Consider the following 72,089-nt stretch of genomic DNA (forward strand, 5'->3'; position numbering starts at 1 on the left):
TTCCTCTCAGACTGTGACCCCACAGAGGGACAGGGATTGTATCCAACTTGACTCTACTGTATCTATCCCAGCAGTCAGTACTATAGTTGGCACATAGTAAGCCCTTAATGTATACCACATTATAATCATAGACTTGGACAAAAAAGTCCAAAAAATACTGTGTTGCGCTTGCTGAGATGGAATCCTCATTTGTCCCTTCTGATTACACCAAGTCCACCTGATTTCTCCATTAGAGAATAAACTCCTTGTGGGCAGAGAATGTGTCTTCTCTGTTGTACTTTTCCAAAGGGCTAAGCACAGAGTTTTTTCCCCAGTCAATACATAACATTACTACTTCTGATTGAAAGATCATGCCTGGTGATGCCAGCAAGCCTATACTTCTCTCCTCCCCATGCCCTGTTGCAAGTCTGTCTGACAGAATTCTACAGAGTGGCCTGAGGCTAAAAGGAGGGCAGTGGATCAGGACAGACAAGAATAGGAGCTATAAACCCAAACTGCTTTCTGGTAACCAGCTGGACATGGTGACATCAGAGTTCACAAAGTGGACTCAAGGCAAGAACATTGATACATTACTCCAAAAATCACTGATGACTTTTGGACACCTTTGCCCACTGCAGAATTAGGAAAAATTGTTGGTCCATGCTCTTTCCACTAGGTCACACTGCTTCACTTGTTTTTTTCTGCCTCTGAACTACTGTTCATGCTGCTCTTCTCCTCAAATCTGCTAGAAGCCATTCTCCATGAGTCCTTTCCTGGGGTGACTCAGGTTTCTGATTCACTCCACCCACCTTTGAGACAGGTGAAAGGGGCAACAAAGAAGACTGGTACAGAACAAAAACAGGACACCACCAATAACAAAGATCATGGCCGTTGCTTGTTAACTGTCTCATTTTCATTCCTTACTAGTGGGTTGTTACTGGGGAAACTCTTGATGGAGCCTAGATTTGCTTTTTACTTTTGAGATTCATCACTGCTGTCCATACTGGATAAGATACTTTAAAATCCACTACCCCACTTCTGCTTTCACTTTTCTAATTCCCTGTCTAGTCAATTGAGCAACTAATCAATATCATTTACCGAGTCCCAACTGGGTGTAAAGCACTGCACGAAGCTTCGTAAGAATGGGAAAGAGGAAGAAGACCTCATCCCTGCCCTCAAGGGTTTTATGATCTAATGGGATAGAGTAACTTGGAATAAAATTCTCTCTGGCCATTCCCCAACCTCTCTCAAACTCCTCCTCTATCTCTCACCTCTGACTGGGAGTCCCTCAAGGCTCACTTCTGGATCCCCTTCTATTTTCCATCTACACCCATTCCTTTGAAGAACTCATTCATTCCCATGCCCTCAGCTACAATCTCTGCATAAATGATTCCCAAATCAACTTCTCCAGCCCTGACCTCTCTCTCCTCTGCAGCCTTTCATTTCCTCCTGCCTTCAGGACATCTCTACTTGGATATCCCACTATTGCCCCAAACTTAACACATCCAAAACAGAACTCCTTGTTTCCCTTCCAAACCCTGACTTCCCCATCAGTATAGACAACAATGCTCTCCTCTCTGTTTCCCAAGCCTATAACCGTGGCATTCTCTTCAATTCCTATCTCATTCAACCCATATATTCAATCTATCACCAAATCCTGTCAGTTATACCTCCATAACATCATTAAAATCTGCCCTTTCCTCTCCAATCTACTATCCTGAACCGAGTACTTATGATACCCACCCTGACTACTATATCAGACTCCTTGCTGACCATCCTGCCTCTTTCTCTCTGCACTCCAGGCCAAACTTCACTCTACTGCCCAGATAATTTTTCTAAATAATCATTCAGTCTACCACATCACCACAATCCTCAAGAACCTCTTAGTGGTTTGCCCATCCACCTCCACATCAATCAGAAACTCCTAATGACTTTAAAGCACTCAGTTTGTCCCACCTCCTACCTTAACCAGCTGATTTCCTACTACAACCCAGCCTGCAGACTTTGTTCTTCTAATGCCAACATGCTCACTGTAACACGATCTCATCTGCCTTGCTGCCGGCCTCTTGCCCACTTCCTTCCTCCCTCAAGCCTGGAACTCCCTTCCCATCTATACATGACAGATCAACTCTCCCCACCTTCAAAGCCTTATGAAAATCTCATCTCCAAGAGGCCTTCCTCCATCTTAAGTCCTCATTTTCCCTACTACCTTTTTCTTCTGCATTGTCTATGCACTTGGATCTGTACTTTTTAAGCACTTAATATTCACCCCACAGCACTTATGTACATATCCATAGTTTATTTTAATGTCTGTCTCCCTCTCCAAACTGTAAGCTCCTTATGGGCAGGGAACATGTCTACCAATTTTGTTGCATTGTACTTTTTCAGGTGCTAAGTACAGGTCTCTGCATACATTAAGTGCTCAATAAATACCACTGACTTAAATGATTGATAAAGTTGCCAACAGGGGGAAAAAGAGAAGGAAATAATGGATAGTTAAATAAATGTTTTAAATAGTATAGTACTCTCAGTTCTTCCATAATGTGTGTTTTCAAAATGCATTTTAATATAACGCCATTAGGGAATTAGTGAACATTCCAGCAACTCAAGCTCATTTGGGCTCAGTGTGCCATGTAATCAAAGAAACTGCTTGTGCACGTGTGCATGGTGTCAAAATGGGGGCGTACTTCAGTGCCATTTTTCTGTAACTGAGGTTTTACAAGAACATGACCCTCATGTTATGGGAGCCCTGGCCTGTGGAAATCAATATGTGCACAATCTGTATTCAGTGATTATGAATGCAAACATGCTGAGGTAGTTGTTGGAAGGATGTGCTCTGGGAAGGAGAAAATTCAGGGGATGTCTACAGAAGGAGATGGCACTTCAGGGGAGCCTTGAAGATGAGGAACACCATGGTTTGGTAGATCTGACGGGGAAGAGAGGGAAGATGTGAGCAACGGATCTGAAGTGGAAAAGTTGAGAATGAGGTACTGCGAGAAGGTTAATTTGAGAGGAACAAAGAGGGCGAGCATAGAGAAGATGGAGAGCTCTAAAGACACTTATGAGTTTCTGTTTGGTACAGAGAGATATGGGTAATGATTGGAGGCAATGTGGCCTAGTGAAAAGAGCATGGGTCTGGGAGTCAGAGGAACTAGATCCTAATTCTATCACTTATTTGCTGTGTGACCTTGGGCAAGTCACTTAACTCTGTGCTTCAATTTTCTCATCTGTGAAATACTCCCCCTACTCAGACTGTGAGTGTGCCCCATGTGGGACAGGGACTGTGTCTAACCTGATTACCTTGTATTTACCCCAGTGCTTTGTAGTATAGGGTCTGGCATATAGTAAGTACTTAGTACCATGATTATTATTATTAGAGGCTTTTGAGGAAGGGAGGGACATTCACAAAACTGACATTTTAAGAAAAGTGACCTGACAAAGTGAAGTATGGCTCAGAGAAGGGAAAGCCTGGAGACAGGGAAACCAGGAAAGAGGCTAATATAGTAGTCGAGCTAACCAGATCCACCACCTGTCTGCTGTATGATGCTGGGCAAGTCACTTAATTTCTCTGAGCTTCAGTTATTTCATCTGTAAAATGAGAATTAAATCCTTCTCCCTCCAACTTGGACTGTGAGCCCCATGTTGAACTTGATTATCTTCTACAGTACCGTGTCTGGAACATAGTAAGCACCTTACAAGTACCAAAAACACAAGGAATTTGCTTATTGTTGCATTGTACTCTCCCAAGTACTTAGTACAGTGCTCTACACACAGTTAAGTGCTCAAATACAACTAAATGAAACAAAATACCTCTGGCGCTAGGGTGGCAGCTGTTTGGAATAGAGAGGAAAGGCAGATCCAGGAAATGCTGTGGAGGGCAAAACCAAGACTTAGTGGACAGATTGAATATGAGAGTTGAAAGTGAGGGAGAAGTCAAAGATAATACAAGGGTTACAAACTTCTGGGGACAGGGTGGATGGTGCTGACTGTGACGGGAAATTTAGGTGGAGGAATGGATGTTTGGGAAAATGAGGTGTTCAGTTTTAGACATAAACATGCCAGAGTTTCCTGCTAAATAAAACCATAGAGATAATGACTGTATCAAAACTGTAAGTATACCTTTAAAAAGACCTTCTTTCACACTATTTTTCCTACAGTGTAGCATAAAAATATACAATTGAAATTAACCTTACTGTAGGGTGGGATGAGACCATTTAAATTTCAATATTGAAAAAAAAAAAGAAAACCACTTTTCCCAGGAAAATTGAGGGGTTTTTTTTGTTGTGTTATTTTAAACAGTTCATTGCCTTAAAAAAATGCACACAGTACCACGTAAAAGGCTCATTTTTGTCTTACACCTCTTTTTCACTCGCTGAGCTGGTGGGAAAGAGGTGTAAAACAAAAATGAACCTTAGATGGCTGAGCTGGCTACACACATGTAAATTTATCTGGAAAACCAGGCTCAACTATACACTTTGGCCCAGCTGTTCCAAATATTTCCTGCCAAAAGAAATCCATCTAGGATAGCCAGAAAATTCTGGGTTGTCCAGATAATTGGAGGGGTTGACACGATCTCCATCCTTAGTCTTGTTCTCTCTCTTTTACTCCCTACATCTGTGATCTCCTTCTATAAAGCAAAATTACAAGATTACACTGTTTGACATCAATCCCAGGAACTGGCATTATTGCCACTTGGATTTACCAGTTTATATTTCCATTTTAGTTATAACTGTACACTGGATAAACCTAAAATCAGCACCAAAAACTCAACTGACTGGGGCAGTGCAGATGCAATTCTCAGTGAGAGGATCAAGCACTAGTAGACACCAATCACTCCAGGATTCCTGCTGTCCTATAATGCCCTAATGGACAGAATTTCAGGCTTTTTCACTCTCTCCTTCCCCACCCCCGCACACTACCTTGCCTAGCAGTGTCGGTTAACTCTGTTGTATTGTACTCTACCATGTGCTTAGCATAGTGCTCTGCACACAGTAAGCACTCATTAAATACTGATGATGATCTCTTCCAAGAGGCCTTCCCAGACTAAGCCCTTTACTTCCTATCTGCCCTCCCCTCTGCATCAATATGCAAATGGCTATGTTCCTCTTATGCATTTTGATAATAATTATGGTATTTATTTAGCAACTGCTATGCGTGGGGCATTGTACTCGGCGCTGGGATGCTCACCCCAGCCCAACAATACCTATGTAAATACTCTTATACTCTATTACTTCCCCTATTTCTATTTTAATGTCCATTTCCTCCTGAAGACCATAGGCTCCTTTGGGGCAGGAATCACATCTACCAAGTGTTGTATTTTACTTTCTCAAATGTGTAGGTCATTATTCAGCACACAGTAAACACTTAATAACACTGATTGACTGACTCTGAGTAGCTGTGGCTGAGTCCAGCTCACACCAAGGATCGTAGCCCCATACCTGTTCTAAATCTTATATTCAGGTGGTTTGGGGGTTAGAAAACATTTGCTAGGAGTTTACACTCCCTAGGCCAAATGATACCCAAAATGAAGAGCTTGAGCTGTTCAAACTGGTGCCATTCTGTAGCCTGGCCCAACTTGCCCTGTGGGCCAGGGAGACTTTAGGCAGGGTCAGGATAGGGCAGCAACAGGTGATGGGGGTGAGGATAGAATATATCTCTGGACATCAGCTGACAACTAGGCAGAGCACTGGCTCAACCCGGAGCCATCAACAAAAAACTAAGTCAGCGCCACCCTGGATCCGACAAATTATCCACCCAAGCCTATATTCTCTCTGCAGCTATGGCACAATGTAGGTTTAGAAAAGATGGTGGCACAATTAAAACCATGCGCAGAATATCTGTTGCCTTGACTCAATATATGCCACTTTACATCATCATAGTTAATTGGCGTGAATAATAATAATAATAAAAACTAGTTACCAATTCCTCTTCCATTGATGACAATGTGGCTAGAACTCCTTACCATCAGTTTAAGGCAATCAGCTCTCCTCCTACCTTACCTCTCTGATTTCCTACTACTTCAATCCAGCCCACACACTTTGCTCCTACAACGCCAACCTACTCACCTCAATCTTTCTTGCCACTGAACCCTTGCCTTCTCTCTGGCCTGGAATTCCCTCCACTTTCTTATAAGACTAAACCGAAGGTCATTGTGGGCAGGGAATGTGTTTATTAATGTACTGTACTCTCCCAAGGGCTTGGTACAGTGCTCTGCAAACAGGAAGTGCTCAATTAATGACTGAATGAATATAAGACATTCAGTCATATGTCATTATCATTCTCCCCACCTTCAAAGTCCAACTAAAATCACAACTGCATCAAAAGACCTTCCCTGACTAATCCCTCATATCCCCTGCTTGCTCTTCCTTTTGCATCACCAATGATTTGTATCTGTACTCTTTAAGCACTTGATATTCACCCCTCCTCAATCATTCGAGAAGCAGCATGGCCTAGTGGATAGAGCATGGACCTGGGAGTCAGAAGGAACTGGGTTCTAATCTCAGGTCTGCCACGTGTCTGCTGCGTGATCTTGGGCAAGTCACTTAACTTCTCTGTGCCTCAATGACCTCAACTGTAAAATGGGGATTAAGTCGGTGAGCCCCATGTGGGATTGGGACTGTGTCCAACACGATTTACTTTACCCCAAGGCTCAGTACAGTGCCTGGCACATAGTAGGCACTTAAATACCACAATTATTATTATTATTATTGCCTTACTGTGTGTGCAGAGCACTGCACTCAGCACTTGGAGAGCATAATATAACACGGTTGGTAGACATGTTCCCTGGCCACACCAAGCTCCCTAGAGCACTTAGGTACACATCTGTAATTTACTTACATGCTTGTTTTCCCCTCTAGACTGCAAACTCCTTTAGGGCAAGGAATGTGTCCTCCAGCCCTACAGTAATGCACTTAAGTACTTAGTATGGTGCTCTACACAGTAGGTACTCAAAAAAAATCACTGATGGATTGGAACTGAAATGGCCACTAAGCAGCAGGCAATAGTTACTCAAATCTTTTGTTTTTCCAACAGCTATGCTATTTGCATTAAGTAGATACAATGTGAGATTATGTACCCATTTTCATAGTATGTTCATATATTTAAAACGCTCACATAAATGATTTTTTTTAAATTTTCGGTCTTAATACACCAATAATACCAGAAATCAAGGCGTTGGGAGGGAAAAAAATTGATGGAAAGTGTTTCCACACAAGTGTTAATATGCCTTGATTTAAACAAGGAAAATTACATTTTGCCTTTCTTTCCAGAACTCATTTTTTTTTCTAAAAATAAAGTGTATTCTCATTTTTGCTCTGCAGCTACAAATAAGTTAAAATTATGGTTTTTTTGTTGTAAGGATGGTCTTTTTCAAAGAAGAAATTTAACATAAATCCATCCCCAATAAGCATCATAAGTTTAGGGCACACTGTACATGGGGTAGGACTGGTAGGTTTGGCCTTAAATGTACTAGAGAGCAAAGGATCCAAATGAGACTATCAAGACATTTCTGTAATTAAACACAACAATTTTACTCATTTTCTCTAAATATTCAGGTGCAAATGTAGACCCGTCAACTGTGATTTTGAAAATAAAAATGTTTAGACCTTCTGCATGACTATATCTCTCTCACTAAATTTTGATCAAATTCCTGCCATTCCCCCATTTTTTATATTTAGTCCAAGAATAATATATACTCTTTTGGAAGGATATTTAAGAGATACTGGAAGACCAAGGACCAGGGGGAAGCATAAAGCTGTAGCAAATACAGTAGAATGAATGTCTTCCCATTTGCTGCACTATCCTTTGTAATGAAAAGCTACTATTTCTTTGCATTTATGTTAAGACAATCTTGTGATTTCTCTCAGGGAAGTCATGTCATTTCTCAACTCACCGCTGTACTTGAACACACCATGGAGTTTCATTTCTTTAAAGAGTTAAATCCCTCATATCTCTATACTCCCATATTACATTTTTTTTGCAGATAAGTGACATGAACATAGGCAGGCAATATAACCACTGGTGCACTCCATACAAAAAAAGAATCCCAGTCTTAATTAACCTTCACATAATGCCATGGAAGTCAGTGATTATTTGTCAGAAAATAAAGAGAAAAATGACACCTTCGTTTTGTCATCACTAAGAGGTACATGCCTTTGAAGTCCAATCCTCTAGAATACATTTCCCATTTCCCCATTTTACAAAAAGAGAGAATATTTTTTCTCAATTTTCAGCCTGTCACATTTCTGCATTTGCAAGGTAGCCAGTCATACTATAGAAAATTATTGATAGGGGCATTTCCTCTAGTCTTTGTGCAGAGGCTGAATTGAAACCAAAAAGGGCATTCTGCAAAAGAAAGGGGACATGGCAGTGCATTTTCAACCAGCAAGGAGCCCTCGCGTCAAACCACATATATTTCTTTCCCAGTGGAATGATTTCATGCAATGAGAAAAATCAGCACTTCCAGGGAGGTTCTCCAAACGCTTACCTTTGAGCAACAATAATCGGAGAGACTAACATCACCGCCACCACCTCTTCAGCAACTGCATCTGTGAAGGAAACGCTTAGCGTAAGTCAGCTAGAGTCGGTGTTGAGACGCTACAGATGATGCCCTATTTCAGGCACCATGCATGACAATGCCTAACACCCCTATTTCACCTCCACACTCCCACTCTGTATCACAGCAGGCTGCTCCAGCCAGCTGACAGAGGTGCTTAAATTAGAAAACCACTGCCAGAGGAAATAAACAGGAACCACAGCGACCCCCTCGACCCCAGCGGCCATCAAATCCGGGAAGATATACTGCACATCTGTTTTACGAGGCCCCCTGGGAGCTCCAACTCCAGCTACTTACCCTGTCTGCATTATTAATAGATGTTAATGGCTCCATTATATCCTCGAGAAGGCTCTTCCTTTTGTACTATGGAAATTCCAAGTTAAAATAAAAAAAAAATCATGAGGCAGCAGTTGGCTTCTTGGTCTTTTCAACTGCAGGAGCTGCTTCACACCTCCCTTCCTCCTCGCAGCCCCCCAATATACTGATTCGATAGCCCAAAAAAAAAATCAATTGAAGGCAGCAGAAAGGAACTGCAATAAAGCAAACAGGCAGACAAAGACGTCCTGCCATAAAGCAGTTCCTGAATATAGGATTTTCTTTTTGAGGGATGATCTGCAAAATCTTATCTAGAGCAGTGATTCCCAAATGTTTTCTGTTAAGAAACCTCTATGGCATTGGCCTGTATCCTAAAGAACTGATTTTGCTTATCAAAAGGTAAGAGTTTCTGCCACTTCATTAGGCTTCTTTAGCTTCCCAACATCCCTGGAACGCTCCTCAGGGGCATCCCCTTTTGCCCCCTGAATGTGTGTCATCTCGCTACACTCCCAGAAGCATCTTCTAGCTCTGAGGGCTTCTGCATACACCTGCCAACTGCCGTGGGACCCACATCTGGAAACCTACAGGTGGGGCTTGTCTCTTTGTTCCCCACCGTGATCCCTCCACTGGCTTGTGTTAATTTCAGTGTCACCAAGCAAGACTGATAATTTCTATTGCCAAAGTCGCCACCGCCTTAAACATGGGGCGCATGTGGACCAAACGAACTGGAGGAGCCTCCTGCTTAGAGACTCTGCTATTCTTGATGGGCAACAGATTTCTGATGATGTTATCCCTAAACGGTGCGGCATTCACCCAAGAGGTGAGGGCTATGGTCCTAGATGGCCCCCAGATACTAGTGACTGATATTTATCTGGTGCATGCTAGGCATAATACAATTGCTATGACATAAACCACAGCCAAAATTGCACTGTCCAAGGACAACATGAGAGAAACTGGGGGCCACAGTTTTGAAACACTTAGCACCCTTTCACTGAACATGGTTTGTTCTTTAAACAGGTACCCAAGAGGGCCGCTTGCTGAAAGGTGGATCCGCCTCTCTCTACAAATATCCTATACGTACTGTTAAACTTAATGTTAATGGCCCAAGGTTACAAAGCAAAATTATGGCTCTTAAATAAACAACTTGCACAAGTTGAAAAGCAAGCCATATTTTTTCCCCGAGAAACCCGATCAGCTTCCGCTGAAGGACTTTGGAAATTCCTACAAACCACAAAAAATTTATTTTTAAATGAATGAATACGCCTCAGTTATTACCACAGAGATGTATGGACTGGAATGATGCGAGTGGAAGGGGTTGGGGCAAGGGGGGAAAATGCTAGGATTCACCTTCTCATACTGCAGATGCATGCTGCAGCTGTCTGCCTGGCTTCATCAAACGAATGAAAAGTGTCATTAATTCTTTCAAGACAAATGCAACCGATTGGCTTTGTTGCTGCCTGTCTCTGTAGCTTTAGAGAGTGAAGCAAGTACACTGCAGAAACAAAATCACAGGGTCTGGCTACATTAACTGAATTACAGACAGCGCTGGTGTGATCGCCTTCATCTCTCTCCCGCTCTCTAATTATTTACCCAGATCGAGCCTGACTGCTGGAAAATTAGCTCTCTACAGGAGGTAACTGAGCTGAAAGGTTCTTTTCACTGAGAAATGATGGGCTGATGACTAGCAAGTATGTAGGCCAGCATGCCATTGTGGACAATGTCATAAGATAAATTTACAGTACAACACCATTTTCCTTATTCCCAGAAAAGTAATTGTCAGTTTATGAAAATTCAGTAGGGAAAGAGTGTTTACAGTGCAGAAAATACACAAAGATTAAGCTCAGAATCCTAGATCCTTTTCTTAACATTAGTGCAGTTAAATGGGGATGAAAGGAATGCTCAAATGTTCCTTATTTTATCGCTTATGCATCTGTTCCACGTCCCTGTGTGCAGACAAAGCAGACCGCCTCATTGTTCCTACATAGGAATCTCGTTGCCTAATGCAGTTCTGCTGAAAACATAAAATGAGCTGCAAATGCCTATGTTTTAATGTGCTCTGACATTTCTGATTAAACAGAAACTGACCAACATTTTAGCGGATTGACTGAAAGTTCAAGGTAAGTGAACATGAAAACTGACATTCTGGAAGAGGACAATACATCTAAGACTGAAAAAAATTAATTTAAATCAATCATTTTTACTTGTCTGTGTTTTGCAAAAAAAAAAAAAAAATCTTTGCAAAAACACAAGGTTTACTCTGAAAGTATTTCCATTCTTTCTATCCAAAATTGTAAACATGTACATATGCAAGATTTATATTTACCAGGTATAGGTGGAGCTGATTATGTTGTCCAATTTTATTTTTCCCTACTGATGAACATGACTGATATGAATATGTCTATGCATGTCAAGCGTGTATCCCACACATATATTCGTACAAAGCTATACACATCCAGGTTTTGGAAATTTATTTTCCAGAGCGAAGTGAGACTTGCCTACAAACATTTATTTCAAAGCCAAATTCCTATTACTTTTCACATAGAGTTCCCATTGATTTAGTGAAAGTTTTCCTAGTGTAGGTTAACAATCCACCGCTTTCTCAAGGTCAAACCTGAAATATTTAAATCCGCATTATGGATATCCAGTGGAAAGCAATAAAAAGAGTTCAATACATTTACTATTTGGAAAGGAAGTAAAGACTTAAAATAGCCAACACAGGTCCCATTTAGGAATATAGAGACAGAAATGCAAGCACAAGCACACACCCTTAAAATATTCAACACAACTAAACAAGGTGATATTTGTATGGACTCGCTTTAAGTTTTATGCTACTTTATATTTTATGAGATATTTTACCTTCGTACCACCTACTAGACCATGCACTTTTTTATCGAAAAAAGGATGAAAAATAATTACGTTTATACACAAATGACCATTCATCACAAGATCCAATTTGGTTTTTGACAACTCTATCATCAGCTTTTTATCAATTTTTAGAAAGGGGAGAAAAACCCATCATTACACTACCCCAGAGAGAGGTTAGGAAAAACCACTATCAACAAACCAGATCTATCACTGCAATCAAGCAGACTCTGGAAGAACAATAACAAAATGTCACATATTTTGTCTTCTACATGAAAACTTTACAGTACTGATTAGAATATAAAAATACACAGAATAGCTCAGCTGCTTCATGTTATCAGAGGATTTGCAGCTGTTTAAACATTTTGATATTTTGTTCAACTACATCTGCCTCTGGACAGGCTTAAGATGGAGTGCAATTGCTTGACAGCCCACCTGTATCACCTGACTGCAGAACAAGGACCATTCTTCTTTCAGGACTTGTTAAAATCCCTAAGCCACACCATTTTTTTCTTACCAAAACCCAGATCTGCCACTCTTTCCTCATCTGTAGAATGGGGATTAAATACCTGTTCTCCCTCCTGCTTCAATTGTGAACCCCTTGAAGGACTGGAAGCTGTGTCTGACCTGATTATCTTACATCTACCCTGGCACTTAGTACACCCCTCTCAGGATCGCACCTGAAGAGTTTCCAATACTCTACCAGTCTCGGCTACCAGAGGGAAAGTCAAGCAGAGGCAGATCCATTTCATTCCTAGCTTGGCCAGTGGCTAGTGAGTGGAAGGTAATCTGCTACAAGTCATAACTCACCTGTGCTGGGCAGCAGCAGCATGGGAGGGAGTCAAAGGCGGACACTCAATTTGACTGTGTGGAAGAAGGCAATGGTAAACCGCTTCTGCATTTTTACCAAGAAAACTCTATGGATCCACTACCAGAACGACTGCAGATGCAAGTGGGGCATTCTGGGAGAGATGTGTCCATGGAGTCGCTATGGGTGGAGACGATGCAACAGCATAAGACAAGACAAGCACTTAGTAGAGTCTTTGGCACTCAGTAAACACTTACTACCCGTAACCCACTGTGGGCATGGAATATGTCTGTTATATTGTATTCTCCCAAGCAGTTAGTCAGTACTCTACACACAGTAAACACTTAATACAGTCGATTAACAAATACCACAATTATTACTATGGCTAGGATAACCATGTATTTTTGTGGAAACTGACACCCCATCTTCATTCATATGAGAAGCAGCATGGATTAGTGGAAAGAGCATGGATTTGAGAGTCAGAGGTCTTGGGTTCTAATCCCAGCTCTGCCACTTGTCAGCTGTGTGATTTTGGGCAAGTCACTTAACTTCTCTGTACCTCAGTTACCTCATCTATAAAATGGGGATTAAGACTGAGCCCCATGTGGGCCAACTGATTACTCTGATTCTACCCCAGCACTTAGAACAGGGCTTGGCACTGTGCTTAACAAATACCATCGTTATTATTATTCTTATTATTTACTCAATGACTGTGAGAACAGAGTGGGTTTGTTGAGAGGATTCGGGATGTTTAGTCAGCCTAGAAATACCCACTAGTCCTCATGGCACTTTTAAAAGACTGGAACAATTTTCAGTCACTTAAAAAAAAAAAGTTACAAAGTCTGAGGTCTGGGTGAAAGAGTCTACAAGGAACCTTGCAGAAGTTCTCATTACTCTCACCCAGGGATGATGATGATGGAGTTTCCTGTCAAAAATGACAGATGAGACTTGACAACTGAAAACCTGCATGAAGTGGCTAGACTGCTAGTGATTTGTTACTCGCACTCCCTGCTAACTCTTTTCCATTCTTGCTTATTATTTTCTAATTTTCACGTGCACTTTGCAACGTGCGGTGCTCCTGCCCGCCTACTTGCTTACTGTCCTCCCGCCCAGTGAGCTAGCTTTTCAATTAGATGCCCTATGCCTTCCCAAGGGTTGTTTCAGTCTGCCCCATGACCACTACTGGTTTCCCTCTCTTTGTATTTTCTGGTGTGCACATAAGCTTAGTCCTAAAACCCAAGCCCTCAGGCCCTATGGAGACAGATGCTGGAGACCCACAAAAATGCATGGTGAATCTACGATCAATCTAGCTCCAGGTCAGTCAAGAGAGGAAGAGCCACATATGTATGGGGAAGTTATGTACAAGATGTTGACTACGCTACCTACTGCTGAAGCTGCAGGTCCAGAATTTTGGCTCTCCCACCCAGCTTAATTCTTAGTTCTTCATCAGTGGTATTTATTGAGCACTTACTATATGCAGAGCACTGTACTAAGCACTTAGAGTAAAATACAACAGAGTTGGCACACAGGTTCCCTGCCCACAACAAGCTTATGGTCTTAGTTGGATTTTGATTGAAATGTTGTTGGTTTCTTGTAGAGAGGATTGACAATAGGCTTTGTTTCCTTGACTGAGATGGGCCCACTTCTTATTCTCTGTGCACTGCTCCACAAATCACACTGGCACTTCATCCCTCCCCATTTGATATACTTAGACCCTAAGCCCAGGGACATGGATGGTGTCTGCCGATTATCTTAAATCTACTCCAGGGTTTAGTGCAGTGCTTGGCACACAGTTAGTGCTCAGCAAAACCCCACAATGTTTAATCTCAAGGCCTCCACAGCAAAGCCTGAGCTTTTCTGCTAACAAGAGATAACTTCTAAGGTGGGTTCTAAAATTCCTGGGAATACCATTTTTAGGAGTTCTTTCCAGGCAATTTACAATGTGAAGACAGACTTGAAAACAGCTACTTGGATGGGACTGGAGCTGATGAAAGCTATATATGTGGGATTTACTATGCATTTTTAGGACTCGACGCGCTTCGATTTATCTTTCTTTTTCTTCTTCTCTGGGAGAGCTGTCATGTGTGAGATCCTAGGTTTATCTGTCACTATCTCTGCTCTGAAGAGATGCTGACTGTGAGCAAGGAAGTATTCTCAACAGAGTGGCATATAGCAAAAGAAAGCAGTGAAGTGAGTGAAGAAAGGCAGAACCAAGAGCTAAGGCGAGGACCTGGTAAATGGAAACTGCATTGTGCAGCTAAGACAGTAAAGCAGAATGGTCAGTTTTTCATCAGAAAACTGCAAATGTAGGCTGAGAGGTCACAAGTGGCAATGTTAGCTAAAGTAGAAGCCTGGTGTTAAGATTGGGATGCTTAAGAGCTCCAGTTTGGGGTTCAGAATGAATTGCAGGCAGACATCTGAGCACAGGGCAGAACTGATACAGAAAGTTAACAGTTGAGAAGCAGTGCTGTCTAGTGGATAGGGCATGGGCCTAGGAGTCAGAAGAACCTGGGTCCTAATCCCAACTCCACCACTCGTCCGCTGTATGAACTTGGGGAAGTCACAACTTCTCTGTGTCTCAGATACCTCATTTATAAAATAGGGATTAAGGCAGTGAGACTCATGTGGGACATGAACCATGTCCAACCTGATTATCCTGGATCTACCCTAAGTTTAGTACAGTGCCTGGTACATAGTAACCTCTTAGACACCATTTAAAAAGGGGGAAAAAGCTATTTCTGCCTTAAGAGGAAATCTAAATACTCTCTCTGGAAAGTCTAAAGATTCTTGAAAAACTGAAAGAAATGGGTATGATACATAACTTGGATTTTTCAGTCAGTGGCAGTGGGCATTGTGGAGGGAAGATAGGAGTATGTTGCTTATTCTTTTACCTGAAGGTGCTCTCTTCACTGTTCAGTCTTCCAAATACTTGTACAATTGACTATCTCTGAGACAAGGATTCACTTCTCTGGAACTATGTCTTGCTTTGATTGCATTCTCCCAAGCCAGGCTCTTACAAGTGGTTCAATAAAACATCTTTCATGATAATGACAACATTTTCCAAAGCCACCTTTTTCTTTGTATCCAAACAAGCTACTATCCTGGTCCAGGTGCCCATCACATCCTGGCTAGACTATTGCACTAGCTTCCACACCCATCTTTCTCTGCCTCCAATCTTTCCCCTTTCCAGTTCATATTTCACTCTGCTGCTGGGATCATTATTCTAAAATGTCAGTTTGCATATCTTCCCACTCCTGAAAAATATGCAGTAATTTTCCACTCTTCTCTACCTCAGACAGAAATTCTGACACTTGGCTTTGTGGCTCTCTCCCTCTTTGTTATCCACTATTCTCCCAAAGTCCTTTAGCTCATACCATCATCAGTGGTATTTACTGAGTGCTTAATGTGTGCAGAGCACTGTATTAAGAACTTGGGAAAGTATAGCATTTGTTGACACATCCTCTGTCCACAGTGAGATTACACTCTAGTGGGGGAGACAGAAATTATTATAACTTGTAATATATATATACACACACACATAAGTGCTGTGTGGTTGAAGGTGGGGCAAATATAAAATGCTCAAAGGTCACAGATCCAAGTGCATAGGTGACTCAGAAGGGAGGAAGGGACAGGGAAAAGAGGGCTTAATCAGGGGAGGCCTTTTGGAGGAGATGTGACCTTATTAAGACTTTGAAGGTGAGGCGAGAGGTGGTCTGGCACACATGGAAGGGGAGGGAGTTCTAGGCCAGAGGAAGGATGAGGGAAAGGGGCTGGCAGCAGGATAGACAAAATTCAGACACAGTGAGTAGCCTGGCCTAGAGGAACAAAGAGGGCTGGGTAGTAGGAGATTAGTGATGAAAGGTAGGAGGGGGTAAGCTAATTTCAGTGTTTTAAAGCCAAGAGTTGGAGCTTCTGTTTGATGTGGAGGTAGATAAGCAACCACTGGAGATTCTTTGTTCACACCAATCTAACCTTTTCACTAGACCTTATGCTCGACTCTTTGGCCTTCAACCTCTTGCTCTCGCCCTTCCTCCAGACTGGAACTCCTTTCTTCTCCAAATCTACTATAGCACATCTCTCCCCTATCTTTAAAGCCCACTGAAATCCCATCTCCTCCAGGATATTTCCCCAGTTTCTCTTCTTCTCAGGTCACACATCCTCCCAACTATCACCTAAGAAATTCTGCATCACCTCAGCACTTTTGCACTTAGAATCACCTTTACAACATCGTGACTTCTGACTTTTTAAAATTCTGATTTAAAACAAGGCTTATCTATTTGAGTATTCACTTGGTTGCAGCATGTGAGTCTACTATCCTTTGAGTTTTCTGCATGCTGCCACCTGCAATACTCTACCAAAAGTGTCCATTAGAGAAGCAGCATGGCCTTGTGGAAAGAGCATGGGCCTGGGAGTCAGAGGACCTGGATTCTAATCCCAGATCTGCCACTTGTCTGCTGTGATCTGGGGCAATTCACTTCACTTCTCTGTGCCTTACTTTCTTCATCGGCAAAATGGGGTTTCAATACCTGTTCTCATTCCTACTTAGCCTGTGAATCCCATGTGAGACCCGATGATCTTGTACCTATCCCAGTGTTTAGTACAGTGATGATGATGATGATGGCATTTGTTAAGCGCTTACTATGTGCAAAACAATGTTCTAAGCGCTGGCACATGGTAAGTGCTTAACAAATATCAATTATTATTCTAAATCATGGAACTATTTAAATGGAATCTCATTTCCCATGTCACCGTTTTTATCCAAATTGCACTTTACTTCAAGAAGCGATTTTTCATTCCTGCCTAACCCCATCTCTGCCACATCCCAACCTGTTCTTCCATAATAGTTCTGAAAGAATGAGCCCATTTGGCCCCACTTCTCATCCTTGCTTCCATTGCTATTATCATCACAAACCTTAACTCCCCCTTGAAAGGCCTTTACCTGAGCGAGGTTGGGGTCCATTCCCTCCACCACACATTTTTTTTGCACTTTTGAAACGCTCAGGGTCACAACTGATCACCTTGCTTCTTAATGCCACCTTAGATGTTAGAAGCTTGATACTAAAGTGATTTAACCCAGTTTATCATGACTACTGAAATTCAGGCAAATTTATGCAAAACAAGCAAGTCTGGGAGGCAATGTGGGCACTGTCCCATCCAGAGACCAAGAATTTTGATTTAGGAGGAGCATGACTAAGGAACTTGAACACACAAGCCTGTTCAGGCTAGCAATCTACCTCCTAGGATGGATTAGCCATTAAGTGGGGAGATCTAGAAAAGAGGCAAATTAGCAGAGACTTTGTGAGAGCTGACTGGTTTAGGTTAAAATTGAGTCAGACGGACCTGGGTTCTGGTTCCCACTCCGACAGTTGTCTGAAGGGTGACCTTGGGCAAGTCACTTCACTTCTCTGTGTCTCAGTTACCTCACCTGTAAAATGGGGATTAAGAATGTGAGCCCCACGGGGAACATGGACTGTCTACCCTGATTAATTTGTATCTACCCTAGTACTTAGTAGTGTTAGCACATAGTAAGTACTTAACAAATACCATTTAAAAGAGGGTAGCAAAGTAGGTAGACAGAGTTTTGGCAAATACTGTCCCTTCCTTAATTTAAGCCTGCCAGACCCTGTATGAGTGTGCGTCTCCACTCCAAACACTGAGTAAAGATGGAATACAGGTAGCAAGATACTCAAAAGAGCCAGTTGAGTTGTCTTCCTGGGAGAATCACTAGGACAGACATGGGTAGAACATGGCCGGTATGCCGGATTCAACCTGTCCAGTGATCCACTTGAGCCCAAGGGCTGGATCTGGGCCACCACGTCCACCTGCCACAGCTCCTAGATGCCTCCAAGTCTGTTGCAGAGGCCATCACCAGCCATGACACTGCAGCTCACATTATGTTCAGCAGCTCTGGGGTTGGCACTGTATAAGTGTTGTCAATGGATCCATGGCAGACTTAACGGCAGTTGGGAGCCACAGTGGGTGGAAGAAGCAGTAGTGTTTAAGAAACAGTGTGGCTTAGTGGATAGAGCACAGTCCCGGGAGTCAAAAGGACTGTGTTCCAATCCCGGATCCACTACATATCTGCTGTGTGTCCTTGGGCAAGTCACTTCACTTCTCTGGAACTCAGTTACCTCATCTGTAAAATGGGGCTCAAGAGTGTGAACCCCATGTGGGACAGGGACTGTGCCCAAGCTGACTGACTTGTATCTACCCCAGTGCTTAGAACAAGGCTTGGCACACAGTACATGTTTAACAAATACCATAATTATTACTATTATAAGTGTTTAATACTAAATGCTGGGAAAGAACGCCTGGGAGAGAACAGGACAGGGTCCCTGGCTCTTAGGAGACCCAAGAGTTAAGACCAAAAGGGGGAAGAGAGACTGGTGACAAACACACACACACAAAAGTGACATAAAATGACAGGGATAAAAACAAAAATGATATGAAATAAAAGCCATAGAGCACTGTGGCTAGATTAGAATTTTGGGATGTTCACAGCTCAGAGCCCAACAGTCAGAGCAGAGGCTTTCTGTCCCAAACACCCCCAACTCTGACTTCAAGGCATGACAACCAAGGGAATTTGTTATGCATTCCTCAGTAAGAATGTGGCTTCCAACCCAAATAATTGCTCACCCCACACTAGCCATCCGCTAATCTTCTCTGCTTACCAAAAAATATCCGATTGGGAATCGAGCAATTACAGAGCGATGCCAAAAGGAATAATTGGTCTCGCTCTCTTGTAAGAGGGGCCAGCACTGTATCAATCACTTGTCATTTCTAGAAAAACCAACCCTCCTCACTCTAAGATGTCGACTGCTAATGAGGCACTCCCATTAGATGGCTCCTACAGCTTACATACTTTGCCTTCCATGACATCTTCTTACCCCCAACTTCTGGGATAGAATTTTGTCTACTGAATGTTTCAACACACCTAGTACAGTGCTTTGATCACAGAAGGCTCTCAATAAATGTTGTTGGAGATGGCGGTTTGAGTCTCTTTCTTATCAGGAGAAAGACAAGCCTATTCATGTGGCAACCTTGCACAATAAGGTCACATCTCCTTCAAGAGGCCTTCCCTTTCCTCTACCTCTTCTTCCTTCAGTATTGTCTATGCACTTGAATCTGCATACTTTGGGCACTTGGAATTCACCCCACAGCCTTTATGTATATAACTAGCTCCCCTTCTAGACTGTAAGCTCCTTGTGGGCAGGAAATGTGACTCCAAATCTGTTACACTGTACTCTCCCAAGTGCTTAGTAGAGTAATCTACACACAGTAAGTACTCAAATACCACTGACTGACATAATAGCGTTAATGATATTTGCTAAGTGCTTACCATGTGCCAAGCACTGATCTAATTAGACTACACAGTCCCTGCCCATATGGAGCTCACAGTCCAAGTAGGAGGGGGTAGAATTTACAGATGAAACTGGGGCCCAGAGAAGTGAAGTGACTTGCACAAGGTCACACAGCAGACAAGAGGCAGAGTCAAGATTAGAACCTAAATCCATCTGACTCCCAGGCCCATGCTCTCCCACTATGCCATGCTACTTCTCTGAAGCTACTGCCCCACCCCCAAGCCTTCCCCACCCCTCCAGCTCCCTGGAAACTCCAAAGTTTGGAGGAGATAGTCTGTTGGCTGGGGTGGCCACCTCCCCTCCAGGAGCAGAGGCTGCCTTCACTACGGTAAGAAGGTTGTTATAAATGATGTGGCACTTTCTCCCTGACAATTGTTTGCCTGAGGCCAAAAAAGTACCCCAAAACTGCCTCCCCCAAGTAGAGATTAATTAAAACTGCTTTTACTGTTGATAACTTTGCTTCATTTTAATTTCAGTTGATTGGGTTATATTCTCATTACTTTATGTCTGCCTTCCTCCTCTTAGACTGTGAGCCCCTTGTGGGTCTAAGACTGCATCGTAAATGATTTCCATATAATTACTTTAGTGCTTGGCATATTCTAAAAGTTTAAGTGTTAGTAGTAACACTAATACTCTCTCACACACCACTCACATGGCTCCACGCCAACTAGTTTCTGGCATCTTTAGGTCTACTTAGCATGTCTTTTAGAGGGTGTTTTTTCTTAACCAGACCTTCCTATAAATTCTCCAACCTTTTTTCTTCAGCAAAAAGTGAATTTTACATAATTTAGGAAACATCCTTGCAATGCTCCACTGGGTTGGTCGATGCTGAGGAAGGTTTTGGGTCAGGGGGATGGACCCAAAGGTGAGGAAACTTGAACTGTGTCCAAACTGATGATCTTTAATGGACCCTGGCAATTAGTACAGTGCCTGGCACATAAAAAAAAACCTCAAAAAAAAAAGCTGCCTACATGTGAATCCCATATGGGGAGGGGGCCACGTATGATCTGATAACCCTGTATCTACCCCAATGCTTAGCACATCACAAACACTTAAATGCCATAGGCAAAGCCTGGAGCTCTGCTGCTCACTGGGAGATGTGGGGTCAAGGAGAGGGGGTAAACCCTGCAACTGCAGCCCAAATCCAGGGCCGCAGTGCAGGATCAGGTGTGGTGCCCCTCTTGGGCAGAACTAAAATTGACCTTGGCAAGACCATGAGTAGACAGAATCGAAGGAAGTGACGCCAATCGCAGAAACGCCTTTATTTCTAGTACCCAACAAAAAAGTGGCCAGAAGGATATGGGAATCCATACTATCAGGCAAGACGATCGAGGGGCTAGTGAATCCCTCAAAATAGCACTGTTCCTCGGGCAGTTCCAACCCTTTTAAAAAAACAATAAGAAAGGTTATTGCGGGCAGCAGAGAGAAACTCTGGAGAGTTATTTTTTCAATGGAAAATTCCTTGTGTGACTCGAGTGAGGATCCCCGGCTGCTCTCAGCCTTGGCGCCGACCTAATGCTTGAGAGGACAGTGCCACACAGACAGGACAGGCATTACTGGAACCACTGACCCCTCCCCAGAGCCTGCTTCTGGCACCATGATGTCAGCTTGTCTGTCCATTTAATGGAAGATATCAGACTTTTTAGTCCCAAGAGGTGCTCTTCAACCTTGCCGCTGTGCTGGACAACTTCCTAGAAGCACCCAGAAACCCAGGCAGATGGGTGAAAGGACTCAAGCAGAGCCATCCATACTTCTGAGCCAGCTGGGAGACCACCAACGCATATTAATTACTACAATCAACTTTACAACATTTCAACCCTCTCTTTGACTGTGTGGAGAAATGGGCAGAAGTTGTCTATCCCAAAGCATAGGGGTTTCGTTTTTTGGTTCCGTTTTTATTAAGGAAAAAAAATGGAAAAGCACAGGCTTTGTCTTTGCAGGAATAACCACAGCGTATCTTAATTCAGCCACACCGGCTGATGACCACACTACAAATTCCTTGGTTATGACTAATAGTTATCTTTAACATTAGAGATGCTGCCCTTTGTTTTAAAAAAAGGAAATGTAAATCACTGTGGATTGCACCGTTAAAACTGAATGTTTGCATTATGAATTTTTAAAAATCTTAGTATACGATGAAAGATGTATTCAAGGAGATGATGGGAAGCAAATCTGAAAGGTCATTTGAAAATGAGTATTTCCTCAGCTTGAAGATTTTGGAAACTGTTCAAGAAGAATCCAGAAGAGCATCTATTTTTATTTTAGAATAGGGGGTGGGCAGCTGGCTGAGCATTGTATCTGGTGGACTTCAAACCCCCAAAAGATTGCTAATGTAGGTAAACATTTTATTTTTCTAAACTGTTTTATTTCCTGATTAGGAAAGTCTTCAAAATCCTAAAAAAAAAATCCCCACAAGAATAACATTCTCAGGTTCTAGTAGAACCCCTGAGTTTGACACTCCTGTATTGAACTGGAGCTCTTTTATATCTGTAAATACAGCATTTTGCAGTCTAATAGTAAAGCTGCATGTATACTTATTCACCTGGGAGTGGGGGTGAGCATATTTTGAACTACTGAGAATGAATATATTGAGTGGGGATGGGAAGGTTAAGTGCTAGATGATATACTTTCAGCAGAGAAAGATGCTTCTCTAATTGCAACACCTGATTTATTTTTCCTCTTGTCTTCAGAGAAGTGGATACAGTACTTCTGAACGGGAAATAGTACTTCTGGATTATAAAGGATTTTGTCATGGTGTTAGCAGTGTTTAGAATACAAAATATGAGGTTTATACAGAAACAGATGCTGAATAAAAAGGCACTTAAAAAGCTTATCCTTTGAATGTCTTTAGCCTTGAACAATTAAAATATGAAAGCAGAGTTTTTTGAGGAATTTGAAGCCCAAATCAAATGAAGGCATCAAATTTAAATTCCTTCAGCTAGGTCCTATTTAAATAATCCTCTGTGTAAACTTTTTGTTTCAGATGAACTAGGAAATCTTGAAATTGAAAAAAAAAAAAACAAGCTGGGGAAATTGAGAATTGAAGCATTTGCCTGGATAATGCAATTTTAAAAAAAACAAAACCCTCACTCTTGAAATGTCAGTCACACCGGATGAAAATGATACGAGAACGGCATCACCCACATTCTTAAACTACACCAGTGTTTCTTTAACTGGGATCCCAAGGCTTCTGGAGGTCCATGAGAGTATCTCAGAGAGTCTGCCAACATTACATGATAAGCAAAACTTTTAGCATATTTGCCCCTTGGGTGTTGGAGGTGCAGCCAACTTTAGGTCAAACAGAATCACAGTCACCACCCCAAAGAGCTGTACTGGGAATGGATTCATAAATCAGATCGAAGAGGAATTACAATGGATTTCCAAGAAATAGAAGGGCTCATTTGATCATGTTTATGCTTACAATGTCAATTTTGTAGTAAAGTTTTCTAAGGGTTTGTAAGTTTAATGATGACAAAAGTTTGCTGCTCAATTATATCTATACACACCTACTAGTACTAAAAATAGTAGTATTTGTTAAGCACTTACTCTGTGGCAGCTACTCTATCAAGTACTTGGGTGAATACAGGCAGATAGGGTTGGACACAGTCCCTGTCCCATGTGGAGCTCACAGTCTTGATCCCCATTTTACAAATGAGGTAACTGAGGCACAGAGAAGTGACAAAGACAAGGGGCAGAGTTGGGATTAGAACCCATGACCTGCTGACTCCCAGGCTGTGCTCTATCCACTACAGCATGCTGCTTCATTTGCTAATATCAAATGATAAAACAATAAGTGTAATTAGTGGTAAATTAGTTCATTTTTAACAATGCTTTAACATGTTAAAACATTTTTATTGCATTTATTTAATGCAATAAACATGAATACTTTTTTTGAAATACAGATCAATACACTTCAGGGTAGGTTTAATAAAAATAAAAGCTTTCCATTAGTTATTAAAGCATAAGAACTGCTGATCTATGCCATTATAGAAACCATTGTTGGAGAGTTACCTCCAGGTACAGCGCAACATTAGTAAAGAAATACTGTCCTTTGTTAAGGGTTCAATTTATTCCAGGTCTTGTTTTAGCGTACCTAAAGCCAACTTGAAGAAATTCGTAGTCCGTGACTACTACACACCTATAAATCCTGGTCTTTATCATAATTTATTTGGTAAATGTGTTAGCTATAAAAAAAAACCAGTTACTAAGATAATTCAGCTTCATACTTTTTAAAAGTATTTCCATTTGGAGGAAGACATTTCTACAATATTAACATGTCAGCTCTACAAAAAAGCCACCGCATTTGTATTGGGTGATTTAAAATGGTTCCTTAGAATTTTCCTCTTCCCAATCATCTTTACCCTACAGAACCTATGCAGTGTCTTTAAGAAAATACAGTTTCATCCCATTAAGTCACTACTGTACCTTAGTCTGTGTCAACTGAAGGGCTAGTCACCTAAAACACTCAAAGCCAATCTATAAAACAGTCTTCAGGATCGAATTATTTTTATCAGAACCATTTCTTCCCTTCCTCTATCCATCTCACAAGGTTTAGTTTTCCCTTTTATTAATTATAGCCTCTAAATTAATTCAAATAACTCTGAATTTTATTAGCTTCAATTAGAAGGAAAGCAGAATGTAGTGTGATTGGAATGCTCCACTAATTTGACATTTTCATGTAAAGTTTCCCTTCACTTGGTTTTAACATCTCAGCAAGAACCTATTGCTGAAAATATTTTCCCTATAAAAATACTGCATGTGTTTTGAAATCAGAACCCAAACGTTAAGTTGGAAGGCTCTTTAATGGAGAAACTTTGTAAAATGGGATAACCTTTCGACTACATCTTCTACCTAACCTCTACCTGCCAACCTCCGCCATTGTTTCTGTACAGTGTTATGCACACAGTAAGTGCTCCATACAAACCATTGATTGGTTGACTTCTCCCAAGCACTCTATACCACACCAGCTGACTTTAACAGCCTACCTTGATACTGTTGGCATACCTTACTCAGTAGGTAGTTGTTTGTAAAAGGCTAAGCAGGCAAAAATTATCAGTGCCAATCAGTCAGAGGATTTTACAACTGCTTCTTGGTATTTCCCTCAAGTTTTAACCATGTCCGTTGTGATTTAGATTACTGGAGAATCTTCAGGATAGTCAAATTAATACTGAAATTAAGTGTGCAGGAATCAAGACACCTGAGTAATGCATGAAACCCCTTGCTTACTGTGCGGTAACTAGGAAAGACATTCATTAATGTTGTTTTTGTTCCCTTAAAAGGGCAAGTGGAATGCTGATTGAACAATTGTCCCTTAGCTTCATTCATTTTTTTTCCCCCAGACAAAAGACTTACAGATGAATACTGCATTGTGCCCCACCCAGATGACTACGAGATCTGTAATGTGCTTTATAATGTTATTTGCTAATAAGAGATCTCAAAGGGCACACATGTGTAGTTTATGGTAGAAAACAACAAAAGCAACAGCAATCAGATCAAATGCATAAAAATCCTGAACAATAAAAAGGGACACCATTGTAACAAAGCTATTGTCACAGTGGTAGAAAAAAATCATTTTTAAGGGTAACACTTAAAAATGAAAATAAACTAGATTTCAAAGTACACTGAACTAATGCATACTCGGTTTAAAAAATAAAATCGTTATGCTAGATTTCACTCCAATTATGCTGCATGGCACCAAATGCACATCAGATATTTATACTTACACATGCTATAAAACAGAACCTATTTCTGATCTATGCAATCCATATTCCTAAATTTACACTTAGGCAAATATAACCCACTCCAAATGCAGTGTCTATATTCGTCAGGTAAAAAAGACTTTTCCCCCACCCAACGATTGAAAGATTTTATACATCTAGAAACACACACACACGGCACCAAATTTTGATATTATACACCTGACCTTTGCTGTTAAATATCCAACAAATGAATGCGATGGTGAATACTGAAAGCATATTCGGTCATGGTACAGTAAACCCGATATTTTCTTTGCTATTCAAGACATTTTCTTCATGAATATGTGCAGCCTAACATTTATTATAAGATGTTTTTCCCCCCACCATTGACACTCCATTACATAAACTCAGCTAAACTCAAATAAGATTTTGCGATCAATACATTACTTTTGCTGAATGACTACTGGCAGTTCGAACAATAAAAAAGTATACAGAAGTCAAAATGGAGTGGTGTTTAGTGACATGGAAAGCAGGAATTTGGGGAGACGAGGGGAGGAAGGCAGAGGGATGAGAGGATGGGGAAGAAAAATTTTCTAACAAAAGCCTGATTCTACGGCACAGTCACTAAATGGGAGGGAGTGTGGTCTCAACCTGACATTTCTCCTATTAAGTGCTTGAGAATTTTATAAAATTCCTTAAATTACATGTTGAAATCCCTTAAGAGCAGGGAAGGGTCTAAACTTGCATCAGGTATCTTACTGTGAACAGGGTGTTCTCTCTTTCAAAGGGTAATATGTAGAAATAAGCACTTTAAAAATATACACATAAAAAGGGAGAAGTTGTTGTTGTCAATGGAAATTCCAAGTACAAAATACTGTTCTGTGGGGAAAAAAAAGGGCACCTGCATATTGCTATAAATTACCTCAATCAGAACAATGATATGATCATCCTAGATCAGGATTTCACTGTAAAAGAAACCTTATTCAGATCCCAAATAGTACAAGACTTTCTCAGCTGGATTAAAGAAATAGCTTTGTTAAATGAAAGCTAGAAAAAGATACTCACATATTAGCTACCACAGCATTTTACCAGGCTCAAATGAGGACTTCTGCAATATATTTTATGGATGTATTAAAGAATCTATTTGGATTGAGTGCCAAATTTAAGGTAAACAGTCATTGGGAGAATTGCAATCCAGCACCACTCCACCCACAGACCCACACCACCACAAAAAACAGATTAGAAGATGGGTAGAGCATTTGACTTTCCTGAAAATTAAAAAAAATTCAATATATACTCCAATAAACAGACTCATCTATCCACATTGGACTCTTCTGAGGTAATGGCCCTTTCCGTATATGCCCCTTTCCGTGGCCACCCGCCTCTGTTTTACACCAGCATTAGCGAGAGGATGGACAGTTGGGGGAAAAAAATACAGCTCTTGAAATGTATTAAGATTTAGTACAACGCTACCTGTACTTACATGTTTCACTGCATTTGAGCAAAGTACAGGCATCATCGACAGTACCGTGGTCACCTGTAATACAGACCCAAATGTTTCAAATCATTATTTCTTTTTCCCCAAGATCTTGAGTGATAAAGTTTGCCAACGGTTCTGATCTTGAAATAAATGACATATCAGACCATGATCTGTTTCACATGATCACCATGGTCTGCATGATGCTCACTTCCTTGGGTAGTTCTTTTTAATTTTTTTGCAATTCATTTCGGATTGGCCTTAGTAATAAGGGGCGACACTGGGATTCCAAAACTGATTTGAATCGAAGACCATCTTCCATATAAACCTTGTCTCCCAGTGCCCCAAGACACTCCTGGAATGTGACCAGGCTACTAAAGCAACATGATAACATGATATTCTTGCCAAAGAAAACACCTTTAGATTCGTGTTTAATTCTCATTTGGAATTTTTTAAAAAGAAAACTCCTACCATATCAATAAAAAAAGAAAAAAAGGGGAGCAACGGACGTACTTGCATTTTCGTTTCAGAATACTGAAACCTTATTTTATATTACTGCGCCGGACAACTCCACAGGAGCAAAATATGCTTTCTCCATTTTCTTGCAAAGGATATTAAACCTGGTATGCTTATGGGCAAGAGGTGTGTCCTTGGATGCTGACCCTAAGAAGACTTTCAAGCTCCACCTATCATGTTAAAATTCTCCTGCATCATTAAAAAGAACAAAAAAAAAACGCCAAAAAAAAAAAACCTTAGAGAAAGAACTAGAGAGTGTAACAGTGTCTCCAAGTAAAAATGAGATTTGCTGTGTTGGCATTTAAAGGAACTCCAATTGTTTATTCAGCTTGAACATTCACTTCACTCTAGGTGGGTGTTGGGGAATGCTTGTGCACACAACACTCCCTGCATATTTACGGCCAGAACTTGAGGAGGTGCTTTTCTGGAACATTCTCCCACAGCAATTACTGTGCAAGTAAGCAAAGCCCTGAGCGTACCCAAAACTAATCACCAGCAAATCCTGGAAAAATAAAAACAAAACCAAAAAACCTCTCAAAATAAGCCTTTGAAAAAGCAGGCATCTAAGTGTAACAATACAACTTCCCACCAATTTGACCACAGACACTTGTTCTGAAATGTGACACAAAATTCTGTTTGTGTCTTGAAATCTCTCACAAAAATCAGAGTTTTACTGAATTTTTCTGGGGGAGTGTAATGGGGGGAAGGAAAGGAAATAAACATCGAATGGCCTCTAAGAAATTCTGCAGATTAAAGGAATGAAAATTTTTAGTGAATCTTTTATTAATGGCGTGACAAGACATTGAAGATCACGTTAAATGGTCATCTTAGATTGCTGTATCGTATGAAAAGACATACCATATTAAAAATTGGGGATGGAAAAGGCTAGTAAGACTAAAATGATATTTGAGAAAAAATGACAACAAGCAGGCTGTTTTTAAAAGCGCTCAGAGGTTTTGGATATTTTTTAGCTCCCTGGAAGCAGGAAAGATTGATGGCGTCTCTAGAGCTAGACAACGTTGGTAATACTAGTAATAGTCACAATGCTCTGAATTTATGCAGTGCCTTTCTTTAGTGGTATTGGTGACAAGCTTTTACCACTTGCTATGCAATCTCAACATTAAGATTTGAACCACACCTACGCTATCCCTGAAACAGACCTACGCTGTGCAGATAGTCTTAGTCACGCTGAGTTGTGATGGTTCTCCTAGATGGCCAGAAGTCCAAGGGGTGGGGGGAGAGATGGAGCTCATTTTCTCTAAATGCACAAAAATTTCTTCCCGAAATTACCAGTTTCTCAGGCATTTAGAAAGTATTGAATTGGCTTCTTCCATCCACCCCACCGCCAACCGTTCAAAAGCCACAGGGTGGGGGAATGGAGAAGGATAAAATATTTTATCGGGCATGCAGAGTCCACCAGAAGAACAAGACTTCCTTAACTGGTAGGAAACCCATATCCACCAAGTTGTTAATCCTTCAAATCAAGTCTCCAGGTAGTAGCAACTAAAAACTTGAAGACCGTGCATTATAAATGCATTTCCATCCAAACAAGTCTTGTAAAAAAGAGAAGGGGTATTTGGACCTGATGAGAGATGAAGCTAGATAACACCATTCCATCTACAGCTACCTAGTGATTTAGTACTCTCTTGTTATATGCCACTGGTCAAAAGAGTAAATCATATAAATAAACATGATATACAAACTCCAAAGAGACTTCCTACTGCACCACTGGAAACATTCAATTCCCTTCTTTTCATTTCTGCTTTCATGCAGATGAACAGAAACAGGGTGGGGCTGGGTGAAATGAAGCCGCAATTCCGATGGGTTCGTCGCTAGAAAAAGCCAATGGTTTAAATTCCATTTTTCCATTTTCCTTTCCAAAAAACTTCAAAAGCTCATAGGAACTGGTTCAAAATTTTAAAAAATAATGATTTTAAGCTATAATGTTAAACTAAAAGCCAACATGACAGTCGCTTAATGAATAAGTGCCTATTGGGAGGTGATGTGTCAATACATTTGGTTGTATGCGGAGGAGGGAGTGGAGGAAGGAAGTGGGGTGGTAATACACCTCCCTGGGAGTTGAGTCTACTTTCTTTTTAAATAGGTATCAATGTTTTACAGTCAGTGGTTAGAAGTCTACTACCCTGCCAATGTTTGTCTTAATTTCAGAATCAACAGACATTTAGTTCAGACAAGGCGGCCCCACAAGAAACCAGTGACAAGAAGCTTTTTCCTGGAACACTCATTTTACTAGTTCTGGCGTCTGCTTATATTTTCATATATATTTGCACATCAGTTGACCACCCTGACTGAGGTGGGTTATAAAATGGGTTGCAAGAAAAACTGCACAAAGCCGCCTGATCAGAGAGGACATGGAGCTTATACTGTATGTGGAATTACTAGCCTCCTGTGCCCTCATTCAGTGTGCAATTGGATTAAGTCTTATTTCTTCCTCTATTGATAACTCCTCTTTCTTTTTCTTCTCAGCCTGCATTTTATCAGCTTGACATACCCTTTTGTGGCATACGACAAATCAAATTGGCCATCACTGGACTCATTAGCGGAGGATGCGCCTTATACCAATGATTTTACATTAATGCACCCCAAACATATATGGAACTGGGGAAATTTGGTGGGGGGGGGGGGGCAAGTTGGAGAAAGAGATGATGATAAAACAAAGAAAGGCAAAAGCATAGCATGCACAGAAATAATAAATTGCAGTCTCTGCCAAAGGCACCACCTAAATAATCTTGATGATAAAATATGGTACTTGCGTTTTACCTTTAACCCATGCTATTCTAAAATAAGCAAGTTATTTAGTTTACGTTCCCCACCCCCAAAAAGTAATGTAAAAATAAATGAGAAAAAATGATTTTTGGTCCCTCCTTAAATGATTCAGCAATCGTGTATCAGGAGTTCTTCCGAGAAGCTAATTGCAAAGTAATCGCTTTCAGGTGTCTTTTACCCTTCTAAATCACCACACAGTTTTAACTGAACCATCTGCCTCCTGTTAGGAAAGAACACCCTAGACTAGGGATAACCAATGGTTGCTAGATGCTGCTGTGCCAGCATATAGCTGGAGACAATATCTGCCTCCCTTTCCAACACTAAACTTAGCTTTCTCTGCTAGAATGCCTTGCAATTCAGAGCTCTCCACCTCGAAATACCAGGAGGTGAACCGGGAGAGAACAGGCAGCAAATACTCCCCGGTGAAGGCCAGGGGCCAATTTAGTCAAGAGAGCAAATTACCTCCGAACCCCACTTTTCATCCCCTGCACTTGGGGGTCGAGATTTGGCAAATGTCTTTAAAACCCCCAGTCTACTTTCTAATGCCTCTCCAGGGAAGGGGATCCATTGATCCCACGGGGGGTGGGGGAAGGCTGTGAGCCTGTCAATGGGCAGGGATGGTCCCTATCTGTTGCCGAATTGTCCAAGGAATTGTCTCTATCTGTTGCGCATTCCAAGCGCTTAGTACAGTGCTCTGCACATAGCGGGCGCTCAATAAATACTAGTGAATGAATGAGCGGAGGAGGATGGGCCTTTCGAGTCAAGGGGCGGTAGTCACTGAGCGCTTTCCAGGTGCAGAGCCCTGCGCTAAGCGCTTGGGAGAAGAGGACCGGATCAGGGTGGTTGTCCTGCCCTGGCATAAGATCTGCATCCGCCCGCCGTTTGAGGTTAATCCTTTAGGGATGGAGGCGATGGGGGAGAGGGGCCGGTCCCCGCCCCTCCCCGGGATTCCGGACTCACCTGTGCGCCGGCCAGGCAGCCGCAGAGCCGCAGCCCGCCCCGCGGAGCAGGGCGGCAGCCTCCGGAGGAGCGGCCCGCACACGCGGGGAAGAAAGGCTAAGCGTGGGGAGGCGGGGTGGGGGAGACCAGAAAAGAGGAGGGAAGGAGCGGCAGCACCCAAGGCGCGTTGAGCAGAGAGCAGCAAGCGCGGGAGGGGGAATTTCTAATATAGCAGACAGTACCATTGCCCCCCTTACTTATGGGGGGGGCGGGAGGGAGGGCTGCGCGCGGCAGGCGGTCAGGTGACAGCGGACCACCCTTCACTGCGGATGAGGGTGGTTCCTCCCCGCGAGGAGCACCCCCTCGCCCCCCCCGGCGCCCTGATTGGAACTCCCCGCTCATTAGCATTCGAGAAGGCGAGCGGGGGGCGGCTGCGACACCGGCGAGCGCCACGTGACCGGCGGGCTCCGCAAGCCCCGTGTGAATTCCGCCCGGCGGATTCCCAGGCCCGCCGCCCCCGCCCCACCCTTCTTCGCCCCCTTCTTGGAAAGCGGCAAAGCGGGGGTTGAGGGGAAGGAGGCCGGCGGCAAGCCATCGCGGCGGCTAGCCTTTCTTCTCCGGGAGCCGGCGGGGGGGGGGGACGACGACGACGACGACGACGACTCGTGCCTAGTGGAGGTGGCAAAGGCGGGAGGCTGAGCCAGAAGAAATGGTCAATCGGGGCGGTGCAAACTGCCTCCAGTGGGTCAAAAACCGCGCGAGGGAGCTTCTACCCAAAGGGCAAAAGGAGGCAGACGGAAGGCGACTTCCCCGTCCTCCACCTTTCTCCCTACTTTTCATTCCGCCCCCTCCCCCGCCCACACGGACAGCGGCCGCTCCGGGGTCGTCTCCGTTCGGTTTTATTCAATTTGGTTAAGTAAATCGGCTACATCCCCCCGGGTCCTCGTGTCCTTCAGAGCCCGGAGCGGTTGCCCCATCGGATGGTCCGAGGGCCCCGGGGGCAACACCCTGGGGACCGGCGGCGGGTTGTCGGATTAAAGACGATCAGGGGACACCCGGCTGAATCCTCTCGCCAAGACACCACTAGGGATGCTGCTGCCTGCCGCCTCTTTTTCCTCTTCATCGGGAAGCCGGGGTGGGTGTTTCCTTAGGTAGGATCTGGTCCGGCTCCTTTGTGAGAGCAAACGGGGATAAAGGTCACATTAAAACAATTGAAGCTACTGGGGCGAGAAGGGACACGCTGAAAGGTTGAGCGGGACGCAACTATTAATCATCCACAGAGATAATTGCTTTTCCTATCAGGAGCAAATACAGCCGTAGTAATCGCCTCTCGGAGTTGCACTACATTATAAACCCGACTCCTAATCAGGGAGAGTGATTGGATTCAGGAGTCCTTTCTCTTCCTTTTTTTTTTTTTTCCTTCCCGCACTCGATACCCCCGCCACTTGCTCCGGACCGTCCAGGCGGCTGTGAGAAAATGCCGTGTCACTTCTGCGCTCAGAACATGTCGATAGGTAGCATCGCCCACGGAGTAAATGCCTTAATAAACATACATCAACATTAAAAAAAATCAACATGTGTATCTGCCGTCCAGATTTCTAAGTAGCTCTTTAAAAAGCCGCATCTGATTTGGGAAAGCAGTCGGTTCCCCGGATTCTTTCGAAGTTCAATTAAAGGGATAACTGGGCTTCGCCTTGGGCCCTGATAGTCCTCCAATGATTTCAAGCCGGAGGATCTGAAAGATCAATACAATGCTGTCTAAATTAACGCCCCGGGATCGCATTCAGAAGAGCAGCATCATAATAAGCTGGTCCATTAGCAAGGATATTTATAGCGAAGGGACTTCTTTCTCTGCTCTCCAGGTTACGGCCACAGGTAGGAAATCTTACTAAATGTCACGGGAAAGGGCGTTTCAAACCGGAATGTCGACCGAAAGCAATATTGAGAGGGACTAAAACTTTACCTTTTCAGATCCGATTTCTCAGACAGTAGTCACGAGGGGGGCCGGGAGGAAGCAGAGGTTGGGCAGAAGGGCTAAATTGCTGAACAAAGGCCAAAATGAGCTTTCTCTTCCCAAAGTTTTAATTAACGATTTTTAAAAATAGGTTATAAGAGAAAAGGCTCAAACTGGAGAGAATCTATTTAATTGAAAACCTCGTCGCCCCTCCCCCTACGCTCTTGCTTGAGCTTTCTGAATCTCATTAAGACACCCTGAAAGTCCATTGAAAGAATGATTTTTTTAAAAAAAACCCACTAATTTTTATGAGTAAAGCTGGCAATGTCCCAACTTCTAAGGGTCAATATTTGATGAACAAGCCTACATTATAATTAGCGATTGGTGTTAAAACCTGATAAGAGGCAAACTCCAGCGCGCCCACACCGTGGTAATAAGAGGAAATATTTCCAGAACTGGGTGCAGGGAGGGGAGTTGGAGTCTTCTCTCAATTTAGAGCTGACAGAGGCTGCAAATCTACAGCCTATTTGCCAGTGAATGTAGCTGCCATTTGAATTAGAACCGAACGCCACTCCCGAGCTATGTGTCACGATTTGAGTGTATTTTTTTTCCAGGTGAGCTTGATCTAAAAAAAAAAAATAATGCGTGTGTGTATTGGGGGAGGGGGTGGAGGGAGGGGAAGAAATGACTGGAGTCCAGGAAATTCAAAGCTAAATTTAGTTGCGTGGCAGAAATAAAACATGAAATTTATACTCTTCACGTCTAAGCGGGGTGTGAGATAGCTGTTGAAGAATTGGGGCTATAGGAAAGACGCTCGGATCTGAAAGAACGCACCCCTTGCTTGAAATATTCTCAACTTAAGATGAAATGACTATGAAATCAGGTAAATGAACTTCGGTGCTTAGGAATGCTGTGGCTAGGATCCTGGGTTAGACACCTTATGATGTGTTCAACTAGTAGCCCTTGTTCTCCCACTATTTCTCGGGCAGTGAGCAGTAGTTCGTCCTTGTGTTGCTTTATGCTGCTTATTGCAAAACTCGGGAATCTTTAGATTGTCGTGAAGCTGTGATGTCCAGGGGTCACTAGAGATGACCTTTTTTTAGAGTCTTACAAAATATTAACATTTTCTTTAAAAAAAATCCTGAACGGACGGGCAGGAATGGAATAGATATGGAGTAGAGTTTGACAGTATCCTGGTAGTTTTTTCGCCTTGTTAATTTGCCTAGATAGTTTTCGTCCGTTGAAATGAACGGTAGGAGGAAAAAAATGCAAAATAATTGCACTTTATTTGCCAATGTTTATTTTCCAAACCAGCACTCGGAAATCTGTGTTAATGACGGTCGACGGCAAAAGTAGCCTCTTCTCTCTTTATGTGCTTGATGGAGATTGTTACTCTTTTCAAGTCCACGTCTGATTAAATCTAAATTTCAAGACCTTTTAGCTTTTTGCGTCTACTGCACCTGGAGTCTGCAGTGTGGACCTCAGAAGAACCGGTGACTCTTGGTGGACGGCGTTTTAAAAGGCAAAACAGCAGTCAAGTTAAAAATGCAAGGAAGAAAACCATTCGAGAGGTTTGCCGCACCAAACGCAGTTAACACATTCTCTTAGACTTCCACCCTTTAAAGCAAATACGTGTCACAGATGCTCTCATATGAACAAGGGATCTTTGTGCTACGTGTTTGCATTTACAGTGCACGATATAAGCATCTGAGAGTGTGCTACGTGTCAGCATTTATAGTGCACAATATAAGCATATTCATTCATTCAATAGTATTTTATTGAGCGCTATGTGCAGAGCACTGTGCTAAGCGCTTGGAATGTACAATTCGGCAACAGATAGTCACCATCTCTGCCCAATGACGGGCTCACGATCATAACTGTTCTCCGCGTCTCCATTTATAGTGCACGATATAAGCATATCATTCAGACGTTAATGGAGGCGTATACGACGAGCTGAGTGAAATGCCAATTTTTTTACAGCCAAACTCTCAACCCCCACTAAAGTCCGAGACTTTATCCAACTCCCCCGGATGAATTCCTTGCTCACAGCACTGCAGGAGGAGAAAAAAGGACTGGTTTAGAAACTCTTCTAGGCTCCTGTTGCGGTGTCATAAAACACCCTATCGCTTTAAGATGGGTTACAGACCCCCCCCCGCCCCCAAAATAAAATAAAAATTGAGCTTCTTCCCCTTTCTACGCTATTAGCACGCTGCTGTCGATGGAGGGGCTCAGGCTTTGCAGTGCAGAAGCACGATTGGGTTTAACCTGCCCAAGGAGGACGGGTGCTGGAAAGGAGGCTCCTCCCCGCCTTCTTCCCTTTCCCTCCCCCGTGGTTCGCCCAGGCTGTGGGGCAGGGCAGTGCCACGTGCCCCCCCGAGCCCCCGGTGCCAGCTGCAGCCGTCGCCCCCTCCCCCGGCTGCCACACCTAAAGGGCGAGCCGCGGGCACCCCCTCCTCTTTCGGCTCGCTTTCCGGGCGGCGGGCACCGGCCTTGGTGCTGCACCAGCCCCTCGCCACGTGGCTGGAGCTCGGGAGCCTCCTCCTCCTCCTCCTCCCCCTCCTCCCATTGCCCTCCCCAACTCCGCCCCGCTGCACGCCCTGCAGGCCTTTCCCTTCTTGGAAGAAGAAGGAAAAAAAAAATTTCCAAGATCTGCCACCTCCCCTCCCTGGCCGCGCCCTGCGGCAGGGCACCAGCCCCGCACCAGCCGCCGACCCCTCCTTGCCCACCCGCCAGGCCCCGGACTGCTGCCAACCACCCCCGAAGCCCACCGCAGTCCCCTCTCCAGGCTACAAATCTTTTTTTTTTTCCCTGCTCCATTTTCTCCTTCCTTCGACATGCCACTCCTCCCACCCACATCTGCGCGAAAAGCTTTTTTTTGGGGGGAGTCGTCGCCTGTCCCCCTTTTCCTCCCACCCCCCGATTCGAGTTCAAAGCGCCCTCGAGGAGCAGAAACCCGTCTCTCTATTCTCATCTAAAAGAGGACATTATTCCCAACTTCATTGTCAGCAGTGAGTTTGGGCGGTGAGTGGTGAAATGCAACCACTGGGCTTCACTTGGGTATCTTGAGCGGTAAAGCAGTCCAGTCGAGGGCGTGAAGTCTCAGGGAAGAAAGCCTGTTGTTATTTTTTTGAAGTGAAATGATGTGCCTTTATTAATATTATCCGGGCCATGTAAATGCTGGCAATTGATGGGACTGAAAAGAATAAAATCTCCTGACAGGAAAAAAAAAATCGTCCTCTATTCCCTAAAGGTATGTTTCATCACTGGGGATAGTTTTAACAGGCTTTCTCTCTGATAAAGCAACTTATCCGTTTTGCTCGAAGTGCTGCTTGTTCAGGTTTGGTGGCCTTGTTGAAGTTTCTTCAGGTTTTCCCACTATTGATTGCAGGGTTGTTTTCTGGCCTCATAAAATGGTATGAAGGACAAAAGTCATTGTGTTACAAGAAGATCATTGCTTCCTCAGAAAATAAAAGTGTCGGCATTTATGGAGCAACAGGATATCCCTGTACTGTATTGATATAAAGTCAATAGTCCACTAGTTTAATATTGATTATATTCGTGGGTGATGAACATCAGCTGATTTTACTTGCATTCCAAGAGAAATAAAAAAAATTCAAAATTAAAATACCCTATAACCCCTAAGGTTTTTGTTTTGGGGTTTCTTTTTTTTGCTGGTGAATGCAAAATTCCTGCTGAATGCAAAGTTCTTTGACTTAGTCTTTTTGCCTGTCCCTTTTATGGTACCCAGTCTATAGTAAGGACATTTCAGATTATATTTTGAACTCGATTCTCCCTTACTTGGAACATGTGTAAATTCAGCACTATAAGAATCTGTGCACCACAGAAATGTAGAAGTGCCCAGAGCCCCACAACCTGGTGCCTCCATTTTCAATTTGTCATTTCTTTCTCAAAGAAATTTCAAGTTTAAAATATATATTTTTTTCAATTTTCATTTGAACTTTATATTCATCAAATATAAGCAAACTCACTGGTATCCAAAAATGTTTGGGATTGAATCTGCTCTAGCTGCGTGGATTATTTCCGATAACAAGGAAGGATGGTAGGTCACCCCTAATTTCCCTTTCTGTCGGAGGACCTAAGGTGTGGGAAGGTTTTCTGGACCCTTCCTCGGTGCCTCCCCTTTCAGCGGGACTAGATTCAGAGAACTCAGAGGGGAGGGCAGAATACTTTTTTACTTGATCCAGTTCTGTCCAAAGATACTAGTGAGAGAGGGTGTGGCTGAGCCCTTCCTGATTTCTGATTTCAAATAAATGCTGATATTTGGCCAGAAATTATGACTTGCTCTTTCCTATCTATCCTCCCACATTTTTGTTATAATAACCTCCAGTACATTCCTGAGGAAAAAATAATACCTGAAAATCAATATCCCATTTGGTTATGACAGTTGCCCACATCTACTGGAATTTCAAGATTCAAGATTTGGGAGAATTGATCTCTCAATATAACCAGGATTTTAACACTATTGTTTTCATTCTCTGCTCCCCCCACCTACTAAAAACTGATACTGCAAAAGAAGACTGTGTTTTCTGGTAACAACAGAGCTTGATTGGGAAGAAAAATCATTTTGTCCCTCTCATTATTAAAGCCAACCCAAACTGCATTTCCCAGGATCCTCCCCTTCTTCCTTCCAAACAAATATGTTCTTCAAATGCCGTCCAGTCGTTTCCGACCCATATCAACTCCATGGACTCACCCTCTTTAACATGTCCCCGCTTCTGCCATAAAGTCGTTCTGGAATGTGCACCCATAGAGTTCCATTACCTTCTTCCAACAAGTATGTTACTCTATCTGAAAACGAAGAGGCCATTTCTCTGACCCTTTTATATCCTTCCCAAATTAAGCATTGGTTATTAACTCTGTGGCATAAAGTTTTCAAGGTTGTGCTCGTGACAGGCAAATATCACACTGTTCCTTTGTGTCATGTCAAGACAAAATATTGGGCTGGAGGGGCCACTGGTCTTTTCCAGAAATGGCCATGCTTATATTTTTCTGTCACCTTTTTTTCTGAAGAAATGATTACAGGTGTTGTAGAACCATGGGAACACTATATCTACAGAAATACATTTTTAAAGCAAGAGTTCATAAGGTGTATTTTTAAGCTCAGATAACTCAAAAATGGATGTTAAGTTTTCCTACTCGCCATGAATTAGTCCCTAATGAGCAGGATGTGTTAATGAGCAGTCGTTAATGAGGAGGGAGGCAGCATAGTCAAATAGAAAGTATACAGGACTAGGAATGAAGAGCATTTGAATTTGGTCTTGCATCTGTTTCTGATTTGTGTGACCTGGGGCAACTCAATTATGACCCACCTAAAAGCTACTGTCTCAGTCTCTCAATCCGCATCTCTTCCTTCTTTCTCTATGTCTCAATTCAGAATGCAACTGTATCCAATATTTTTGACATAGCAACTTCTGGATACTAAAACATCATTTTCGACCAAGTACAATAGAACCTTTCTGAATTGCAAGAACTCACTTTTTTATGGTATGGGTTTAGCACTTACTATGTGCCAGGGCCTCCACTAAACTCGGGTAGTTACAAGGTAATCAGATTGGACCTAGTCCATGTCCCACATGGAGCTCATAGTATTAATCCCCATTTTACAGATGAGGTAACTGAGGCACAGAGAAGTTAAGTGACTTGCTCAAGGTCTCACAGTGGATTTGGATGAGATCCTGCTTCCCATCTGCAGTTTTCATCTCTGTTGTTCATGGAGTTTCTTGGGAAGGACAGGCTCATAAGAGTGGAAGGGAGTAAGAATCAGGCACCCAAATGATTATTCCCATTTTCAACCTGTGAATTTGTTTTCCCTTCCTCAGTCTTTCCCCCTCTTTAAGCTATCCCAAATACATGTACTATCTTTTTAAAAATTCTCTTTGGAACACATTACTCCCCTTCTCAAAGCCCCCAGTGATGAACACATAAAAATATGTCTTCTATTGCCTTCCAAGCTCACTGTGAACAAGGAACATGTCTATTAACTCTGTTACATTGTACTCTCCCAAGTGCACACAGATTGAAAATGTGGGTTGTCCAATAAATACGATTGATTGATTCAAGGCACTCTATCATATGTCTCATATTCTCTGTTCCTGCCCTCTTCTGTCCCACCCTGCTCCACCAGAAACTGAGTACCACTGAAAAGACTAGAGGTAAAGATCATCCTGTGCACACAGATAATCTGTCCTTTGTTTTCAAATCTCAGTAACTGAGTCATAGAAAATGTCTGGTCATTTTCCTCTTTTGATGCTATTCCCTGAAAAGAAAGGAAGTTGAATATAAAGATTTACATGAAAACAATATCAAGATTGCAACAATGAAGTTTCCAAATTAGGATATGCAGAACTTAAGTATTTGAGCCATTGGGTTCGCTGATTTTATACCATCTTTGAGGAAATGCAGGCAGACCTGGTCAAAGTCCTGGAAGGGGCCAGGGGTTGGGGGTGGTAGGGGTGCAGCTAATAGCATCCAGAAGATGTCACAGACACACAAGGACACCCCACTGCTACTTCCTAGTACCCTTGAGAAGCAATAGAATGGGAATCATCCTACTGATATTCCTGGAAGTTGCTGAAGTTAACTCTGCCTATAGCCTGTGGTTGTTAACCTTCCTCTGCAGGTCCCACATTACCATCTATGCATTATACAGCCCCCTCCTCTGGGTAACTCTAATTTGTACTTGATTTTGTCTTATATGTAATGAAATAGGAGTCAGTACAACTCCAGGATCATTCCAGTCTCACCAGTATGCTTGATATTTAGTCATATAGTTCTCAGAGTAAAGAAAAACATTGCATTCTTACCTCTTTGTATATAACTTGAACTTGTTTGGCATGCATATTTTAATAGTCTCCTTACAATTGATTCTTTCATGATTTTCATTTTTGCATTTTTGATATATTGTGTTAGTCACAGCCATGATGTGGGTCGATGGCAAGCTTTTAAACTTCATAGTAAATCCAAGAAGTGACACAACTACATCATCTTTCTTAGGAATATTGCATCATTATAATTCTGATTTAGCTTCATTAATTTTCAATAGCATTAGCAATAGGTGATTGGACACCTGTTCTATTTTTCTTTATCTCATTCCACATTGTACCATGAGTGACATAAACAGAATAATTTTGATAAGTGACTTTTTACTGCTGGTATTTAATCCAAATTTATTTTTATTCAGGGAATCTTCCTGCTATATCCACTGCCTCTCTGTAGTTGTGCCTTCTGGGGACCAGAGTTGGCTCGAATGACCTCTCCACTGCCAAAAGAGTACGATCCGAGATGAAGCTGGTGTTCCTCTCGAAAGAGGTTAGTCACTTCAAATCTAAACATGTGCAGTGTACCCATTCAGCATAGCAAAACATCTAAGACTATTCACTTTATTTCACTGTGTTCAAATTCCCAGGGCTTTAAATGTTTTAGTTGAAAAATTGTCACCATACTGTTGGGAGTCATCAGCGTTGTGGAAGTGAAAATATAGCTACAACTATTCTTTTTCATAGGACCATCCCTGTGTCAACGTCTCAGAGCCCTAAGACATCTTTTTTAATGGTCCTTGCAGCGAAGTATGGAAACTGAAATAGACAATTCCCATCCATCGATCAATCAGTGGCATTTCCTGGGTGCTTACTGTGGACAGAGCATGGTAAATAAGCACTTGAGAGAATTCAGTATTATAATAATAATACTACCATTAGGCCATGCCCCTTCTCATAATAGCATTGGTAGACACAATCACTTTCCTCCAGGAGTGTGTGGTCTGAGGGATGAGGTAGTTCTCAAATCATTCCACTGTTATTGGTCCATGAAAGTCCAGGCGGAGAGCAGTGAAGTCTGTTGGCTGTCAGGTCGTAGCTGGCTAATTAGGCAAAGAACGTTTCATTCATTCAGTCGTATTTAGTAAGCACTTACTGTGTGCAGAGCATTGTATGAAGTGCTTGGGAAAGTACAATACAACAATAAACAGTGACCTTCCCTGCCCACAATGAGCTCACAGTCAAGCAGGGGGCGAGGAGAGACAGACATCAATAAAAATAAATAAAATTACAGATATGTATATAAGTGCTGTGGGGCTGGGAGGTGGGGAAAAGTAAAGGGAGCAAGTCAGGGTGATGCAAAAGGGAGTGGGAGATGAGAAAGGGCTTAGTCTGGGAAGGCCTCTTGGAAGAGATGTGCCTTCAATAAGTCTCTGAAAGGGAGAAGTGTAGTTGTCTATCAGATTTGAGGAGGGAGGGTGTTCCAAGTCAGAGTCAGGATGTGAGCCAAGTGTCATCGCTGAGACAGGCAAGATTGAGGCACAGTGAGAAGATTAGCACTAGAGGAGCGAAGTATGTGGGCTGGGTTGTAGAAGGAGAGAAGCGAAGTGAGGTAGAAGGAGGCAAGGTGATGGAGTGCTTTAAAGCCAATGGTGAGGAGTTTTTGTTTGGTACTGATGGACAACCACTGAATGTTTTTGTAGAAAGATGATCTGGGCAGCAGAGTGAAGTATGGATTGGAGTGGGGAGAGACAGGAGGTTGGGAGGTCAACAAGGAGGCTGATGCAGTAATCTAGGTGGGATAGGATGAGTGATCGTATTAACGTGGTAGCAGTTTGGATGGAGAGGAAAGGGCAGATTTTAGCGATGTTGTGAAGGTGGGACCGTCAGGATTTGGTGACAGATTGAAAATGTTGGTTGAATGACAGAGAGGAGTCAAAGATAATGCCTAGGTTATGGGCTTGTGAGATGGGAAGGTTGGTGGTGCCGTCTACAGTGATGGGAAAGTCAGGTGGAGGACAGGGTTTGGGTGGGAAGATAAGGAGCTCTGTTTTGGACATCATAAGTTTGCGGTGATGGGAGAACATCCAAGTAGAGATGTCTTGAAGGCAGGAGGAGATGGGAGCCTGGAAAGAGGGAGAGAGATCAGGATTAGAGATGTAGATTTGGTTATCATCTGCAGAGAGATGGTCGTTGAAGCCATTGGAGTATGCTGCAACTCTGACCACTCTCTTGTACTCTGAGCTCTGTGTTCCCAGCAGGACAAGGGAGTGTAAGTGGCCCTGCACAAGTCACTGTTACTGCAGGCAATTCCTCTTTGCTGCTTCTTGATCCCAAAGTCATTAAGTCTTGCTAGTGGATAGAGCACTAGCCTGGGAATCAGGAGGACCTGGTTCGATTCCCAGCTCCTCCACTTGTTCTGCCACATGACCTTGGACGTCAGTTAACTTCTCTGTGTCTCAGTTACCTCATCTGTAAAATGGAGACTAGGACTGTGAACCCCATGTGAGACATGGACTATGTCCAACTTGCTTATCTCTTATACATTCTGGAGCCAAGTACAGTGCCTGACTTAAAAATTAAATTCTTTTTTTTTAAAAAAAGATGCTTCTTGTCAGTTCTTGAACTTCTTGATCGCTTTGTTGGGAGGCGAAGAATCACTCAGTGGTATTTATTGATTGCTTAATATATGCAAAGCGTGGTAGTAATAATACAATATAATAGAGTTGATAGACACATTCCCTTCCCATAATGAGAAGAAAGATACTGCAACTGCCTCAAAACTTCAACAGTGCCTAATGTGCAGGCTTAAGGAAATGAACTTGTCTGTGCCAGGAAGCGAGGGGCAGAGCTAAATCTGTGCTGGAGAAAATCAGAAACAGAACCCAGGTAGCCCTCCTGCCACTTCTTGTAACCCAGTAACCTTATGGATTGAGAGGGCAAGTCCCCAGGGCTGGATGCTGGACCACTTCCGGACCACCCCACTGATTAATTCAGGGACACCAAGGACCACCTCTCAACCGTTATGACAATGGAATTATAATACACATTTTTATCCCAAGCCTCCATTAACTCCTACTGCCCATCAAGCAAGAAACATTAGTGCAAACCCATAGAGTGCAAGGAATTATATTATGCCAAAAGATACTTCCAGAGTGGATTTTTTTTAACAAAAAGATGATAATCCTGCAACAGAGCACTCAGACAGATTATTGGGTCACTATAACAGGCAAGTTAGGCCCAAACAAAATATTGCTTCTATTTTTTCTCTGGAATTCTATGACCAGCTATCTCCATCTTACTGTCATTATCCAGTTAAACCAGAAAAGGCACATCATTAGCATGGGAATGATCTTATTACTAGAGGCTTCTAAATTCAATTCATAAACTAGATCAGGGAAAGCTAACAGAAATGGGAAATAAGTATTTTCGTGTACAGTTCTTTAATGAACAGTGATATCCACTTATAAGAAAAAGAAATGAAAATCCCAGCTTATTTTGACTAGCAGTATGCAAATTGCATTTGAAATTGTGGTGACGCTCACTAGTGATTTAATTGTTTACATAGACAGGCGTCCTTTTCTATATATGTTGATATATATAAAATATATATATTAGTTTTTATATATATTAGCTAATTCCTGTGGCTGTATGCCAAGCAGATCCCAGATATCAATTAGAGAGAAGGGGAGGAGGGAAGGAAGAGTATTGCAGGTAAAGTACTAGGACCTTTCAACCCCATCCATATGAAAATTGTTTTATAATGTGCAGATGTTTACCAGAAATACAGTTATAGATTCCAGAGTAAATAATTTCAAGTTTCTCCTCTGGATAATAGAGTAATTATTCCTCTCATAGGTTGTAGAAAAGCATTGCCAGGGCATTAGATATTGGATTAGGAGAGCTGGGCTTGGTTTCCAGTTCTGCCTCTAGGTGCTTCAGATAACTTAGTGTATCAGTTTGGCTATTAGTTTTTGCCTCTTTTATACTGCGATAACAGTGCTTTTCACCCATCAGCCTCAGTGGGGTGAGGCAAAGGTAATTGGTAATCGTTGAGAAGCAGTATGGCCTAGTGAATAGAGCACAGGTCTGGGAGTCAGAAGGACCTGGGTTCAAGTCCCAGCTCCACCACTTATCTGCTGTGTGAACTTGGGTAAGTCATTTAACTGCTCTGTGCCTCAGTTACCTCATCTGTTAAATGGAGATTGACTGTGAAACCCATGTGGGATGTGGACTGTGTCCAGTCTGATTAGCCTGTATCTATCCCAGTGTTTAGTAAGTGCCTGGCATATAGTAAACCCTTAACAAATAACATTAAAAATTGTAAAAACACTCTGAGTATTTTAAAAGAAAGGCACAGTTAAATAAGAGTAGTGGCAGAAATTATTTGAAGACCATTTCATAACTTTACAATCTGTTGAACTGGAAAGTGACCAGGTTCACATTCCTGGGCTTTTTTCATTCAGATGTCACCACTGAGCACCGGGTTTTAGTACTCAGCCCAGTCCTACCCTTCATGTCTGGGTGATACTAGCATTATACTATCCTGCAGGCAACTCTCTAGCCTGCTGTCATCTATCTGCTATCCCTCTATCTTTTCACTGCTATCCTAAAGGGAAGCAGCATGGCTTAGTGGATAGAGCACCGTTCTAATCCCGGCCCCGCCACTTGTCTGCTGTGTGAACTTGGTGAAGTCACTTAACCTCTTGGTGCCTCAGTTACCTCATCTGGAAAATGTAAATGTAAATCACCCCTATCTGTGGGGGTCCCTCAGGTTCAGTTCTGGGTCCTCTTCTATTCTCCATCTACACCCATTCCCTTGGAGAACTCATTCACTCCCGTGACTTCAACTACCACCTCTATGTGGATGATACTCAAATCTACATCTCCAGCCCTGATCGCTCTCCCTTTCTCCCAGCCTTGCATCTCCTCCTGTCTTCAAGTCATCTCTAGTTGGTTGTCCTCCCATCACCGCAAACTTAACATGTCCAAAACAGAGCTCTTTATCTTCCCACCCAAACCCTGTCTTCCACCTGACTTTCCCATCGCTGTGGACGGCACCACCATCCTTCCTGTCTCACACGCCCATAACCTTGGTGTTATCCTTGACTCCTCTCTGTCATTCAACCCACGTATTCAATCCATCACTAAATCCAGCCGGTCCCACCTTCACAACATCGCTAAAGTCTGCCCTCTCCTCTCCATCCAAACTGCTACCATGTCAATACAATCACGCATCCTTTCCCACCTGGATTACTGCATCAGCCTCCTTGCTGACTTCCCAACCTCCTGCCTCACCCCACTCCCAGTCCATACTTCATTCTGCTGCCTAGATCATTTTTCTACAAAAATATTCAGAACACATCACCCCACTCATCAAAAAAACTCCAGTGGTTGCCCATCCACCACTGTATCAAACAAAAACTCCTCACCATTGGTTTTAAAGCACTCCACCACCTTGCCCCCTCCTACCTCACCTCTCTTCTCTCCTTTACAACCCAGCCCACCCTCTTTGCCCTTCTAGTGCTTATCTCACTGTACCTTGATCTTGCCTATTTCGCTGCCGACCTCTAGCCCACATCCTGCCTCTGCTCTGGAACTCCCTCCCTCTTTATATCTGACAGACAATTACTCTCCCCTCCTTCAGAGCCTTTTTGAAGGCACATTTCCTCCAAGAGGCCTACCCATACTAAGCCCCACTTTTCCTCATCTCCCGCTCCCTTCTGCATCATCCTGAGTTGCTCCCTTTGTCCTTCCCTCTCCTCACAGCACTTATGTATGTATCTGTAATTTTATTTATTTGTATTGATGTCTGTCTCCCTCCCTCCAGACTGTAAGCTTGTTGTGGGCAGGGAATGTCACTATTTATGTGTTGTACTCTACCAAGTGCTTAGTACAGTGCTCTGCACACAGTAAGCGCTCAATAAATATGATTGAATGAATGAATGTAGGTTAAGACTGTGAGCCCCGTATAGGACATGGACTGTGACCCATGTGATTAGCTTGTATTTACCCCAGGACTTAGTACAGTTCTTGGCACATAGTAAGCCCTTAAAAATACCATTAAAAAACAAAACAAAAAAAGTGACTCTCTCCGGTATTTCGGTGTGGCCATGTTTATGTTTAGCTGCCACCAGAGAATGTTTTGCCTGCCATCTGGATCCACATTCCTAGGTTGTTTCATCACTGAGGGGGGTGGTGATGGTAGAGTTTGTAAATTGGGAAGCAGCATGCCTAGTAGATAGAGCATCAGCCTGGGAGTCAGAAGGACCAGGGTCCTAATCCTGGCTCCATCACTTCTCTGCTGAGTGACCTTGGGTGAGTCATTTAACTTCTCTGTGCCTCAGTTACCTCATCTGCAAAATGAGGATTAAGGCTGTGAGCCCCATGTGGGATATGGATCTTGTCCAAACTGATTAACATGTATCTACCCCTATGTTTAGTATAGTACCTGGCACATAGTAAGCACTTAACAGATGCCTTTTAAAAAAATTGAAATCCTTCCAACCACCATATCAGCACTTCTGTTTCACTTATGCAGTCACACCCACCAGTGTACTTACTGATTTATGTGCCTTATTTCAGCACTTGTTACCTACATATCTATCTTTCTTTTCTCTTCTGTCTGCAAATCACTTCATGTCTGTCTCTCCACTAGACTGTAAACTCTTGGAGAATAGAGACCATGTGCCCTAACTATTCTAGCCTCCAAGTGCTTAGTAAAATTCTCTGTACACAGTAAGGGCTCAATAAATACTGTTGATAAGTTGATAGGTACAAAAGTATGATGAGAGGTAGAAAAGTAAGGGCTAAGAAGGTACAAAAGTGCTGAGATGATCGTCGGGAAAATGATACCAGGGAGAAGAAAATAAATTGGGTAAGGCCTCCTGGAGGAAGTAGGATTTCGGAAGGGCTTCAAAAATGGGGAAAGCCATGACGGGGGATTTGAAGCCATGACGGGGGATTTGAATGGGGAAGGAGTGATCCAGGCAAGAGGAAGGATGTAAGTCAGAGGCCAGATGTGGAAGAGTCAAGAATAAGGCACAGGTGGGCTTGGGAGGAGTAGAAGGTGTGAGCTGAGGTGTAGTGGATGAAAAGAGTGGATAGGTAAGAGAGAGAGCAGTTATAGAGAGCCTTAAAGCCATTGTTCAGGAGTTTCTATTTGTTGCAGAACACAAATGGGGAATCAGAGGTTCCTGAGGATTGGAGAGATGTGTGCAAAATGTTGCTTTAGAAAGATGATCTGAGCAGCAGAGTGAGGTATATAGATTGCAGAGGGGAGAGGCTGGAGGCAGGGAGACCAGTGCGGAGGCCAACATAGGCAAGCGGCCATTTGATTAGCACCCGGACCAGGGAAGAGACCTTTTAGATGGAGAGAAAGGGGTGGTCTGGGAAATGTGGAGGAATATTGGATAAGATTTAGCAATAGCCTGAGAGTGAAGAATCAAGTTTACCTATTTCCCAAGAATAGAAATCAAAGAAATAGATGTAAGAAGGATCAAATATGTGGGGATTGTTTTAAAAACACTTACTTTAGGGCCGTACTTCTGGCATTCCACATCCCAAAAGGTTTAGTGTAACTAACGTCAGCCATAGCATCTGCTAATGGATTTCCTGACACAAAAATCACTGGCTTTTAAGTGCCACACATTTTTGGTTAATTTATATTTTAGCCAGTTGTATAGCCACTCCAGATAATCTGTGCCTTTTATTCAGTTAATCAGTTCGACACAGTCCCTATCCCACATGAGGCCACAGTCTTAATCCCCATTTTACAGATGAGGTCAGTGAGGCACAGAGAAGTGAAGCCCAAGGTCACACAGCAGACAAGTAGCAGAGTATTAGGACCTAGGTCCTTCTGACTCCAAGGCCGAGAGTCACAGCTGGCACTATATCTCCCTGTTCCAGGAGGGCAGCAAAACCTCCCTCTTGTGGTCTCTAGGTTTGGTCTGCAAGGACACTGAGCTTCTTGTGCAGTTGTGGGGTGTTGAGTAGACATTACCCTCGGGGGAATGAGAGAGGGGGGCAGGTATGTTCATTCATTCAATCATATTTATTGAGCGCTTACTCTGTGCAGAGCACTGAACTAAGCGCTTGGGAGAATACAATACAACAATAAAAAGACATATTTCCCTGCTCACAGTGAGCTTACAGTCTAGAAGGGAGAGATGTGAATCTTCACACCAGTGCATTAATTGGCTCTGCTTCTGTGGGGCTCTTCCTCAGGCCACACCTTTATCGATCAGTGGTATTTTTTGAGTGCTCACGGTGTGCAGAGCATTCTCCTGTTTGGGAGAGTACAGTACCACATAGTGGGTGGGCATGTTCCCTGCCCACAATGAGTTCACAGTTTAGAGGGAGCATACTTATCAATCAATATGCCGTTCAGAGTGTGTCTAGTTGCAGGACGACACCACTAGACTATAAGCTTGTTGTGGGGAGGGAATGATTCAGTTATATTGTTATATTGTCTCTCAGGCGCTTAGTAGAGTCCTCTGCTCACAGTAAGCGCTCAGTAAACACGACTGACTACTTAGTGCTCCAGAAGGGGAGGCATTCTGGAGCTTTCCTAAAATGAAGGTAAACTGCATCAGTCAAGCAGGTCCGTGCCCTCCTGCATTGACTGGGTGGGTGAAAGGGAGGAGGATTTAGTTTCCTAAGAGAAGTTCACTTTTTTAAACCTTCAGACATTTTGATACTGCCTTTCTACTGTGAGTAGAATACTGTGCTATAGAGTGCAATCACATTATCCTTCCTACTGTACGTGAACTGCACACGCACTTGCATTTTGTCAGAACAAAACCTTCAAAGGTATTTTAAATTGATGGCAAAGACAGGAGTAATTTACAATGCTATTCTTTCCTTCTGTCTCCTGGAGTTTGGGAACATGGTTAATTTGCCCAGCTGAATGCAAATTTGTATTGTCCTCTCTACTAATAATCCTTTCTTCTTCCCAAGAATTAATTGTCTCTTGCCGGTGCAATAACAAATTATGAAGTAACAAGTTACATGGTCATGAATCAAAACTTTAATAGTCTCAGTCCTTCCTTTGGTAGTCTTATGATCTGAAGCTTATAGGGGTTGTGAACTGTAGACATAATGGACATAAAATATGTAAAAATACGTACGGTATATGAGATATCTATTTACAGATGAACTCACCAATTCTGTGCCACTGTGTGTGTGTGTGTGTGTGTGTGTGTGTGTGTGTGTGTGTGTGTATATCCTAGTTTCTTTTCCTTCAGTATCTGCTTGGGCAAAGCTCCTATTTCACGGTCTCTGCATTTTCACATCTTGAGCCAGGGCATAGGTCTCTCTGGGTTGTTGACTGCTTATGGAGCACTTAGCGTGGCCTTTCCACCTCACCCATTTACAGAGGTACAGTATCTCAGAAAAAAGTAAAATAGCTAGCCCTGATAGTATTTAGTAAACACTTACTATGTGCTAATCACTATGGTAAACCCCGGGGAGACCCAAGATATTCAGGCTGAACACAGTTCCTGCCCTATAGAGCGTTCAAAGTCTGAGTGAGGAAGAGCAGGTAGTTTCTCCCCGCTTTTAAGATGAGGACACAGAACTGTGTCCAGGCTCACACCACAGACAATGACAGAGGTGGGGTTAGAACCCAGGTTGCTTGACTCCCAATCCTGTGCTCTTTCCAATTGGCCATATTGTTTCTCACTTATAGAATTTGCATGTTTTGATTCAATCCACTATACGAAGAGTCACCATAATGATGTTCTGTGAAACCCAAGGCAATTTTTGTCTGAAGCAGCTAAGCAAGATTCAGCACATGGCACACACCTAAAATAAGCAGCCTTGACATGTATTATCAGCCTTGAAAACCTATGCAGCCACGTATATAACCTCCCGGCGGGCAAGGAACATGTCTCTTTTCTTGCTTCACAGAAGCAGTGTGGTTTAGCAGAAGGAGCACGGACTTGGGAGTCAGAGGTCATTGGTCCTAATCCCAGCTCTGCTGCTTTTCAGCTGTGTGACTTTGGGCAAGTCATTTAACTTCTCTGTACCTCAGTTACCTCATCTGTGAATTGGGGATTAAGACTGTGAGCCCCACGTGGGACAACCTGATTACCTTGCATCTACCCCAGCACTTAGAACAGTGCTTGGCACATAGTAAGTGCTTAACAAATACCATAATTATATTGTTATTACTATATTGTGCTCTCCCAAGAACATAGTAGAGTGTTCTGCGCTCAGTGAGCACCCTATAAATACCAATAATAATAATGATCATAATAACGGTCTTTGTTAGATGATTACTATGTGTCAAGCTCTGTTCTAAGTGCTGGGGTAGCTCCAAGCTAATCAGGTTGGATACAGTCCCTGTCCCACATGGGGCTCACAGTCTTAATCCCTATTTTATAGATGAGGTACCTGAGGTACAGAGGAGTTAAGTGACTAATCCAAGTTCACCCAGCAGACATGTGGCGGACCTGGGATTAGAACCCAGTTCCTTCCAGCTTCCAGGCCTGTACTCTATCCATTCATCCTTGCTGTTTCCACTAAAAAAAAATTGACTGATTTACATAAACAGACCACCGCTCTCCCCACCTTCAGGGCTATATTGTCTTCCCTGATTGAGTCCTCTCTTCCCCAGCTTCTTCTCCCCTCTGCATCGTCTGTGCATTTGAATCTGTGACCTTTAGTCATGTGATATTTGCCCCAACCTCAACCCTACAGCACTTATGTACATATCTAGAAATTATATGCCATCAATTATTTATATTAATGTCTGTCTTCCCCTCTAGACAATAATCTCATTGTAGGCAGGGAACCTGTCTACCAACTCTGTTTTATTATACTCTCCCAAGCGCCTAGTATAGTGCTCTGTGCGTTGTAAGCTCTCAATAAATACCACTGATCATGATGATTGATGATCACTAGAGGTGGAGACCAGGCAGAGCACCCAGTTTAGTCAAGGGTCTAGATAGACCAAGTCTCGAATCTTATCAGTTCTTCTGATGTCTCTTGCTTTCATTTATGCATGTATTTATTTATATCCATCCTCAGCATGAATGTGTAGCAGAATATTTGATTGAACATTATTCACTGCTTATGGATATTTCTGCCTGCCTCCCTTGTGAAGAGTATAAGCTCGCTGTGGGCGGGGAATATCTCAGGTTCCTTATTTTTTTCCCGAAGTGTTTAGTCCAGTGCGTTGCATTCCATAGGTGCTATATAAATGCCATCACTACTGTTGTAGAGGGTATATTGTAGATATGTCTTTAGAATCTAGTTATGCTTGTAATCACACAAGGTTTTGAAAAGGAATGATTGCAAGAGAGGACAAGTCTGTCTAAAAAGTAGAAACCCAAACCAAGTGTAATTATGATCCCTGATATTCATTCAGTCATGTTTATTGAGAGCTTACTGTGTACAAAGCAGTGTAATAACAATAATAATAATGTTGGTATTTGTTAAGCGTTTACTATGTGCAGAGCACTGTTCTAAGTGCTGGAGTAGATACAGGGTAATCAGGTTGTCCCACGTGAGGCTCACATTCTTAATCCCCATTTGACAGATGAGGTAACTGAGCCACTGGGAAGTGAAGTGACTTGCCTACAGTCACACAGCTGACAAGTGGCACAGTCGGGATTCGAACCCATGACCTCTGACTCCCAAGCCCGAGCTCTTTCCACTGAGCCATGCTGCTTCTCTGTACTAAGCCCTTGAGAGAGTATAATAAAACAACAGACACATCCCCTGCCCATAATGAGCTGACAGTCTAGAGGGTGAATATCTAGGGCTATTCAGAGGGTGTCTTTCCGCAGAGGCTTCTCAACGGGAATGAGCTCCCTCTTTTCCTCTTCCACCACTCCCTTCTGCTTCGTCCTGACTTGTTCCCTTTATTCATCTCCACTCCCAGCCCCACAGTACTTATATACATATCGAGAAGCAGCGTGGCTCAGTGGAAGGAGCACGGGCTTTGGAGTCAGAGGTCATGGGTTTGAATCCCGGCTCTGCCACTTGTCAGCTGTGTGACTGTGGGCAGGTCACTTCACTTCTCTGTGCCTCAGTTCCCTCATCTGTAAAATGGGGATTAAGACTGTGAGCCCCACATGGGACAACCTGATTCCCCTATGTCTACCCCAGCACTTAGAACAGTGCTCTGCCCATAGCAAGCGCTTAACAAATACCAACATTATTATTATATCTGTAATTTCTTTATATTAATGTTTGGCTCTCCCTGTAGACTATAAGCTCATGTGGGCAGGGAATGTGTCTGTTTACTGTTATATTCTACTCTTCCAAGTGCTTGGTACAGTTCTGTGCATACAGTAAGTGCTCAATAAATACAATTGAATGAATGAATAATATCCATAGGAGGTTGAGAACAGGGTAGGTCTCACTTTGCACACAAGGAAGTTGAGGCACAGAGGAGTTAAGTAATTTACTGGAATCAGTAACAGAACTGGTCTCCTTGCCCAGTGAGCTATTCGTGCAAAATAGCAAAGCCCCCAGATACTCTGACAAAATGCCAGAGACATCAGACACCTTTCTTTTAAAGTTCCCCTGGTTCCACTTTGCCATTATTCCCCTCAGGAGGAAGAACTGAGCTGCCACATACTCCTTAATCTGCCCCTTCCTCCCCTGCCCCCAACAAGCTCAGGCCTGGCTATATTTCTCACTCCTACCATCCCAGTTTCTGTCAACTGTTCTCTTCCTCCTTTTCCAAACTGCAAATGAGCCACACTGTTGTATTGGAAGCTTCTTCTCTTTTACCCAAAGTTGCAGTACTGTTGAGGGAAGAGCCTAAGTAGAAGACCTTGAAGCTAAGGGTTTCGACACTGTTTTCTGCTTGAGTGTTCAGATCTGTCATGTAATGTATCATAACGTATCTTTTTTGTGGCATTTGTTAAGCAGTTAGTATTTGTCAAGCACTGTTCAAGCATTAGGGTAGATACTAGGTATTCAGGCTGGACACAGTCCTCATCTCACATGAGGCTCACAGTCTAGGTTGGAGGAAAGAGGATTTAACCCCCACTTTACCAATGAGGTAACTGAGGCACAGAGAAGTGAAGAGATTTGTCCAAGGTCACACAGAAAAGTGGTGGAGTCTGGATTAGAACCCAGGTCCTCTGACTCCCAGGCCCGTGCTCTTTCCAGTAGGCCACAATATCCTCCAGAATTAGGTAATCTCTCCCTACGCCCCCAGCAATTTATGGTTGTGTATCCTTATAGTGCTAATGCATTCTGTTGAACAAGCCGAGAAATACATGGTGGGATACGCTACTCTGTGTTGTTCAGAATTGGGAAGATTATTCTGCCAGCATCAGTTTCCAGATGCCCACCTCTCTCCTCTTTGACATGATGACAAAGATTTGCAGAGGAGGAAACATAGCCACTCTGAGTCCAGGCAAATATTATGAAAATCAACCTCCTATCTTGTAAGAAAATTAGTAACACAACATTTAGCACATGCCCCCACAAGCATAATTATTTGTATGCCAAATTGAAGAGACAACACGCAGAGAATGAACTGTATTTTATCCATGTTACCAGACCTTTCACTTAGATGTATGACTCAGGCCACAAATGACTCCCACAGCAGGAAAGCGTGATCTGGAGGAGACGGGGGAAGGAACTCTAGCAGAGCTAAGGCTTACGTTCCCCTGCTCCCACAGAGAAGCAGTGTGGCATAGTGGAAAGAGCGCAGGTCTGGGAGTCAGAGGACTTGGGTTTTAATCCTAGCTCCACTACCTTTCTGCAGTGTGACCTTGGGCAAGGTATTTAACTTCACGGTGTCCCAATTACCTGAACTGTGAAATGGGGGTAAAGACTGTGAGCCCTATGAGGGACAGGGCTATTTCCATCCATGTACCCCAGTGCTTTGTATGTACCTCGCACGTAGTAAGTGCTTTCAAATGCTTGAAAAAAAACAAAAAAAAAAACCCAGCAGGCTTATAGTCTTCATTAAGACAGCATCAGCCTCCAAAAGAAGGAATCAACCAAGCAAACACCACTTTGGACTGAAGACTTTTCATTCATTCATTCAGTCAGTCAGTCAGTCAGTCAGTCAGTCATATTTATTGAGTGCTTACTGTGTGCAAAGCACTGTACTAAGCACTTGGGAGAGTTCAATATAACAACAACCAGACACATTCCCTGCCCACAGCGAGCTCACTGTTTAAAGTCATTGATTTTGATTTACAAGTATGTAAGGGTAATGAATAACCCACTTAGGTGCTCATTAAAGAAATCCTCAGACAACTGCAGCAGCAGGATGGTCCGCACACCAATAAAATAAGTCCTGTACAGCTGGGCCAAGCCTAAGAGTTCTGACACTGTGCAGCTGAGTTGGGCCAGCCCAGAGCTAGCTTGGGATTGGCTTCAAAGATGAGAAGTAGCATGGCCTAGTGGATAGAGCACAGGTCTGGGAGTCAGAAGGACCTGGGTTCTAATTTCAGCTCCACTACTTGTCTGCTGTATGACTTGGAGCAACACCTTGGGCAAATCAATTAACTTCTCTCTGCCTCGGTTATTGCATCTATAAAACAGGGATAAAGACTATGAGCGCCATGTGGGACACAAACAGTATCTAAACTTGATTATCTTGGTTTACCCCAGCACAGTCCCTGGCACATAGTAAGTGCTTAACAGATACCATTAAAAAAAGATATGTTTTCTTCCCTTCATTCCTCTCCTGACATTATCATCGCCATCAGGGTGTTGTCACCATCATTGTTATCATCAATAAAAAATATTTACTAAGCACATTTTGTGCTTGGCTCTGTGCTAGGCCCTGACCAAAGTTAGTTAAGTAGATATGGTTCCGAGCCACTAAGAATTTCTGGCGCAAGGCAGACAGCACTACTTTAGGTGGGGGAGACTAGAAAACGTATTGTGGAAGTTGTGTGTGAAGGCAAGGTTGAGGCTGTGGGAGAGTGCACCATCCCCCTTCTAGAAGGTATCTGGGGAGATTCCTGCCTTCCAGCCCAGCCAAATCCCCTTCTCTCAAGGTTGTGTTTTTCTTCCGCCTGTAAGGCGACAGAGGAGAAAACATGCTCTCTGCTGCACAAACACACAGAGCTCTGATTCCAGGGAGCCAGCGGGGGCAAGCGGGTTATACTTCCTTCCCCTCCAACCACTGACGGCACAGATGGCATGTCCACGGACCACTGTCTCCAACACCTCCTTGCAGGCAAAGCCATTAGCAGCCCAGGCAGGAGCAATGCTCTTGACAGCATTCTGAAAGGACAGATTACGCCGACTCCCGTTACTGCTGTGTGCTTCTGACTGCCGCTGAAGGGCACGTGCGGTGCGGGGTTTCTGGCCATTTTGCACCTCCATATCTGCCCGTTTGCTTGATATTTAGCTATCAATCTTCTCTCCGTTTATGAAATGGCGACAAATGAGATTACTTTGCTTCTCAGGAGGAGGGGCAGGCCCTGAACTAATCACACAAGAGAGAGAGACCCAGAATGCTAGGTTCACAGAGAGGTGGAGGATGGGTGGGAATCAGTAACAAAGGGCCCTGAGAGAGTGGCACAGAACACTAGGGAATAAGGCAGAAATGATTCTTTCTGTTTCACTTCCACCACCATTAGAGGGCTGGGTGCTGAGGAGAATTAAACACAATATCTGCTCAGTGCATTTCCCAGGATTCGCGGGACCGCGGCTGGCCCAGATTCAAGAATATTGGGGTAATGGAATTTGTATTGAAATACAGTTACATTCAGTGAATCATTCATAAATATGAAAATGCCAGACAAAAGAAAGTGAAGGAAAATGTCACAGTATTTAGATATGATAACAGTAATTATGGTTTGGGTTAAGCGCTTACTGTGCAGCACACACTGTACTAGACAAGGAATAGGTTTAGCTATAGAAACCCCTTGTCCACCCTGGGTATCTGGCATAGTAGATAGAGCACGGGCCTGGGAGTCAGAAGGACCTGGGTTCTGATCCCAGCTCCACCACTTGTCTGCTGTGTGACCTTGGGCAAATCTCTTCACTTCTCTGTGCTTCAGTTGCCTCATCTGTAAAATGGGGATTAAGACTGTGAGCCCCATCTGGGACAGGGACTGTGTCTGACCTAACTAACTTGTACCTCTCCCAGCATTTAGAAGAGTGTTTGACACAGAGTAAGCACCTAACAAATACCATAAAAAAATCTGATTTTATATGTGAAACTATACATAGTCCCATCTACCAATTCTATGTTATACTCTCCCAAGCACTTAATACAATGCTCTGCACACAGTAAAAGCTCAATAAATATGATTGATTGATGATAGAAATTTGCCTGCCATGAAAAAACTTTCCCTGTTCATGATTTTATGGAACTGGGTCCATTTTACGCTACCACCTTCAGTACAGCAGAGGAGTCTATCCTGCTTTGTCTTCTCATTTTCACTGTAGGGCTATTTCAGCATCACAAATAATGAAGTTTTGGAATTAAGCCTGTCTCCTAGCTTCAAATTTAAGCTCAATTCAACACAACTATGCTGGGTGAGGTACCTGAAGATAATGAATGACAGCAGCTTTCCCAAGTAATTATTGTATAGCAATTTGTAATTGGGAAACTGAAAGCAGGGAGGACAGAGGTAATGTTAGGACAGAGTAAAACAGGCTAAGACCAGCTGAAAACTGGGAGTCATTTTTTTTTGTTGTTTTTTTTTTAAATGATATTTGTTAAGCACTTACTATGTGTCAGGCAGTGTACTAAGTGCTGGAGTAGATTCAAGATCATCAGGTTGTACACAGTCCCGTCCCACGTGGACTCACAGCCTTAATCCACATTTTACGGATTGAGGTAACCGAGACATAGAGAAGTGAAGTGATTTACCCACGGTCACACAGCAGACAAGTGGCTGAGCTGGGATTAGAACCCAGGAACTTCTGACTCCCAGAGCACACTCTAACTACTAGGCAACACTGCCGAGGAGCAATCGGCATGGTGGATTCCTAGCAAGAAGGGAGAGGGTTTTTTTTTGGACTGAAGCTTCTTAAAGTGGAAGAGACAAGGAGGCAGAAGATAAAACAGCCCCATGTACCCCCGACATCAAACGCTACAAGCAAACAAGGGAAAGCTGTTTTGTGCTCACAAGGTGGCCAGGATTGTGGGTCCCCCATTGGCCTCTTCAGTCCATACACACAGAAACACCCTCAGGTGAATTTCATCCTCACTGGCATCTTCTTTGAATACAAAGAACAACTGCATATGTGCAGGGATATTTGTTATTCAGATTAGCATATCTAGCCCTCCCACAGTTTTGACACAGACATTTACTGCTAGTCAGAATTAAAGTATGTAAAAGTTTAGTCTACCAAGCGATTACAAATGTCCTAGGAGGGCCTGGAGAATGTAGTTTACTGGATTGTTGAAAACAGATTCTGAAAGATTTCGTTAGACATTGATTGCCAAAAGAATGAAATGACATGAAAGGGGAGTAGACCTAATGAAATCACATCTCTTCCAAGAGGCCGTCCCTGATTGCTCCCTCATTTCCCCTACTTGCTCCCCATTATTATACAACAGACCACCACTGTCCCCACCTTCAATGTCGTACTAAAATCACATCTCCTCCAAAAGGCCTTCCTCCACTAAGCTCTCATTTCCCCTATTCCCTCTCCCTTCCACGCCTTTTAGGCACTTGATTCTGTATCCTTTAAACACTTGCTATTCACCCCACCACACTTACGCATATCCAGAATTGATTTTAATGTCAGTCCCCTCTTCTAGACTGTAAGCTCCCCGTGGGCAGGAAACATGTCTACCAACTCTTTTATATTGTCATCTCCCAAGGGCTTAGCACAATTCTCTGCACAGAGTACGGGCTCAATAAATACCGTTGATTGAGTGACTGATTGATTGTTAGTGCGAAATGAATTTATTTGAATAACTAAATAATAACTAGTACTAAGAAGCAGTGTGGCCTAGTGGAAAGGCCACTCTTTCCTAGTGGAAAGAGCACTGGGTAGGAGTAGAAGAATCAGGATTTTAATCCTGACTCTGCCACTTGACTGCTGTGTGATCTTGGGCAACTCACTTAATTTTTCTGTGCCTCAGTTTCCTCCTCTGTAAAATGGGGATTCAATACTTTTTCTCTCTCCTACTTAGCCTGTGAGCCCCATGTAAAACTTGATCAACTTGTATCTACTCCAGTGCTTAGAACAGTGTTTGAAACATAGTAAGAGCTTAACAAATACCCTAAGAAAACTTACTAGAATCTCTTGCTTGGATCAGCAACCTGTACAGAAAAAAGTAATTATTAAAAACTAGCTTTATAGCCTCATTATTTTTGTGCAATCAAACAAAGGACTCAGTAGCCTGAACCTTGGAGATGGAGTCTACAAGATGTACCTCATCACATGAGACCTCCTTAGAGGTTAGGCGAATAGATGCTGTATGGCTTCCAAATCACATTGTGGGGAGAATTCTTACCTTCTTATCAGCCCACCATGCCAGAACAATGTGGCGACCTGAAGGGGACCCCATCCTTCTCTGGGGGAAATACAGAGATAACAACACTTGGAATTTTTACAGAGCTTTAATTTCCACATCATGCTCGTATCAATTATTTAATATTTCTTCACCACCTGCCTGTGAGGGTGGCAACCCATATCTCTATTTTACAATCAATCAAAGGTATTTATCAAGCACTTACTGTCTGCAGAGCACTGGAAGAGTACAATCTAACAGAGTTGGGAGACACGATCCCTGCCCACAAAGACCCTACAGTGTAAAGGAGGCTACTGACATTAAAATAAATTACAGGTAGGGGAAATAGAGTATAAAGATATATACATAAGCTCTATCCTTATATTGGGGTAAACACTTGCCCTCCCCATGTACATATGTGTAATTTTATTTATTTGTATTGATGTCTGTCTCCCCACCTCTAGACTGTAAGTTCGTTGTGGGCAATGAATATTACTGTTTTGTTGTTGAATTCTACTTTCCCAAACCCTTAATTCAGTGCTCTGCACACAGTAAGTGTTTAATAAATATGAATGAATGAATATAGCACTTGTGTACAGGTGAATTAAGACTGTGAGCTCGTATGGAATATACACTGTGTCCAACCTAATTTGTTTGTATTTATCCCAGTGCTTAATACAGTGCCTGGCACATAGTAAGCACTTAACAAATACTACTACAAATCATTATCATTGCATATCTTTAAACTTTGTTGTTTCCCCCTACCTATGATTAATTTTAGTGTCCGTCTCCCCTACTAGATTGTAAACTCCTTGAGGGCGGGGCATGTCTACTAACTGTTTTACTCTCCCAAACACAGTTCAGTAGCCTGACAGAGTCAGAGCTTAATAAGTACTACTGATTAACCAGGAAAGAAGTTTATGGTAACTTGGCTCCTTACTCATTATCCAAAGGCCTGTATCTGCCAACATATGAAGGAAAGAGAGCTCGTGTCAGTTTAGTAGAGCAACTGTACTTGTCTTCATTGTCTGTTAACTAATGTATGTTGTCACCAAATGGTCTCTCAACAGGTACTGTTCTGTCTCCCACAGCAGCTCATGTGGCTCAGTGGTGCAGATGACTTAATTCCTTCCCCATGCTCTACTTCTGGTGCATGGAGAGAAGTTGTCTTTGGACATTGGCTGTGGTTTTTTTTAATGGTATTTGTTTGGTGTTTACTACCAGTGCTTACTACAAGCTAACCAGGTTGGACACAGCCCGTGTCCCACATGTGACAGTCTTAATCCCCATTTTACAGATGAGGATTAAGACTGTCACATGTGGGACATGGACTGTGTCCAACCTGGTTTGCTTTTAGTAAGCACTTAGTAAACACTAAACAAATACCATTTAAAGAAAAAAGAAGGGTGGCGGGAACCAGGTCTTCAAATGCAACTGCATAAAATAAGTTGAGTTAGATTCAACCTAGTACATTGCTTGGCTTGACTTCTTTGGAAACAGGGAAAGGGTTGGACAAGACTCTTGCAATTCAGACGCAGCCAGCCATTTCCTTCCTTCCTTCATTAAATTGTATTTATTGAGCGCTTACTGTGTGCAGAGCACTGTATTTCATTATAGAGTAGTCTTAGGCTCCTGATAAATTTCCTGGAGCAACCAAACCTAGTTAGCATTGCCAGAGCCCAGACCTACTGATGGTGCCAAATGCTTTTCCAAAGTCTAAGAGCAGTGGAGAATGCCTTGATGTTCTTCCCTTTCGATCTGTCTCCAAAGTGTGTCAGAGATCAGTACTTTACAGTGCCCTCTTGACTGTCAGCTCACTGTGGGCAGGGAATGTGCCTACCAGCTCCTTTGTATTCTCCCAAGTGCTTAGTACAGTGCTCTGCCCACAGTAAGTGCTCTATAAATACCATGGATTGATTGGTTGATGGATGACTGCTTCTTGTTGTGGTCCAAAGCCACTTTGAGAGTCCGAGGGCACATGGTTACCAATGCTACAAAGGAGTTTGTCCAGGAAGGCTCAGGCTAGGATCTTGCCAGAAAGGAAGAACGGTGAGATCCCATGAAAGTTTTGGCAGTTCTTTGGAGTTTTTTTTACCTTTTTCTTCATGGAGTCAGTGAAAGTGGTGTGATTTTAGATCTCCTCTGGCATTTACTCAGCAGTCCACATTTTGAGGAAGAACTTGTTCAGCCCGCTGAGTAGAAAAATCCTCTCCCTGCTTGCAGGTGTTGGGGATGGAGTGTACACCAACAGTTTCAGGCATTTCTTCATAGCTCAGTTGCTGTCATGATGTGATGTCATATTAGAGGTGAATTATTCTTCAAAGAGCATCAGCCTCAGTGGTGGAAGGAAATAACGAATAAATACTATTGAATAAAGGTGCATTAAGAGAATTGTGCAATCAGTCACATTTATTGAACGCTTATTGTGTGTAGAACACTGTACTAAGCACTTGGGAGAGTACAGTATAACAATACAACAGAGTAGAAACATTACCTGCCCACAATGAGCTTAGAGATAGGCAAACATTAATATAAGTAAATTAATAAAAATAATAAATTAAATTAGTTCAAATGTTGTTGCCATCTTGGGGAGACAGTAATATAAATAAATTAATATAAATAATAAATTAGTTCAATTGTTGTTGCCGTCTCTGTTAGATGCCCTTGCTGTCTGTGGTCTAGCGCTACCTATTCCCATTTAGGCAACTACTAAATAGGGCTACTCAGACATCTACAATGCTTCCATTGCCAAGTGACAGATACTCAGCCTTCCCTCTTGAGTAAGACCTTTGGAAGTCTATTGTTAGATATTGCATGTAGTTAATGATTATATTAAGCCATATGTGTTTTGTGAGTGTGTGTGTATGCGTATATCTCTGCGTACTTTTTACATGATGATGAACGTGTGTCCTATTGTCCTAACAGGACAGCTGTATTTATTGAAATGTTGCAAAAGGCTTATGGATTTATTTTAGTCTTATTAGAGGAGCTTGATTGTATCTTGCCAGAAACTCTTTAGTTCCTTCTGATCATCCCAATCCCTTCCTCTGACATGAAAAGACTCAACTGAAATTTCTGCCTCAGTGTGTTATTTTTCCCCACAAAAGTTAAGATGGGATTCTCCTGAGGACAGTGTGAAGAATATTTATGATGTGCTGCAAAACTCATGGACAGTGAAAAGTCCACTAGGAAGGTACATTTAATAAAAGAATATAACAGTGATAATTTCCATATCTCCTAATGTAAATTCCCCCAAAGTGAATTAGTCTTAGGCAGCGACAAGTCCATCTTCATGTCTCTGGGCAAATAATGGAGCTTCTCATGGTCAGTTGGGGGTGTTGGTTGGTTTGTTTTTTGAACCCTGGCGTAGCCAAAAATAATCAACTTTGGAAAACCCAAGTATCCGATACACACCTACCTGTAAGTGGTCACATTAGCTTTGCTTAAAACCTTGAGAAACAGTTTAGAAAGGTTATCAGTTTCCAGTTATACACCAGCCTTCCCACGTAATTTCACTGGGCCTTATGTCATCTTTCCTCAAAATGAAGAGAGTAAAAGATCCACTTCAAAGGTTACATAATCATAGATGGAAAAGTCTTGGAAGGAAGTACTATATGAAAGCTAAACAGATTCCCAAGTTGTCTTTGGTGCATGGCGTAGGGATAACTAGGATAACTCCATGGCTGCTTGCATTCTTTTGAGTGGCAACCACTAAATCCTTCTCCACTCTGTGTGGAGAGCTCTGTTCAAATTACTCATTTTTGAGCAAGCCATTTACCCAGCATGACACATCAGCAGAACCAAGCTATTTATGTGTTTGTGGGGGATAGGTGGGAAGATGGAACGAAAAGTGAGAAAATGTATATAAGCAAATATTTCAAAGAAAAGAAGGAAATGCATCTTAAAATGGCATTATAAAAGACCGTATGAAAGTTTGCCAGAACCCAAAGTGAACAGCAGGCTTCTCTTCTGCAGAGCCCATGGAGACTCTAATTATTAGCAGATAGATACACACCAGTGTGTTCCTAGCCAAACCTGTCAAGCAGCAAAAAGCACAGTAGACCTAAAGAAAGGATAAACCAATCTTGGTTGTTCTCCTCCCACAATCCCAGAAATAATCAGCAATGCCTTTGGCTATTTTCAGACCCCAAAAGGACAGTTTGATCCAATCTCATGAAATGAACTTCTGTAACTTTATACTTTCTATTGATTACAAAAATGCACTTTTTATATGAATTTTTTAGGGTGGTAGTTTTTATTAAAATAATAAAAGATCATGTAAAAGAAGCAAATCTATGGCATGGCCTAGTGGAAAGCGCAGAGGACGGACTAGGCCTGGCTCCACACCACTTGCCCGCTATGTGACTTTGGGCAAGTCACTTAATCTCTCTTCCTCAGTTTCCTCAAGTATAAAATGGGGATGAAATATATGATCTCTCTCCCTCTTTGACAGTGAACCTTATATGGGACAGGGACTGTGTCTGATCTGATTGACCTGTATCTATCCCAGTGCCCAGAGCAGTAGTTGGCGCATTGTAAGCACTTAATAATTATCATCATTTTTAGAAAGTTGGCAAAAATTTTTGCACCGGGTCATGAAATGTGGAGAAGGCAATAATGGTTAAAAGGTAGAAATGGAAAGGAGTTTGGGAAAGAATGTCCTGCTAATTTCACATAGAGGAGAAGACCGTGTGCCAAGATGTGGGAATAGACTGGTGTTTGCAAATTTAAAAATTTTCTTGTCAACTATTTAAGAAGACAAGAAATCAATCAAACAATCAATAGCATTTATTGAGTGTTTACTGGGTGCAGAGCATTGTAACTAAGTGCTCAGGAGAGTACACTTCAACAGTGTAGGAAGACTCATTCCCTTCCCACAAGGACTTGTTGGGTAGAGCACACGTTTGGGAGTCAGAAGGACCTGGGTTCTAATCCTGGCCCCGCCACATGTCTGCCGTGTGACCCTGGGCACGTCACTTGACTTTTCTGGGCCTCAGTTTCCTCATCTGTAATTGGGGATTAAGAGTGTGAGCTCCTATGGGACATGAACTGTGTCCAACTCCAACCTGATTAACTTGTATCTACCCCAGCATTTAGAACACTGCTTGGCACAAAGCACTTAAGTACAATAATTACTATTATTATTATTATTGTAGTGATGGTGACAGGAAGAAGTGGAAACAAATAATTAAGATGAGGCTTGAGACTAGTTCTGAGATCAAGATCTCTCCCTACATAGATTGACTGGTGGGAGTTTACCCCAAAAGAAAATTCTTATATGAGATGGTTAGTTACTGAGGTTAGTCTGAGGTACAGACTGTAGGCAGTATTCACTGTTGTTTGTTTCTTGCCTCACTGCTAACAAGAAATCAAACTTACTGATTTAAATTTCAAATCCTTTAGGTATCCCTTCTCACCTGTATGGTAGTGTTGAGGAATAGTTAAAGGAACAAAAAGCAGATTATGAGATAAGGAAAAATGAAAAACTTGGTTATCACCCTTTGATTAAAGAGTTGACTGTATGTAGCTTTATGGGTCGTTTGACACTTTTTTAAATGAAGGGTTTGTTTTTCTAGGTCCATAATTGTGTCCTAGGTAACTACTGGTGGATAATTTTCTCCTTTACCCCACAAAGGGATATGTAGTTTATCGAGCTAAATGTTTATCCAATGAAACATTCATATTAGGAAGGGGGGGGCAAAGGATTATTTTGGTTGAAAAGGAATATACAAATACGTAGGTTATCATCCTGTATTAACTTAGAAGTGCTTAGTGCAGTGTTCTTCATGCAGCTGGTGCTCAGTAAATACTACTCATCACTTGATACACCCACACATACATATTATAAAATAATTAGATTCCAAAAATAGTGTGTGGAAATTTTTGGTGCCTCAGTTACCTCATCTGTAAAATGGGGATTTAGACAGTGAGCCCCAGGTGGGGCAGGGACTGTGTCCATCCTGATTAACTTGTGTGTACTCCAGCGCTAGGTACAATGCGTGACATGTAGTAAGCACATAACAAATACCATTAAAAAAATAGTTACAGATTTAGTTCATTGACAGATTTCAAACAAATCAATCTGTGGAATTTTTTGAGTGCTTACTGTGGCTGAGCACTGTACTAGGGCTGGGAGAGGACAGTGCAGTAGAGTTGATAGATACATTCCCTGCCCACAAGGAGCTTACAGTCTAGAGGGGAAGACAGACATTAAGCTAAATTACTTAAAGGAGAAATGGGAGAGTATAAGGTCATATACATACGTGTTGTGGGGGTTAATAAGTGCTCAAGGGGCATGGATTAATATACATAAGCAATGCAGAAGGGAGGGCAAGTAGAAGAGGTGAGAGTCTAATCAGGGTAGGCTTCCTGGAAGAGGTGTGATTTTAGTAAGGCTTTGAAGGTGTGGAGAGGAGTGGTCTGTCAGATATGAGGGCAGAGGGAGTTCCAGGCCAAAGCGCTCAGTGGCGAGATTTAATCGAAGAGTTGGGAGTAGAGGAGTGAAGCATGTGGGCTAGGTTAAAGTAAGAGGTCAGCAAGATAGTGTAAGAAGGACATGTTTCCCCATTCCTCAAGAAACTCTGGTGGTTGCCCATCCACCTCCACATCAAAAAAACCTCCTCATCATTGGCTTCAAAGCACTCAATGACCTTGCCCTCTCCTACTATAACCCAGCTCGCACACTTCTCTAATGCTAACCTCTCACTCTACCTTGATCTCATCTGTCTCGCCATCAACCCCTCACCCACATACTGCTTCTGGCTTGAAACACCCTCTCTCCTCAAATCTAACAGGAGATTGCTCTCCCTGACTTGAAAGCCTTACTAACATCACATTCCTCTAGGAAACCTCCCCCGACTAAGCCCTCCTTTCCTCTTCCCTCACTCCCTTCTATGTCACCCTGAATTTTTCCATTTGTTCATCCCCCCTCCCAGCCCCACAGCATTTATGCACATATCTGTAATTTATTTCTTTATATTAATGTCGTCTCCCCCTCTAGACTCTAAGCTCATTGTGGACAGGGAATCTGTCTGTTTATGGTTATATTGCACTCTAGTACAGTGCTCTGCACACAGTAAGCACTCAAGAAATACAATTGAATGAATGAATGAATGAGGGGTAAAGCTGATTAAATCCAGTGGTAAGGAGTTTCTGTTTGATGGTTGGGCAACCATTAGAGATTTTTAAGAAGTGGAGCGATGTGGACTGAATTTTATTTTAGAAAAATGATTAAGGCAAACCACTGTGACTGGAAGACCTGTGAGCTTTCTTTTGTCATTATGGAGTGAAGTCAAATGACATGTTCCCTAGAATTGAAATGATAAATTGCCTAAAGGACATTATTCAATTCCACTTAAACCAATCTATCCTTCCAAATGACCAACTGATAAACCAACAAAACATCTTAAAATCCTCAGGTGGGTTCAGATGACATTATAACTGACTTAGAAATAATTCTCTGTCTTTGTATGATGCATGTTATTGTGACTAAATAAGCTATGAGCAACATGAATTCACTTATTGGAATCTCAGAATTTTTAGTCCCAAAAGAGATGGGAATTAGTGGTTGTTATATTCATGAATCCCTAATATACATGAGAAGCGGTCATTAAAATAATTCCTTGGCTTCTCACTTGTCCCTCCTCGATACACTCACTAGTGGATAGATTAATCTATTGATCTGACTGAAGTCTTGGTTAAAGCCTGATAATTCAGTTCATGGTTCATAAACAAGGAAAATACTTAGCTAGGGAAGGCGTTGGTCTTCTATTTTTGAAGTCCACTCTTATCTATCTAAGGAACCAGTCCATATTTAAACATTTTTTTCTAGGGTCATTCATTTATTCAATGGTAATTATTAAGTATTTCCTTCATACACTGAAGCAACATGGCGTAGTGGATAGATCATGGGAGTCAGAAGGTCATGGATTCTAATCCCAACCTTGCCAATTATCTGCTGGGTGGCCTTGGGCAGGTCACTTCACTTCTCTGTGTTTTACTCACCTCACCTGTAAAATGGGGAGACCGTGAGCCTCATGTGGGACAGGGACTGTGTCCAACCCAATTTGCTTGTATCCACCCCAACACTTAGTACAGTGCCCGGCACATAGTAAGCGCTTAACAAATACCACAACTATTATTATGAAGAATACAATCTACTTGTCCTTCATATTCAAAGAATTCACACTTGTTGACAAAGTTCACCTGAGTTTGTGTTTGGCTGAAAAGGCCAGGATGGGACTCTCATTATACATTCATAAAGACTGTCCCCTGTTGTTGTTTTTTTGTGATGTTCCATCTTTTCAGTACCTGATGCTATCTTCTCTTTTGCCTCTTGTGTATCTGGTTCCTTACCTTTTCCTCCATAAAGATAACTCCTTGTAGATAGCAGTGGACCATGCTGATCTGTCCTAGGCAACTGATTTCCATTTTCCAGCTGGGATGCAGCTTTGACTGAGGCTTTGTTAGTCTGTGTCTGTACAACATTCCCTCTGTCCCTCTTGCTTTCAATGTTCCAATGTCACCTCTTCGTACTGCATTTGTTTGGGTATCCAGCTGTCATTCATTCTTCTTTAGGGTCCCACCCAGCATAACTGTGTTGAGATGAGTATCGTTTTGATGCTGGCAAATTGGCTATGTTCCATTGCCTGTGATCTTGTCTTGCCGGGGGATATTCAGTGTGGTCTGTAAGTGACGCTGATGGTCCTGCTCAGGGAGGTGGCTGTGATGCCTGAATGGGGTCCGAGTCTCGCAGCTGTAGCCAAATTTGGACAGCACTACAGCGCTTCAGACTTAACACCTCCCTGCCGCCGCCACACTCTGTTTGACAGTCTTCCAAAGGATGCCCTGGCCTTCTCGATTCAGTTTTCTGCTTCCGTGTCTCTCACTGCATCATTGTTCAGTGATAGCCTAGATAATAAAGAATGCAATAAAATTTGGGCCTTGACTCTCAGAAGCCTTGCAGTGTAATTGAGTTGGGGGCTGGGAGGTCGGTGACAGGAACATGGGGAAACATTGAATGTATAAAGAAAAACAGTACAAAAACACAGTAAGAAGTCCAGAACACTGTGGTTGAAGGAGTCATTTTCAGCCATAACCAGAGCTTTCACAATGTTCTAAAATTTGGGAAAGCAATCTGTTGCTGCTTGTCTTCCCCTCCCATACTTAGCAGAGCAGGACCCTCTGCAGGGCCCCAGGGAGGGTGATGTGTGTCTGAGTCTGGTGGCCTGAGAGGCTGAGGGCATCCATGTCCCTTGGAAAGAGCACATTATTCCCTTCCCTAAGTGTTTTTCTGCCCCCTGGAGTGGTTTCTGTGTTGCCCCTTGCCTGGTATGGACCTCTCAGATCATAGGCTAGGGTTTTTGGAAGGTCAGACTGAAAAGTAGAAAGTAAAATCTGAGCTCAATTTCTAGAGCCAAAGTGATTCTCCTCTCTTTTAAATGAAAAAGGAAACCAAAGCAAAAAAGCAACAATAAAAGAAAAAGCCCCCAAACCTAAGTTAAACCCCACCCAACTTCTTCAGATACTCTTTTGCCAGCTTTTACTCCATTTTTCCGTCCCTCCCCAACTGCTTGCTCTGTCTTTTCCTCCATTCCCTTTCCCAGTGTAGGAGAAAAGGAACACAGTTTATATTTTAAAGGTTCAGCAAAGTTCTTCACCATATCTGTTTAGTATTCATGTTTGAAGGCTCTTTTTCTATTATGGGAGTTTTTAAGGTCCCTTAGGGCAGGAAATGTGCCTGTCTGCAAGCCCTGTAGAGAACTCATTTCCCTATAGGCATTTGTTCTGTCAGCTCTAGCGGTGATTATGGTATGCTTTTTGTGGGAACCCATCCAGGGTTAATGTGATCAGATACCTTATTTTGTCAATTTTTAAAGAACAGTATTTTCATACTTCTGCTGGTAGAAACACTTCTGGTGGTCTATATGTCCCAGAAGTTCAGCAATTCTAGTGATTTGAGAGCTTATCATAACTGAAGATTCCTTCTCTGAGATTCATATGCCTGGAAAAATTAGTGTGTGTGCATATTTGTGCATGTGTGTTTATCTGTACTTATGTATTTGTACTAGGGTGGTTAGTTACTACATAGAGCAAATTTTTATGAATGGTATAAAAAAAACTGGCGGGTTGTGACTGTAGCCCATTGACACAGATGCAGAGGAAACTTGCAATTAAGTTATTTTCTCGTACTATTTCCCTTGCTGACTTGGGAGCAGATTTTCAAACAACCCAGGTGCCCTTCTATCATGAAACTTGTTCTAAGGGCTGCCTGAAGATAGTCATCTGCTTGCTGCCTTTTTTAGAGTTGTAGAAAAACACTGACTGTAGTCACTGCTAGCCGATCTTCATTTTCATGAGCCCTAGCACATTCACCCTCATCGTTGTACTCCTTCGTGTCTCCCTTCCCCCACAAATGTTTTCCCTTTAAACAGAAGATAGATAGGACCAAAAAAGAATTATGAAAAGAAAGTTTGGAACGAGAGAGTCGCACTGAATCGGCTTGGAGATGACTTTGCCGTTAAGACTTGTTCCTCTCCTTTATGACTGTGGCTGACTTCCAGGTCCATCACTCATAGGGTAGGTTCATTTTTCACCTTTCCCTGGCTACTCTGCTGTCTTAGTGCTTTTTTCTGTAACTTGCTGGCTTACTAAATGAACCTACATCACTTTATGCTACCTTTTCCATTATTTCTTTAGTTGCCAGTTTATTTAGAACACCTATTGGTCACATTTCTAGAACAGATGTCTTATTGTATTGTATTCATTCATTCATTCGATTGTATGTATTGATCGCTTACTGTGAGCAGAACACTGTACTAAGCTCTTGGAAAGTACAATTCAGCAATAGAGACAGTCCCTGCCCACAATGGGCTTAGAGTCTAGAGGACTTTCCCAAATGCTGTGCACACAGTAAGTGCTCAATAAATACCATCAATTGATCATAGAAATGGTGTAGAAAGTATGTGACCTTGCTAACTGTGAAGGTTTGGAAGTGCTCTTAGCTTGAAACCAAAAAAGGTAGAATTGTTTGGGAAGTTTCATCGGAGCTGAGCTTGTCACCAAGCTTCAATATTCCTTTTTATTTGTAAATGGTTTTACAGTTGTCTATTGGTGACCCCATCCAGCAACTCAGTGAGGTAGGTGATAATGAAAGTTCTTATCCCCATTTTGTAGATGAAGAGACCAAGGCATAGAGAGGCAGAGGGACTTGCCCAAGGACATTTAGCTGTCAGTCACTGAGTAGGGATTCTGACTTTGCATAGGATACTGAGTTTTTTTTTTTACAGTTACACAGTGCTTCAGAGCAAGAAAATGTGTGAGTGGATGAATTTTTTCATCTAATAATGCTTTTTCATTCCAATATATTCACTTTTGTGAGGGTGAGCCTTCTGAAATCTGGCCCAGGAAGTGTACTTTCCCTCATAAACTAGTCTCCCCTGTTTATTTCATAACATTAAATAATGTAAAAACAATCAACTAAAATCCAAGAGCTCCTCAAAGAACTGCCCAGTGAAAAGCCTTCTATGATGTTAATTTTTAAAAATCCCTTTGCATTATACATAAAATATAAAGGATATCCTCCACTGCTAGTAATGCAAGATGCAAAAAAACATTTGTCAGATGTGGATTTTATTTTTTAGAGAGCGGGCATTTCAGGGTAGCTGTTAGTTGGTACAATAACGGATTATATGCACTCTTCTTTTTTGGCATTCTTTTTCAATGCTAGCCTCTGTGGAAAAAGTCCCCAAGTCTAATCACATGTATTACAGTTCTCAAGTCTTATTCCTTTCCCTGAAATGTAGACAGTTTATATATTCATATGTATATAGAGTGCATGTGTTAGTCTCTGTATGTGTATACTGTATATTTATATTCAAGAAGAACGCTGCTCTGTTGCTGTCGGCGTGTATGTGGCTGAAAAGATAAATGCCTGACCTTCAGTCTTTTCCAAACCTGGTACATGATTAGTTTCTCCTCTATAGTTCCCATAACTGCTGTATGCAGAGTTTGCCTCTGTTGTAGCCCACAAGTTTGCATGCTGGGTTGGTCTATCTGTGGCTATTACTTCCCACCAGGAAATGGCTATGCTGCATTGTTGTTTTTCATTATGACCTTAAGCGGTTTCTTCTACCTAGCCTATTCTTGTTGCCCCACTTCAGTTCACCATTCAGCAACTGCTTAGGGGTCCAGCTGTTACTCCTCTACCCCAAGTACACTGGCATCAGTCCTGGGGACCTGAGGACCCCCCCTTAAGTCTTACCGTTGGTGTTCCTGCCTTGCCATTTGATGTAAAGCATCACTTTCACAAAAGAAACTGCTCCTGAAAGCTAGTTGAAAAGTTGCCCCTACCAGGACAGGACTGTCTCTAATCTAATCGCAGCATGGCATAGTGGACAGAGCATGGGTCTGGGAGTCAGAAGGCCATAGTTCTAATCACCGCTCCACCACTTCTCTGCTATGTGACCTTGGGCAAGTCACTTCACTTCTCGTGCCTCAGTTTCCTCATCTGTAAAATGAGGAATGAGACTGTGAGCCCCATGTGGGGCAGGGACTGTGTGCAACCCAATTTGCTTGTATCCACCCCAGCATTTAGTACAGTGCCTGGCACATAGTAAGCACTTAACAAATACCATTATTATTATTATTATTATTGTTAATAATAATCATTTTGTATTCACCCCAGTGCTTAGTACAATATTTAGCTCAGAATAAGCACTTAATAACACTTAATAAGCACAGTTAATAACTACCTGTACCAGATTCTAGGCTTGTGGCCCATAGAAGGTTGTTTACTCTTAAGAGTCTTTTCTTAGGTCCATAAGTATTAGTATTAACATTTATTGATGCGGTGCTCAGAAATGGGCACTTGGGTAGTACAGAAAACAATGTGTCAGGTTCCTGGCCATAAGGAGCTTGCACTCCAATAGGGAGAGAAATATAAAATATTTATACCAGGCTCAATAAATAAATTGATCAGAGGAATCCACAGGAGTTCTACAGGAGGGTATAAATAAGTTCTTATGTGCTATAGATGGCTGAAAGGATAATATGATTCAGAGTGCTAGGAAATTAAGTGGGAGAAAGCCTGTTGGTGGAGATGGATTTTAGGAGGGATTTGAATGTGGAGAGACCTGTGGTCTGACTGATCTGGGGAGGGAGGGATTTCCAAGTCAGGGAACAGCGGGAACAAGGGGACAAAGGCGAGCGAGTAGAGAGTAAGATCGAGTAGAGAGAAGATCCAGCTAGTAGATTGACTTGGGAAGTACGAGGAAGACAGGTTAGGGATTAACGGGTGGCAATAAAGCAGATAGAGAAGGAGTGTGTCCTAGTGGAGGGAGCACGAGCCTGGGAGTCAGAAGGAGCTGGGTTCTAATCCTGACTCTGCCACTTGTCTACTGTGTGACCTTGGGCAATTCACTCAACTTCTCCATGCCTCAATTTCCTCATCTATAAAACAGGGGTTAAGACTGTGAGCCCCACATGGGACATGGACTGTGTCCAACCTGATGAACTTGTATCTACCCCAGCATTTTGCATAGTGCCTGGCACATGCTAAATGCTTAAGAAATACAGTATTTTTTAAAAAAGGCGAGGTGGGGCCTGACAGTGGAGAACCTGCAGGCCAATTGTGAGAAGTTGTCATTTGATGTGGAGCAA

General features: G+C 42.5%; 1 long non-coding RNA gene and 1 other non-coding gene across 2 annotated transcripts; one reads left to right on the forward strand and one right to left on the reverse strand.

Annotated features, from left to right (window-relative positions):
* Window positions 1–8,471: 8,471 nt before the first annotated feature.
* LOC114813812 lies at window positions 8,472–31,478 on the reverse strand. The gene is made up of 3 exons (XR_003761561.2): window positions 31,316–31,478; window positions 27,059–27,112; window positions 8,472–8,525 (listed from the first exon to the last, which is right to left on the reverse strand). It is a non-coding gene; the product is annotated as an uncharacterized LOC114813812 (long non-coding RNA).
* LOC114814093 lies at window positions 12,373–12,510 on the forward strand. Its single transcript, XR_003761835.1, has one exon. It is a non-coding gene; the product is annotated as a small nucleolar RNA SNORA7 (small nucleolar RNA).
* Window positions 31,479–72,089: the final 40,611 nt, after the last annotated feature.

Source organism: Ornithorhynchus anatinus, chromosome 8, assembly GCF_004115215.2.
Source record: "Ornithorhynchus anatinus isolate Pmale09 chromosome 8, mOrnAna1.pri.v4, whole genome shotgun sequence".
Classification (NCBI taxonomy): Eukaryota; Metazoa; Chordata; class Mammalia; order Monotremata; family Ornithorhynchidae; genus Ornithorhynchus; species Ornithorhynchus anatinus.